This window comes from Protopterus annectens, chromosome 4.part0, assembly GCF_019279795.1.
Source record: "Protopterus annectens isolate FY-2018-M chromosome 4.part0, PAN1.0, whole genome shotgun sequence".
Classification (NCBI taxonomy): domain Eukaryota; kingdom Metazoa; phylum Chordata; order Ceratodontiformes; family Protopteridae; genus Protopterus; species Protopterus annectens.
The window spans coordinates 1,906,325,055-1,906,397,143 of NC_056733.1; positions in this window are offsets into that span (position 1 = coordinate 1,906,325,055).

A 72,089-nucleotide genomic window follows, 5' to 3' on the forward strand; every position below is an offset into this window, starting at 1 on the left:
TGTTGCCATCTCACTTGTTATCCCCATTACTTAGAGAATGTTTTGACTCTACACGTGTTCTCCGACTGACTTGTCTGCCTTATTGATCAAAGAATATTTTGACTCTACATGTGTTCTCCATCTCACTTGTCTTCCCTTTTACTCAGTGTTTTGACTCTACATGTGTTCTCCATCTCACTTGTCTGCCTTATTAATCAGAGAATGTTTTGACTCTACATGTGTTGCCATCTCACTTGTCTTCCTCATTAGAGAATGTTTTGACTCTACATGTGTTTTCCATCTCACTTGTTTGCCCTATTACTTAGAGTATGTTTTGACTCTACATGTGTTGCCATCTCACTTGTCTGCCCTATTACTCGGAGAATGTTTTGACTCTGCATGTGTTCTCCATCTCACTTGTCTTCCTTATTACTCAGAGAATGTTTTGACTCTACATGTGTTCTCCATCTCACTTGTCTGCCTTATTACTCATAGAATGTTTTGACTCCACATGTGTTGCCATCTCACTTTTCTTCCCCAGTAGTTAGAGAATGTTTTGACTGTACTTGTGTTGTCCATCTCAATTGTCTGCCCTATTACTCAAAAAATGTTTTGACTCTACATGTGTTGCCATCTCACTTGTCTGCCCTATTACTCAGAGAATGTTTTGACTCTACTTGTGTTCTCCATCTCACTTGTCTTCCCCATCACAATGTTTTGACTCTACATGTGTTCCCTGTTTCACTTGTCTGCCTTATTACTCAGACAATGTTTTGACTCTACATATGTTGCCATCTCACTTGTCTTCCCCATTACGTAGAGAATGTTTTGACTCTATATGTGGTCTCCATCTCACGTGTTTACCCTGTTACTCAAGGTAGCTGCTGTACATGTCTATTGCCCATCTCACTTGTATTTTTCAGCAAATGCATCTATTCTACATATCTTGTTCATATTACCTTTCTGTCCTGTTAGTTAAAGAAAATAGCAATCCCTAATTCTAAAATATTGATTATATTTTTAACCATGCTTTATAATACTTAGTAGTTACTGAATTATTTTTTTTTCCTGCATGCTATTCATTTTCTTTACTAAAATTCTTTCTGCTTCATATTCCAATATGATCTCCCATGATATGCTATACAGTATTATAGTTTTCTTCTTCATTTTACTGAGTTACTTTTTACACCTTACTTTATAGTCACATCTTTCCATCCATGCATTTAATAATTTTCTAACTACCTGTTCTGTGTCCTGGTGGGGATTAAGGTGGTAGCAAGCTGAGCAGGAAGCACCAGTCTCCATATCCCATGTAGTATTGTCCTGGTCTTTGTACGGGTTATCTAGGTACTCCCAGGTAAGATGGGAGATATAGTCCCTCCAACATATACTGACTCAGCAACCAAATGACAATGTGCTGCATATAAGAACAATGAGAGTCATACATTGGACATGATGTGATCTTCACTTTTTTGGTAAATGTGAATTTTGGATGGATCTAGATAAAATCTGATAAAGCTTTTACAAAATCCTTGTGCTCATTTGGTGGAATACATTTATATTTGTAATTGCTTTATTTACTCTCTCTCCTCTTGGTAACTTGAGTTCATTCTGTTTTCATACAATATCCTGCATCAGCCATAAGAATCCTATGGCAGGATCCAGGAGTTATCATTACAAGGTGCCCAGACCACTTTAACTAACTCCTCTCAGCACAGAGGAGAAGTAGTATTACTCCCAAGTCCAGCTGAATTGCAGAGTTCCTCATTTTGTCATGGAGTATGAACTCAGCTACCCTGCAAATGAATTTCATTTCTGTCACTTGTATCTATGATCTTATCCTTTTAGTTACTACAACAAAGCTATGACCATCGGTCAGGACTCAGATAGACTAATGGATAAACTAAAAGCTTCTTCCTATGTCTCAGGTCTCAGTTTAACACCCCTCTCTGACACAATGCTTGTAGTAGAGTTGCCTCTTCACCCATATTTTGATCAGTCTCCTGATCCCCTCTGTCCTCACTCATAACCAGGACCCCAACATATTTACACTTCTGCACCTTTGGTGATTGGACACCCTCACTTGCAAAAGGAATTCTACTCTACTTTTTATGGGAGAGAGACATGAACTCTAATTTCAGGGTGTTCATAAAATAAGAACTTAAGGTAGCCCTAAATTTGGAAAGTTACAAATGTACTAAAACTCATAGGCACAATATCACAAAATATTCCTATAGTCGGCTACCTGTTTTTATTAGGGAATCAGATACCCTCTTCAATTAAAAAAAAAAAAAAACTCTGGAAAGTAGGGGCAGATAGCATGCCTATAACTATAATTTTGAGGAGACAGTGTTACTTGATAGCCCTCAGGCCAGAACACTGTATTCAAACGTGTAACTTTAGAACTTCAGTGCATGCTGGAGAGCAAGGTCACCTGAGGCTATGAGAACAACACCATCTCAAAACAACAAAAATGCAACCCCCACACCACCAACCCTCCAGACCTTGCCCCTGTCTTGATAATCTGTTCATGAAAATCGCAAACAGTAGGTGGACAAGATACATCCTTCAAGTAGACCTACACTCACTTTGAATGGGTTTGACTTAATTCCAGGAATGCATTCATAACTTTCTCTCTCTCTCTCTCTCTCTCTCTCTCTCTCTCTCTCTCTCCCTCCATAAATACAGTGACTCAATGGCACACCACTGGCCCTGGGGCAAGAACTTTCATACCACCTCCAGCAAGACCTTCTGGTTACACAGTCATATGCCTTCTCCAAGTCCAGAAAACATACATAGACAGTATTGGTGATGTCTCATGACCCCTCCAGTATCTGTACAAGAAGACATAATTGACCAGCTGTTCTATGCTAGCATGGAATCTGCATTGTTTCTCCTGAATCAGAGGCTTGACTATCAGGCAAAGTATTTTTTTTCTGTACCCTGGCATATACATTACCAGGGAGGCTGAAAAGTGTGACCTCTCTTTAATTGTAAGACACTATTTTTCCCCATTTTTGAAAAGGGGGACCACTACCCCAGTTTGCCAATCCAACATTATTTTCTTGGCCTTCCATATAGAACTAAAAGCAGCATATGCTAGCTATAATATCCCAATAGTATTCAGTACCTTCAGCATTTCTGATTGATTCTCATCATTTCCAGCGGTTTTACCTCAACAGAACTGCTGAATTGTCACAGTGACCTCATCTACTGAAATGGAGCTCTTTCCAGCACTACCCCCTCAAATAAAGCCATGCTCACTGGATCCAGAAGTTATTAAATCCCCCAGTATCATCCCCAGCTGTAGTTTGTGTTTCCAATAAGTATACAGCCTGGGTAGTACCCGTCTTCTCAAATCCCTGGTTGGTCGGATGAATTGATAGAATCTCTTTGATGTTGTCCAAAAGTAATTCTTGTTGGCCGTACCAAACTCCTCTCACACTGTCTGGTTACTGCTACAGCCACTGGTTTTCCAGATTAATAGTCCATCACTTTCTTTTGGTCCTTTTTAAGCCCTCACCTTTCTTCCTCTTTCTTTCTTGTTATTCCACTTATTTAAGCAACAGTCTTTTGATCTTCTTATTCAAGATAATTTCAGACAGTTGGGCTGCTTGTCACACTGCAGAGACATGGACTGTATCATATCTTCTCACGTTTGGTAGAGAGACTATCCATTTTACATTCCAGGTCTCAGATTATCCTAGAAGTTCTAGCCTGCAGCCGTTAATTGTTCCACTAAACTGTCTATGGAAGCCCTCAGTAAAATTAAATATTTCCTATCACTCCTACTTTATTTCTCATAGCAGGCTTTCAGGTGATGTGCAGATCACCTATACACACACACACACACACACACACACACACACACACACACACACACACACACACACACACACACACACACACACACACACACACACACACACACACACACACACACACACACACACACACACACTTTGTTGGATTTGTAATCATCTGTTCTCTACTCTCAGTCAGTGAGTTTACTCAGTCTTTGGCAATGAACAAAAACTCCTGATGTCCAGACTTTGCTGATAGTTATATCAGCAAATACCACTTTTTCATATGTGGGACAGCAGTGTTTAGATGGTATGCCTCTGACAAAAAATTATCCATGGACTTCCCTGGGTAGTATTTATCATGCTACTAATGGTTACACTCTTAAATGGTTAAATAAACAAATTACTTTGGGGGTCAGCAAAAGTTACCTTTCGCTCCTGATACAGCTACCAGTTGAGTCCCATAGCTGTGTACTGGGTCTACTTCTTTTAGGATCATTCATCTGAGATGGAAAAGTGGGAGATGAGCTAAGGATAGGCAGATATGATGACTGAAAACTGAGTTCATAACTACTTGAAAAACTACTGAAAGTATCCTAAATGGTCTAGAAAAACATCCATGATGTAGCAGTAATAGTAAATACTGCAGCTTTAATATTAATATATGTTTGTATCACCAAGTACATTTTAAATTTGCAATAAAATGGCAAAAATCATATAATATCACCCACCCCATCCAACCACTACCTTTCTTTCCACTCCACAAACTACCTTGATTATAGCAAGCTCAGATGCTCATAAGCCTAGTACTTATACAGCAGGAACTTCTTATTTTAACATTTGTTAATGTCTGTTATGTACTTCACAGATAAAGATTCTAGCTGTCTACTGATGTACTATGTTCTTCATCTGTAAATATGTTGTAAGTAATTCCTATGTAAACTGTTAATCGCTATGTAATCCAATGTAACTACTGTCTGTTTATTTTAACTCTTGAGCTTTTCTCCCCGGGCATCCGCTGAAAATGGACCTACGTCCAGTCGGACACTCCCGGTCAACAAATATAAATAAATAAATAAATAAATATAAACAAAATACTGACACCACCACTGAACATCTAGAGAGAATTTTAAACAATTATTTAAGTTTGACTAACATCTACCTACTAAAGTCAGAAAATCATATTTTGTAGCCTGCATAATTCTAAATGCCATGTTTAGTCATGCTGATCCAGACTACTACTGACTATAGTGATGCATTTTGTAGCCTTCAGACAAATTTTAGAATGATTCCTTACTAGAGAACTAAGTCTATAAAATGTGAACAGTTCATAAAGTCTCATGAGCTGTCATTAAATTTGGTTTCTTATAGGTTATTAAGAGGTGGCCTTGTCATGGTCTTTAAGGCAGTTTCCTCTTTGAAAGTCATATGCTCCAGATGACCTATGTTCTTCTAGCTGAATGGGAGCTGGTAGAATTGAGCAGGGTAGATGGGAGTGGGAAGGGAAGCTACTTAGGTTTTTCACACTTGCAGCATTAAGAGCATGGTAAGCTCCATGCTGTAAAGGTTATACTGCTTGGTCAGGAGGTTATGCATACGAGAAAGCATGTATGCATGCACACACCTCTTGAAGACAACCATTACAGTGCATACAAGTTTATCATGGTGTGGTGGGAGGTAGGATGCACTTCCTGAAGGCAGCCATTGCAAGGCTGACATGGCTACCACTAGGTAGTGGGAGTTAGAGCACACTGACTGGCAGTAGTAAGATGCTGCACCAGGGTTGGGAGGGTGGCTTAATGGTTAAGGTGTTTGCCTTACAAACACAAGGTGTAGGGTTTGAGTCTCACAAGGGATAATTGGCTAGGCTTAAAATGGCTCGCAAGGGCAGTTAGCTTAGTACTATCCTATGATCCTATGATCCTATGATCCACCCTCACTCTGCTTACTAGTCCAGGATGTTAATCGGTTTGATCTGGGGGGGTAGGCTAAGGGGGGATCCAGTATACCTGGTGAACAAGGAGAGCAGCTAGTAGGTGATGGTCAACTGTGGAGAGGTATGGCAGAAAAAATATGTATATATGGGAAGTAGAAAATATCACCATGGGGGTTACATAACTCAGGCTGCCTGAATGCCAATATGTTGTAAGCTTAACCTAAGAACTAATTGTATACCTAAAAGGATCATACAACATCTTTCATTTTTGTAGCCTGCATATCTCGTATTACCCACATTACATTTGTCAAGCCTGCTACATGTCATAAAGCACTGGCTCTAAAAGTCCAGTCATTTTTTTCTGCTGGAGAACCTTAGTCTCTGTTGCTTTGGAAATTATAGTTAGCAAATAAATATGTGTCAGGATGACCATGAATATATGCAAATCTACAAATGTTTGAGGCCTATTTTCATCACCGAATCATTTCATCCCCGAGGAAGGATATCATTTTGTTTACCATGTACGTTACAGTAGGTTGCCACCTATTTTCATGACAGACCTGCAGAGATGTTCATAATGATGAGGGATAATTTGGTCAAGATAATGAGGAATATCCCCAGTTCTGGAAAATTGCAAATTAGTGGTGAAAGATCAGATGCATTGCAAATGCTTAATGAATAGATATACTTTTGCTCTGAAACTGAAGCCATAATGATGTAGTTTATTTATTGTACAGAAGAGCAAAATATTTTTAAAGTTTATTAGAAGGTAAATTACAGTTTGTTAAGTGCAAAAAGAAATAAAACAAGGATGTAGACTAATTCACCTTATTCATATTCTGTAAGAACAGAATGAAAAAGAAGTTGTAAGACTCATAAAGAATAAGGTGTGGCAGTTATATATGTTTGGTGTAGGATCATAATTATTAAACGTAGTTAATATGATTTTGCTAGCCAAAAGTATTCAAGAAACATTAGAAAACATCAGAACGCTGTCTGAAATGTTTATAAAAGATTCATGAAAACAAAAGAAAGATTGTGGCAGAAAGACAGAATAGGTAAGATTGAGATTTCAAAATGAAGTATTCAAGTTTTAGGGGTGACCACTGAGTATTAGGATGAGCAGTAGAGAACAAAGGAAAGTATTAGGAAGACAAGGCAAATAATAAAACAATAGAATTTCGTCAAAGTCATTGACAGAAGGAGTTATGTCAATAAAAAATGTTTTATTAGGAGCAGGTGCATCTATAAAATGCATTGACTACATTTCAAAAGCACACAAAAAAACATTGGGTGCTTTCTTTACCTGGAGAGTTTTGTTTTAACAATATGAAAATTGAGAATTTTCTACCCGAATGAAGACAAAGATTGTTAAAGAAGGATACAACAAATTGTATGTTTTGCATCATTATGCTATTTTTAATGAACATTAATGGTGGAGAAGGAAAAAACATGTCAGCATTTTTGAGGGATAAGTAAAAGAAAATTTGGAAAAAATACAAAGTAAAAGTAGATTGAGAGAAGGAGGGTACATTACAGGTATAAAGGAAATGGGTAAAAAGAATTACAAAACTGAAATTAGAATGCAAAGACAACTGGAGCAAAAGTAGCTCGCAGAGCATAAAAAGGAATCATATAATTTCTTGACTCTGGACTAATCATAGCTCTGTATGCAAACTACAAATTCAGTAAACTCACTGTGTTTCTTCATGTGTGATACACTGACGTGTTGTGATGATATTCAACATAGGTATAAGATGTCTTCTCTGGACAGATGGTGTGGGTCAAATTGCTCCACGTAAGAACTTAAGCTGAGTTTGTGGGACTGTTCTTTTTTACAGCCTGTGTTAGTGTATTGGAATTCAAGGTTAACTTCTACAGGACTAAGTGGCATCATATATAAGAATTTTAGAAATGCTTTTAATGGAAATGGGGTGGTTAAATAAAACAATTCAGAGTGAGGGTATGGCAAAGAAAAAGAAAATTTGTAGGAGAAACATCTGTAGAACATTTTAGAAAATATCAGTAAAAAGCCCAATTAAATATAAGGTCTGTAAAGAAAGATTGTGTGATGGTTGTAAAATACATACTTAAAACATCTGAGCTCATATTACAGATGCCTAATAACTCATGGTTGTAAATGACAACCAGGGTGCAAAGATGAATTTTACATATGTACATATGGTATTAAACTCTAGTTCATTCTGTTGTACTGAATGCATGTCAAGCTGCTTCAGGTCTTGTCTTTGCATTAAGGCAGTTCCAGGCCAGTCAGCTCAGAGCTAAGGGTCTAAGAATTCCAAAGTTGCTGTTTGCTGCGATCTTTTACATTACTGTTGTATTGTAACAGCTCCAATACACAAAGAAAGAAGGTGTTTTCATGTCTTGCTCTGATTTTTTAATTCATTTTAATAGTTTGTATTTGCTTTAGCTTAGGTCTTTAAGCCTATATTAGTAATTTCATTACATATTTGCACTGCATTTTGCCATTTAAGTGGTTTAACTGTTGGTATTAAACCCTAGTTTCATTCTTTTTATTGAGTGTATTTCAGGCTAGTTCAGGACTTGCCTTTGCATTAAAGCAGTTCTAGGCCATTCAGCTCAGATCTAAGGGTCTAATTGTTCTACCTCCCATCCACCTTGTTGTAGTTGTGTTCTTAAACCCACTGTATTTGTTTTGCCTAGTCCTTATGATAATTTGACAACATAATCCACTCCCTGTTTATTGTCTGTTGAAAATAAGTACATAAGTATCATTTTGCAAAGTCTCTCCCCTTAAACTATTCACCAGATTAAAAGACCTTTGATAAAATTGCTTAATATTGACTGTAATAATATAACTTGCTCTGATTTTAGTATCAGATTAGTGAGTTTTTTTTTTTTTACTATACTTGGTATATTGGTACTTGCTGGTTGCAGAAGACGGTTTCACGGCTAGTTGTTTTGTACTGAAATTTAAATACTCAGTACCAAGTCCACCATACCTCTCAATCTTTTAGCACAAGAAATCTGTGCAAAGCCAAAAATAATGAAGGAGCAAAGGCTCAAACATAGGTTCAAATTTTAACTATTGCTCTTATAAACTTAGGAGGTTGTTAGAACAAAATGTTTTGGGTTACCTTACTTTTTCTGAATAATATAAAATGTAAAACTCCAATGTCTGTCATTATTTAGTGTATTCAGTCCTCACCAATTTGTCAAAAAAATCACTAATCTTATGAGGAATAGACCACAAATATGAGGCAAATATCTGGCCATGCTGCAAAAATCTGGACAGCTGAGAGGTATGTTGAGCCCACCAAAACATTATTCTGAAACTGAACTCCAAGCAGTTATAGTTACTCCTATTCCCAGAGTCATTCCTGTTGGTATCATGAACCAGCACTTCCCCACAACGTCTCTAGTCAGCCTGATTGAGATGGGTATCTTGAGGCAGTGTAAGAACTGCCTCATGCTGTCTGATGATTATCTTTTACTCAAACAGCGTAATCCAGTGCGTGAGAAATGTACATATATAATATTCTTGGAGGCAAAAATCTCACGCACAGTAAACACAGCACCAAAATCGTCAGCAGTACACCACACATCACATCTCCCCATGGCCATCACAATACACATAATTCATCATATGATGAGGTTCTAAAGATTAACTTACCTAAACCTCAAAGAAATCCAAAATACAACATAGGCACAAAGCAACTAAGCCTACTTCCACACAAAGCACAAGGGGTCACAAAGTCATCGACCCAACAAAATGTTCTTGTTATAGGTGACTACATTGTAAGACAAACAGCTTTGCCTCGTAGTGGACTGAGCAAGGAAAGAGTGATGGTTACATGCTTGTCTGGTGCCAGGATCCATCAGATCATGCATGCATGCTCTCAGGTACTTGAACAGCAAGTACTATTATGACTCTGTCATAGTTCATGTCCATGTCAATGACTTCAGGTGTACCTACCTGAACTATATGAAGATAGACATAATGGTGCTCTCAAACTATATGTCTAAAGCAGGTATGAGCTTTGCACTGAGCAGTCACCTTCTGCAAGGACGATGCTACAATATGAATGAAAAATAATTGCCTTCAATAATTTTCTTAGTTTTGGGTGTCATTCAAAGGTGTCCAATATTTGTCAGCAGGATATGACTGAAAGACCTCACTGCTTCACTAGGGATGACCTGCCTGCCCCTCTAGGGTTTTGATTATTGGCAAATATACTTCCCAACCCCATCATGCCATTTTTAAGCAATGTTAAATTGTTAAACCTGCCAACATAGTGAAATAAGCAAAGGAAAATATAAAAGTATTACTGATCAATGCCTGGAGCCTAAATAAGAAATTAATCTCCCTACAAGCCCTTCTTACACTGGAGGATGTGCAGTGACTAAGACATGGTTTAAAAGAGAGGAGAGGACTCTGTGTTTGCAGAGCTATAATGTCTTCCACATGTTTAGACCAGCCACTCCGCAGGAGGGGAAAAGGTGGAGGTGTCTCAATCTACATCCAGAAGAGACTCATATAAAGGCTAGTAAAGCAACATGATGCCATAGAGCTTCTTCATGTCCAAATAACCATCAGATGATCTCATACCACATATTAGCTAGCTATAGAACTCTGTCTATGACACAGGAAAGCCACAATGCCTATCTACAGGAACTAGAATTACTCAGTATTAAATCCAGTACTATTTTCCTAGATGATCTAAACTACCAGACCAAAGACTGGTGAACTTACACCACTACTAGTGCACAAGAACAGGGATTCCTGGACTTTTTCAGTTAAAATACCCTGGAACAATTAATCAGAATACCCACTAAGTATAATATCATCATGGAGCTTGTCCTTACTAATATGGGAGATCATGTATCATCCCTTGCATATTTTCATCACTTGTTAGGTATAACCATAAGGAAATATTCTTTGAAATAAAACTGAAACCAGAGATCCCTTCCATCCAAGGTACTTTTAGAAATTTCTTTAAGACAAACTACCTAAGCCTAAGTGATAATTTGGCAGGCTTCAATTCTTCACCAAATCCAGTTAACTCCACTGAATACACTGAAAAGTACACCATCACACTATACCAGCATATAATCAGCTATACCCTGTAGGAGCAAGGGCAGGGCAGGGCAGGCCATACCCCAGAATCAAGCCCACATGGTGGAACCATAAAAGGAAAAGAATTTTAACTAAAAGTAAGAAGAGTCATTTGCAGAATATTAGAACCCTTGTCAGTGAAATAAACAACCAACTCAGAAGCTTAATAAAATCCATCAAGGCCAAGTTTGAGGCTAAAATAGCTACCCAAGTCAAAGACAATCACAAAGCATTTTTAGCTATGTTCATAATCTCAAAAGCACAACACTGAGCTAATTGTGGATGATGTTACCTGCACTGAGACTGAAGATATAGGGAACATAATGGCCGATAAATTTAGCTCTAACTTTATCTCTGTCTTCCCTCTGTCTGTCCCTCAAGATATACCTGAAACTGACTTGCCTCCAGCTATCACAAAGTCCTAAAAGTGCTAGCAAAAGCTAAAATACTGCATCAGTGGGTACTGACAAAATTCCCGGATGCATCTTAAATAACATGAAGCATGATTTAGCCACAGAATCTAACAACTCTGTTCAATTTCAGCTGCCATACACATTTTGTACCAAGTAAATGAAGAACAGCTACAGTCATTCCTCTTCATAGGGGAGGACTTTCCATGGACCCAGGCAACTACAGCCTTATAAGTCTGATCAGTCTTATATGCAAAGACACATTGATAGAAGTGATTGCTAGGTACATGGAAGTCACTTACAATATGCATGCTGAAATACTTTTATTTTGCTTCTTTATTTATTTAATTACCTTATTTTTTTTTTTATTTCATGCATTCAGTACTACAGAAATAGTGAACAGATGCTATCTGGCAAGCCTGCTGCCTTACAACCTTACCAATTAAGTCGGTCTTTAAGCATAATCTTTAATACTCCATCCAAATAATGACAACTCAATAGTACAGGACTTCTCACCACCCACAATTGCAATACACTGGCAGTACTAGAACATTAATCAAAGTATTTAATTCGGGGATCGAACCCACAGCTTTCTGATAGTCTCGGCAACAAAGATGAGGGTGAAATATTACCAACCACTGGCAATGACTACTTTCTAAAGGGTACACCTTCCTTGCTGTGCTACATAACTGCCATAGTGACTGCTGACTTGTCCTTCCCTGGTGGCTATGCATGAGTGACAATGGAAATATGTTCTGGATTTTGAGTATCCGTTTACTATCCTCTCATCTCATCTATGTCTGTCAAAATGTGAGGTGCTTACTGTCTCTGGCTTTTGTGGAATCTAAGATCTAAATGAAAGGGAAAGAGCTTGCTTTGAAAAGAAAATGGTAAAGTCATGATCATTCTCATATGGAACATGTTTACAATGAGCTAAAACTGAAAGAAAAACAATTATTAGAAGTCTGCTAAAAGGTAAATTTCTTACCCAATGTAAAATGCCAACATTATACCTATTTTCAAGGGTGGTAATAAACAGAAGGTCAAGAATTATAGGACAGTCTCTATTCTTAGTCCCCTATTTAGTATGCTAGAGAAAGTCATCCCCAACCAGCTTATAGATTATCTGACCTTTTAATATCACTAATACATAAAGTGGCTTTCACTCAGCCCACAACATCCACATTGCCCTAGTTGGAACGAGTAAGAACTTAGCCACACAGTGTGATAAACAATACAACACAGCAGCACTCTGTTGATTTCTTAAATATCTGTAATGTAGTTAACCAAAGCATTCTAATTCATCGACTTCAAAACATCGATCTGAGTGCACTAGTCTTAAAATGATTTACCAGCTACTTAGAGGATGTGACCCACATTTTAACTGGTGAAACTCTTTTCTGGAGATTCAATAAACCCCATGTCCATTTAGTGTGAGCCTTCATGGAGTTTACATGTTTGCGTGGTGAGCAGCAGTGCTATCTGTATATGTGTGCAGCGCACTTTGTTTAAAAGTAAACAAACGTGGTTTTGTGGTGAAAAACAGTGCTGCTGGTCAGGAAACCATGTAAAGCAACATGGACAGCAGCAGACATGCAAACATGTTTACCTGCAGGCAGAGTAGATCTATGTGTTTGCATGAAATGCCACAATTATTACCAAGGTTATTAATAAAGCAATGTATATGGTTCCAACACATTACATGACAGTGTATACAGTGCAGAGTATTCTGGAAATGTTTCAGGCATACTGAACAAAGGTTGTGTAAATGATCAGTAAAGGTGCATGGACTGTAGTATAAATAAACAGTCAGGGAAAGTGGGTGTATTCAATTGGGACACACAGATGAATTGTCAGAATGAACACAGGAAAAAAGGACAGGTGAAACATGGTAATGTACAGCAGATGAGGACATGTCAATAAAGACAGCTGTAGCAGGAACAATAATCACATATCAACATGATGCAATATGGACTGCACAATGAATGTATATGTAGAATTTATCATCACCCAGGATGATGCCGCAATATAAACAAGAAATGATCAACTTCAATAATTGGCTTAGCTTCTGGCATCAATCCAGTGTGATTCAATATCTCTCAGCTTGGAATGCGTTGGTTGACAGGCCATGCTGCTTTGCTAGCGATGATCTGCATCATTGTACTGTAGGCTGTTGTTTACTGGCTAAGGCACTTGGCTCCCCCATTGTGTCTTTTTCAGACAGTGTCAAAGCAACAAGATTTCAGATGTAAAAAACTCCACTGGAGGCAAACTCAAGGTTCTGCTGCTTAATGCTAGGAGTCTAAACATGAAGCTGCACTGGAGGAAATTGCCAACCTGCTAGCTGACAGATTTGGTGCAAACTTCCCCTAACCCCTAGACCCACAGGCCATACCCCAAAGCATACCTGACAACAGTCCTCTGCCAAGTATATCTAGAGATCAGGTCATGTCTGCACTCTCCAAGGCTAAAAACACAGCCTCAGTGGTACGAGATAACATCCCAGGTTGCTTACAAAGCAATCGAAAACAGGACCTAGTAGATCCACTAGCGTCCTCTTTATCCACAGCCTCAGAACTGCCTTTGTTCCAGTAGAGTGAAAAACAGCAAAAGTAATCCCCTTGCACAAAGGGGGGGGGCATCAACTGACCCTTGGAACTATAGACCCATAAGTCTAACCAGTCTCATCTGCAAGGCCATGAAAATAATCATCATGTACATTATCAACAAGGACATAGGTGACATTCAAACTCTAGATCCAAACCAATTTGGCTTTGATAAGGGTAGATAAGGCTTAGTAAACCTAGTATATTTCTTTGAGAAAGTCACCAAACACTTGGATGAAGGTAAGACAGTGCATACTGCCTATATTGGCCTGGCCAAGGTATTTGACACAATCCCCCACTCAGGTATCATTGAAAAACTCTTCCAGCTGGGGATCAAACCTTGTATCACTAGATGGATAATAAAGTGGCTCACTGACAGAACACATACTGTCAAAGTTGGTGACTTAACCTCTACTAGTAGAGTCATCACCAGTGGTGTACCACAAGGATTTGTGCTGGGGCCTTTACTGTTTGAAATCTATTTTTTGGAAGTCCAGGTTATAGTAGATGGTCTTTGGCTTAACAAGTTTGTGGATGCTTGCAAACTGAGTGCAATCACTGAGTCCACCAATGATGTTAACATATTACAGGAGGGGCTTACACAGACAAACGATTGGTGCCAAAGCCACTATGTACGACTAAATGCAAAAAAGTGCCATTATTATTGCCTTTGGCAAAGTGGAATTCTCCACTAATCACAGTATTGACAACAACCCTCTAATCTCCAACCCAGTGGTGCAAGAACTTGTCAGAGGGGTAGATAATAATTTGAACTTTGACTACCAAGTTTCCACAGTGGTAAGACAAGCCTTCTGTGTTACGCACCTCATAAGTAAGGGCACTGTACTTGATCCTCAGCAGAAGATTAATAGAGTACAATGCTCCCTATTGCATGTACCTCACCAGACACCTGCAGTAGCTGGAGATACCACAGGGGTTTCTCAGCAACAGGAGTTTCTCAGCAAGAAAATACAGGACCTCCAAACCATGCCATGATGTATGTGGATAGACCGAAAGCCCTGGTACTGTACTATGCACCATATTGACTTCTGAGAGGTGACTGGTGCCTGGCCTACAAGGCAGTTTCTGACCTTGCCCTGATATAAATGCTGCACATCCACAAATCTAATGGCACAAGACTCAGTCGCTCTAGTGATCTTAACCTAGCCTGTGGCATTAACAGAACGTGCTTCAGAGACAGAAATATCTTTCAGATACTGTCACTCCTCTGGAATAAACTTCCAAACCACATGGAGCAGAGCTCCTCACTGACCCTATTTAATCACAACCTAGATGAATGGATGGGAGACTGCAAATTCACCCTGGGGGTGACCCCCATATCTCTCTTGGACAGGAGTAGTTGGTGCTGAAGATAGACTTGCTCTGTGAATTACATCCACCTAATAAGGACAATTGGGGATACTTGAGATAAACATGTATAGGTTTGTAAGGGCTGTAGGATCATTAGTCAACTAACCCCTTATGAACTTATGAACCTATGTCAACAGTTCTCAAGGGGCATATTACTACAGCTGTTATAGAAGTAACATGTAATGTAATGGCAGCAATGGCCATCAATACATTAGCTCACATCACAGACTATAATACCCTCTTGTAGCCAGACTGTACATCCACACCTCAATGTAGCATATGTAAATGAAAACAACAATGACATGTCAAGTGATCATAGCGTCATAGGACACTATTAGGCTGATGGCCAGCATTCCATGAAGTCCTACCCATTACTAAAGTAAAAATGACTATAAATATATATGTATCTATATATATATATATATATATATATGGTTGCACTTGAAAACATTGAAAACCCATAACATCTAAATTCATAACATCTAAACCACATATAAAACCCAAAATATCTAAAACCCAAAACATCTAAAAGTCATAACATCGAATCTCAAAACATTGAAAACTGCAAAGCATCTATAAATAACATCCCGCAGAGGTTTTGCTTCATTTATGCAGGGGGCAAGCCCCCCTGTACCCCCACACCCCCCCATCAATTAAATATACCAACTCCAAGGTCACACTACAGTAGGGGAAAAAGTTAATTTCCTAACCCCACTGTAGTGCGACCTTGGAGTTGGTATATTTAATTTATGGGGGGTGTAGGGGGTCTGGCCCCCTGCATAAACATAGTAAACAGTGTGTGGGATGTTATTTATAGTTGTTTTGTAGTTTTCAATGTTTTGAGATTCGATGTTATGAGTTTTAGATATTTTGGATTTTCGATCATTTGGTCTCGCTGTTTTGAATTTAGATGTTATGAGCTTTCGATCATATGAAGTGGAACTATATATATATATATATATATATATATATATATATATATATATATATATATAAAATGGAAGATAGTAAGACAATTGTGTATATGTGCATATTTGTTGGATTGCATTGCATTCTGCCACTGTCCATATGCACCAATACATGGCAGAATTAGCAATCACACATGCTGTGGTCTGGGGATGGCTTGCATATGATCATGGAAGGACTCTGCTTAATGATGTGTGTATTTATATTTGACATGAGGACATCCTTCACTTCTCTGCAGGAAGGATGTCATGTGGCCACAGGACAAAGGGGAATGTGTGGGGCTACGTGAATGGCACCCCGAGTGGTAGTGAAAAGAAGACCTATTGAAGAGATCACACAATGGCCATAATGCACCAGCACCAAACACACAGCAGTACACTGTGCCTGATATGAACATTACACCTGTGTCAACATAGACTATGAGTACCATGCATGTCACAGTAGCAAAACCACATATGTCTAACTATAACACTGTCACGTTGCAGTTTATGGAGTATGATAGTATCATTGTATGCTGAGGAGTACATGTTGTGAGCACTGTAGAGCATGGATGTGGAGTCACATCCCTGTGTAAAATTGTTCCATGAGTGATAGTTGTATCTATAGAGATAAAAATAGCTTACTGTCAGATTAGAACACCTATATGTGTAGTCAAAGTAGACTGCAAACACAGTAGTCAATATTACTGCCACAGCACAGGTTTGTGTTGAATACTGTCAGAGTGGATGTTAAACAGGATGACATAATCATTGTATGCTACAAGATGTTTGGAGAGTGTTGGACATAGCTCTGACTCACATATCATTCTAAAGCTACCTATTCACAGAGCACAGTACTTAACACAAGCATCAGAGCATGATTCTAGATTTTCTAGTGTCAAAGAAAACTTTATAGCTGATAACATCAGCAGTGTCTGGTGAGAAGGAGATGATAATATCAATATCCCACATGCTGGTGTAAAATGCTCTCTCTAATGTCAAACAAGTGCATATACACACATACACACACACACACACACACACACACACACACACACACACACACACACACACACACACACACACACACACACACACACACACACACAAACACACACACACACACCAGTTGACTGCAGTAAGGAACATAACTAAGTATACTGACTAGAGACCTCTGCATTTAACACAAGTGCTACAAAACAGGTCTGACTTGGAGAGTGTCAGACAACACTTTATATGTGATGACAACAGCAGTGTCTAGTGAGAAGAAGATAGTAATAGCAGTATGCCACATGCTGGTGTAAAGTGTTCTCTCTAATGTCAAACAAATGCACAAACACACACACACTCCAGTTGACAGCAGTGAGATAATAACCTCTACTTAACTAAGTACATGGACTATTGAACTCATTCCTTAACACAAGCACAATGACACCAGTCTGACTTTTAGAAGGCTGCAGGACAATCTATAGTGGATGACATCATCATTGCATGTTTGATAGATGATGTTGGGAGGCCTGCATGAAATGGATGTGTAGTCATGCCCAGCTGTCAAAATATTGGCACTCCATGGATTGCAGTGATGACTATAGGATGCACAATTATGCTCTTCTGACTAGACATACACTCACACCAGTTGACTGCAGTGAGATTAGAACCTCTACCTAAGTACATAGAATACAGAACTCAGTACTTAATACAAGCGCAACAGCACAAGTGCAGCCTTTTGCAAGGCTGCACAATTTATAGAAGATGGCATTAGCACTGGATGTTTGAGAGAAGATGTTGGGAGGCCTGTCTAAAATGGATAGCTAGCCATGTATAACTATCAAGATATTAACGTTCTGCATGTTACCAGACTGATGAGTGTGCAAAGTGTAGTATTTGCTGCTGGGTTTCCAATGCGAAGGCATACTTTACAAGACAGCTTTAGAAACTATATGCAAATATCTGTCCACATTACTACAAGTATTGGAAAATCTGAATATGTATTGTCATTATAAAGATGTGCATGGTTACTTATTTCTGTAGTGTAGTTGATATAATTGTGAACAAGTACTGAGAGACCAAGTTTGAAGTGCATGGGTGGAGATAAATGGATGCAGTGTAAATATCTGTTTTTTCCTTAAAAAGTGCCTTTCCTTTGTTTGTGTTTTTACATGTACTTTCATGGCATGAAGATTAAATGGACAATAAACATAAGTAATACATGGTAATGTAAACTTTAAGTATCACATTACCAAGCAGCTGGTTAGTGCAATTGAAGGCAAAGTGTTTGCGCATGCAAGATGCAGATTTCTGTTGCTTTCCCTGTTTGCGCATAGTTAGGTACCGAACAAATGCAAGCCTCAATGATAAGATTATGAGAGTTCTGAGCATTGAGTATATGAAACACAACTGCTACTTAGCTGATTCAGTGGCATCATCTGTAAATGCATTGATACGTTTCTTTAGGAGCCCAGATGATACAGGGGTTTAATTCAGGTGGGTGTAATAAGTTTCCCCCAGATTCACGAATCCTCCGTGTAAGACTTAATAAGACTTACTTGGAGGCTGCAGTTGAATGGTATGACATCAGCGTGCCATGAATATGCATGAGGGCACGCTGACTCAACCATAAGTCTTACACGGACCGTGTAAGAAAGCAGGGGGCATGTCCGACTGCCGAGCAGTCTAAATGTCCACGCCCCTGCAAGTGTTCAAAATAAAAGCAAATAAACAAGAGCGAGTCCACTCACATGTCCCTGCACCCAACACCTCACTGTCTGATATTGTAAACCCCATCACAGTTCTAAAACGCATAACATTAATTTTTTTTTAATTCCCAAAATAGCTGCCCGTATTTGCGCGTGTGTGCGTGGGTGTGCCCATTGCTTAGCTACAGTTAGCAATTCTGACATGGAAGAGCATAAGAAAGAATATTTATGCAAATCACACCATATAGCCATAGCATAATGGTAGAGCATTCACACAAAGAAGAGGCATTCATGGTTCGAGTCCCACCACTCCCTTTCATATTTATTTTTTAAATCAGTATATGGAATAATACCTAACAAATACGTTTAAACATAACTAAAAAGCAGTGAAACGGCCAATGTATCAGTGAACAAAATAAATATTTTAAAGGATCCCAATATAAAATTGCCTGCAGTTAAGCAGCACTTCACCCAGCGCAATAGAGTTGCCCATAGTTCAATAGCGCTTCACCCAGTGCAATAGAGTTGCCCATAGTTTAATAGCGCTTTACCCAGCGCAATGTGTTTGCGTGGATGTGTGTGTCGTGCCAACCAGGGCACCGTAAAGCACCGAGGAGCAACGTAGAGCAAAGTTGCTTAAATGCAGCCACACCCCCTAGCCTGTCTGGACAGTATGAAAATAAAATGAATGACAAGGTTCGAACCCAGGACTCTATGCATCACAGGCAAAGTACAGAACTACTAAGCCATGACAACATAGGGGAAACAGCCACTGTTAACATTCATATACTTACTAATGTTAGTTTAACCATTACTAAGCAGGTCTGCAGTCAGCCGAGAATTTTACAAAATGGCCAATCACAAAAAAGTGCGGGAAATGCAGCATATTTAAGCCCCACAGGCAGGAATACATACCATAACTGATTGTAGCTCACATCTGCAGTTAGAATGTCTGGTGTCGGAGAGAGAACACGCTTCCGAGTGCAACGTTGGGGCATCGAGGAGTCGAAATACATGGTTTGGCTCCTTGTCCACCGTCATGAGTCAAGACTCCTGCAGGGCCAGTTCCAAGGGATGGAGTACAAGACAGAGGCTTGAAACCGGTTAGCTCGTGACCTCACCAGTGCCACAGGCGTTCCTCGGACTGGTGACCAGGTCCGTCACCACCATGCAGACCTGAAGAGACGAAAGCAAGACTGCCTGAACCAATGGATACAGGAGGCCCGTGGGATGTGGGATGCCCCACAACTGAGTATGTAGCCATTGAATGCAGTATGTAAGAATTGATAATGGAGTATGTATAACGGATAGGCATGTCTCAATATCCCTTCATTTACTTTACAGCTGCAGGTGACCATGCTGCGAATCAGCAAGCCTATGCTGATAGGCTGCTAAGGCTGCACCACCAGGCAGGTTAGTGATTATTCTGCATGTATTGTTATATAAAATATGGGAGAGAGCATGAAAGAAAGTGTTGTAGTCCAATAATACAGCCATAAAATTGCCTGAATAAGACCTCTGCATATACTGTCAGATAAAAACATCAGAGAGGCAGAAAAAGAGTGTAGTAACCCATTAAGAAAGGTAACATATGTCTGGAATAATATCTCTGCAGGCACTGTCATATAAAATAAGTGAGTGAGCCTGAAAAAAGAGTGTTCTAACCTATTAATAAAGGTATAATATGTCTTGAACATGTCCGCCATATACATCGTTAAAACAAATAAAGGAGTGAGCCTGTGGAAAAGTGTGTAATGTCATTAATAAAGGTCTAAAACCCAGAGTGTGTCTGTGTCACAGAGTTTGAAATTTTGTTGTACCCTTGCATTATACAAACAGTACTGTTTGAAAAGGTGCTGGCAACCCAGAGTTGTGCAGTCCCATATAAAATGGGTGATGGAAGTGCTAGTAGCTGTGAAACATATAGACAGTCCACAACAGTCAGTTACTGACTGGCATGAATAAGTAAATCTGGCGCACGTGTAGCATGTTATTTTTCCCCAGAAATGTGAGTGTGTGTCAAGAAATGCTGGGTTCTGTACAAATCAAAGTGAAAATGTCATGTGAAAACATCCCAGATATGTAGATAAAGAAATATAAATGCAATCAAGAAATATGTCGCAGTAACATCTGCATCCTGGACAGTTAGTATGTCAGATATAGGTCAGGCATATATTGAACTAGCCAAACCCATTACAAAACCTAATGTATGGTGGCAAGTGTAATAATACATGTAGGGGATATACACTTGCAGTCACTAGGAATGTAGTGTAGACAAAAAGGTAATTATAAGATGTTAACCGAGGTTTTTTCTACACCCTACTGTATGTGCATAAACCATGCAATTCCACACTTCAATGGGTATGTGTAATCTTAAATATTTGTTGGGACATATGTCCTATTGTTCTATAAATATTTGCATTCACATTGATGCATGGGCCCTGTTTAAACACCACAATCATGGTGGCCTGTTGATGACAAACATCCCAGCATGCTGTTGGAATATCCACTGTGGTTCAATATATGCATGCGTTATGCTTGCTGTTCAAATGTTGTAACCTTGGTGTGTTGGGTTAATGGGAATATTACTGCATGCTGTTACAACTAATCTGGAATGCTGTTTTGCTTATGTTGTAATTAAACACACCTAATCACAGAACGTATGGGAAGGCCAGTCCCAGTGGACCCACCTGTCCCTCCTCAGCTGGCGAGTGCACCTGGCACCAGCAGGTCCGGTGCCCAGCCCAGGCTCCCCTCTTCCATTGGTCCTGTGCCACCTTTAGGTGGAAGCACTGCAGGGGATGGGGCTCGTCCCCCCCATGCAAGCGTTGGTGGAGAAGGGCCACCTGTCACCCTTCGACGGGTCCGGGTTGTGGTGCGTAGGGAGATCCAGCGTTCAGTCGCTGATCCCCTACACCAGCTCGAGGTGAGAGTGGCGCATCTCATGGGTGAGCCTGCCCGTCCTACGCAGCCCCCAGCACAGCCACCCTCGGGGCTGTGAAGGTTCAGTGGTGACTGCCCATGGGTGGGGATCGCAGTTCCACTGTTACCATCTGTGGGCTCATGGGCTTGCGAATTCCAAACATCCGACTCCGTCAATTGTGTTCACCCACCCCATGTGTCATACACCGGCCCTGTATGCGTCTTGTCTGTCTTGTCTGTTTACCTTCCCAACCTACCTCCCTGGACATACCTACTTCCTCTACTTCACTTCCCACTCTCACCTGAAAAAAAAAAAAGGGCAATCTATACCCACAAAAAAATTATGCCCCATACATAGCTGCCCATTTTGCACACATGTCCATTGGACATGTAAGCTGATAATTAGAATTGGCAGTACAACGTACTTTGTTGTCCTCACCCCTCTCCCAGAGGTGGAAGGTTTCAAATTTCACTCCAAATTTATTGCATATGCACAGCTGTTGCTGTTAAAGAAATGGGCAGCTATGGACCTTCCCTACACCCGTCCTGCACATCCCAAATTTGTTTACCTACTGTCTGTCCCTCTTTGTGCCCCCTTTTTCACCACTTTCCTATCTCCCCATTTTCTTTTCTTTAAAAGAAATTAGCATGGGGGTTAGCGGGAGTAAGCACTTTTAAGCGGTAGTAAGCAGGTTTAAGTGAATGTGCGCATGTGTACGCTTAGCTAAGCATCGTTAAGCATTGCACAAACCCGTGCAAACCCACTTACAACTGCTTAAAAGTGCTTTAGTCACTGTATGGCAGGGCCCTTGTTCTGCTGAGCAGCAAAAGAAAAAACCTCTGCCAGTCTCAAACCCCAGATCATTGACACAACAGACTACATGAATTACTACTAAGCCACAGCAGATATACAAATAACTTGGTTCTGAAATAAATATATCATGCATTACAATGAGGGAATGTAAATGGAAATTAGGAATGGTATAACACAAATCCTTTTCTGTGGGTCTTTACCAGCAGTCGTTGTGGAATTGCATGACATGACTGTGAAAGGAGAACCAGCCATCCTAGCAGGGAATAATGTTACAGTAGCACCTTACAAACACCACACAGTATCAGACCAGGATAAATACTGGCCACAGGAATACAGTGCAATAACCACATTTGTATGGCAGTTAATTGTGTAAGTGAGAAAAAAGTACATACTCCCATGTATCCTGTGTTAGCATTTGGAGGGGTGCGTACATGTCTACACTGAGATGTGTGTACTGGAAGCAGCAACATTCAGGTTTGAGTACAACATGCATATAACTGGCTACAACCCTAGCTTCAGATAAGAGACATATACCAACCTTCAGACTGACACAACGGTGTCCAGAGCAAACAAGCATGGGCCCCGCCTTGGAAATCTGAAAGGGCTACACCTACCTAACCTAGCATTTTATAGCAGTGGGCTGCAATCACAGTCAGTAATGCAATCACCAAACAGCAGGCTGCATGCAATTACTGAATGGTGGGCAGCAATTGGTGCAGAGGCTGTCACATACACAAGTGCAGATACCTAGAAAAGCAGGCTGTACCTGCAGTCCACACATGCAATTATATCATTGCAGGTACTGTGAAATAGAGAGTGAGAGAGAGAGACACGGACACAGACACAGACTGAGACAGAGACAGAACAGAGTGAGAAACTGAGACAGAAAGTTAAATAGAGGGCGAAAACCCAAAACAAACCACCAATAAAAAAAAAAAAAACTACAAAACTGTAACACACGGAGCAGGGAAATACAAAGGTAAGGTATGTAACTCACATGTATGTGTTGGCATGTTGTAGATGTTCCTGAAGAGTACTCTACACACTGCAAATCATCCATGTGTGGCAGCAGTATGTATCTATCTGTATTTGCACTTGTGCATAGGGCAAGGGACATACTACAACTGTTAGTGAAGGGTGGTCAGATATCTGTCAGTGAAGGTTGATATGTGCATATATCCATGTAGGTCGTAGTGTGTGGCCTAGAAAACAGCATGCAGTGCTCAGGAGCGGCCTTAGGTCAACTTGTGCCCTAGGTAAAAGGGCTTCACGGCACCCCTACCACACTTCCTGGTGCCCCCATCCTTGTCTTACTACACCACATAAATAGTGGAAAAGCACCCCTACTAGAGCGGCATCCTAGGCGGCCGCCCAGTTGGCCTATGCCTAAGGCCAGCTATGATAGTGTTGATATATGTCATGTGGTGGTTAAATGCTGTGGGACAGATTTGTCAGATCTGCTGTGTTACAGCCAGTGAGGCCTGCTAATGCTACAAGGGCTAAGGACACCCACATGCATTCTGCACAACACTGTGCAATTTAATCACGTACTTGTACATTCCACAACTGTCGCATAAATGATATCCCCACCATGAAAGGTGGACTGTACATGTGACTATATGTACATCCATGTGTACAGCAATGGATGTGTACAAGTATGTGTATAGATATGCATATATATATATATATATATATATATTTATATATATATATATATATATATATAGAGTGAGAGAGAGACAGAGAGACACGGGGTCATATGTACCGCAACAGGTGTGTGTTGACCAAGGCATGGACTGTAGACAAGTGTTGATACTGCAGTGCCATTCCACCTTCCCAAAACAGTGTACCCATTAACTACCACATAGGTAGAGATCTACCTAACAGTGAAGGTGTGATAAGGGAACATGGGACACAGGTGGACAGTAGCCTCCGCTTTGATGAAGACAGTGCCACACTACACCTGTAATCTGTCTGTGTGGTATGTGTCATGACAACAGGTGTGTCATCTATGGAAGTATAGGGTAGAGTTCCCCTCTACTCATCACAATGCCCTGTGTGGTATGTACTTCACATGACAACTACACCAGGTGAACAGGCCACAGACAGACCTCCCAAAGGGTAATACTGACCACAAACAGATGCCCTATGCAGACTGACTCACAAAACCACAACTACAATGTATTGCATATTGGCCACACAGAGGTGACCTCTGCCGGACATACAGAGGTATGTCACACCCATAGCTGGGTGACAACCACCATGGCAACATATGACAATCCCTCCGGGATACACGCTCTAGGGCCCTAAACCTTGGCAGTTCACTAAACAGCACATGCTGGAGGGATAGGTTCCCATCTCAGAGATATGCCATACACCAGAATAGACCACATAGCAATAGCAAACAAGGCTCCTCCTTAGCAGTTGTTATAAATACCCCTGATGATTGTGTGGGAGATTGGTAATACACCCCAGGAAACACCTCTGTGGTTCAGGTTGGCAGGGGCAAGTGAAATCAAAGTACATGTGTGTCAAAGGCCAGGGTAGCATATGGCTAGGCTGCCGTAGGCCCTAGGGCCAATAGCATATTACCTGCCTATGACACTATGCACTCACACATGTACTTAATGCAATAGCTGCTATGTGAGGTTGAATAAGTGTAACGCTGAATGTGTGCAAGGTCTGTAAAGGTGTGATAGCTTAGTGTGATGTTGTATCTGACATGGTAGTGCCTATCCTAGCTGTGAGGACAGCAACTGATGTGCAATGCACTGTTAGGCAGACATAGTAGTACGGCATATGATGTGACGTAGTTCTCCGTTGATGAATGTGGTGTTTCATTGTAGGCTAAAGCAATACATGTATGCTTAGTGAGTGGTACTGCTGGTGAATCCATCACTGATATGGACTGTAGTACTACCTGAAGCTGTAGGCCTAAACAGCACAGTATGGTGTGTGTTCACATTGCTGGGAAACACTGTCATGTGTGTTTCCTGTAATCTGCACAGAGGACAGAATGCAGGCATAAGGGCGTGTAAGTAGTGGCACACAGTACCGTATGGTACACAGGTAATGCTCATCTGTGTTGGCATACAGTGGTGCGTTGTATGTTTGCCTGATGTGTGTGTGATTATGCCTGTATAATGGCTGCAATCATATGTATGTTACAGGGTAAATGTGTGTATCCAGCAACATATATAGTCTGTTACAGCAGTATGCCACCTATAGTAACAACTGTACACATCTGTTAGGCAGGGCTATGGCATCAATGACTAGGGTGGTTGATTGGTACTACTGTACCTGTACTTTACATCCATTGCAATGGATGACATCTCTGTCCGTGCATTGGTGTGATATACACCCCTGTCTTGAGGTTGTGCAATGTGTCACAAACAGTGTGTCGGGTACTGTTGTATAGTGGTGTGATATATAGAGTCTGCCAGGCAGTGTTAGTTAGTTGTGGCCTGAGAACCAATAAGTGGTATTGAATGTGTGTAACCTCTGACAGACAATAGGATGGTATATATGTCAGTAAAGTGATATCTCTGGGTAAAGGTATAAAGTGCGCGACAGGACACTCTCACATATATTGTTCATATCTTTTTCAGCCAGATGGCCCACCAACGCAACCCAGCGTACACAGCGGATGAGGAAGAGGTGAGACTGCAAAGCCTATTGCAGTGGTACACAATGCCGTTCTCCAGAAGCAGCCAGCACCAGCAGGAGCGGACTGCACTGTGGCAGGAACTTGTTTGTCGGGTAAATGACATAGGCAGGCATAACCGGACATATGAGCAGGTACGCCATCACTGCAGTGATTTAATTAGACAAGTCTGGCGGCATGTGTCTGATATCCAAAGACAGCAGCTTGCCACAGGTGGTGGGGTGGCCATTCATCCCCCCCTCACCAGAGTGGAGGAGCTGCTCCTAAGCGTGGTGACTCCTGGACAACAGCTGCATCACCCTCTGACATGTGTTGTAATGGAGGCTGGAGCCACCCAGCACATCCACCTGGAGCAAGCAGGTAACATGCCCTATCTGTAGACTACAGTTAACTGCATTGTTAGATTATGTCTACGTGAGATGTGTACTGTGTGTTTAGCTGTTCCACTGCCTAGTGTTGTGCAATATGGATAGTTTGAATAATATCTCTACACCTGTGAATGTTGACTGTTGTTGTACTGCAGTTTAGCATACCCACTGTAGCAATACCACAGTTGTGGCCACTGACAAACTCTCTCATATTCTCATAGGTCCCTCTGGTGTGACGGCATGGCAGCCGATCCATACTGGTGAGTGTGTTATACCTGCAATGTTGGTAATGAAATATGCATGTCATAGGTGAGGTGTAGGCCATGTACACGTAACACACCTACGCATAATGCATGCCGTGCATGTTTGCTGTGAGACATTGCACAGCTCAGTAATGTCAGTAGCTGCCTCAATGGCATGCAATACACAGAGCATGACACACAGTTGTGGCAACCCCGTACTGCACATTGGATAGGCATAGTTGCAACACCTGTACACAACATAACACATTTATCACATGCAGTACACAAAGTCATGCTACATATGGCATAACCACACACCCGCTGTAAGGTCACACTTCAGTATCCCACATGTCATCCACACACACATGATGTACCTCAAGAGTAGAGGCCTATATTGGGACTGTGTTACACTCTTCAACACATAACACAGTCATGTTAGGCAATGCTCCCTATTGGGCACCTCATGCACCCATCTACAAAGTGGCTGTGTAATAGTGAAAGTAGCCACGGCACTGCATTTCAGGTACAGCATGCTAGGTGGTGGTCTGTCACACAGTAGTAGCCGTGAGTGACCACAAGATGCATGATGATGATGATGGCACATGGTACTACACCCCATCCGGTTACAGTGACCACAGTACTACACATAGCTGTCTTTGCTGTGCACCTCATTGTTCTGTGTGTGCAAACATATGCACCTATACACACTATGCATAGAATGTTGTGTGTGTGCTTACATATGCTAGTATACACATTTTGCACAGCAGTCACCATCTGTACAAAGAGTCACATATATGTCCTGGAATGCTATTGGGTGTATAGGTCACATGACACACATTGGGTATGTGTGGTGTTTAATGTTGCAGTTGTGTAGCATGCCATGTCATGGCTAGCACCGACATATCTGCAATATGTCCCACACTCACCATAACCACTGTACAATGTCCATGTCGAGAATTGGGATTCCTTCATGTCTACATGCACCACTCATCCCATGTCTGTACATTGCATGCATTTGCTACGCCTGCGCCCACTATTATGTGCTATGGACACAGACACTGTCATCAGACATGGCAATCTATGTGTCACACAGATAACACATGCAGCCATGGTATGTATACAATTGAGTGATGGTGCACATGACATTGCAGAGCAGATAATACTTGCACAGCAATGTTGTGTCCATGTACACATTGTGTTGCAGGGTGTAGCCATTCACTGAACAACTACACACATGCATCAAAGCCATGTATAATGTCATTAGATAGGGCTGTCTATACTTGCACTGCATGGTGATGAGCAATGGTCTGCATGCTGACACGTGTGTGGTGACTGTTTGCCTTGTGATACTGTCACCCACCATCACCCACTATTGTGTATGTGCTGGATTGCTGGTGTGTGTGTGTGTGTGTGTGTGTGTGTGTGTGTGTGTGTGTGTGTGTGTGTGTGTGTGTGTGTGAGTGTGTGTGTGCATGCGCTGTGGTGAGCAGTGTATTTCTGTGCATGTGTGCATGTGTGCATGTGTACATGTGTGCCTGTGTTCATGTGTTCATGTGTGCATGTGTGCATGTGTGCATGTGTGCTAACATCATGTACAGATTGTAAAGTGTGTTTCCTGTCTTCCATCCACAGGTGCTGAGTTAGGGGTGGCTGAATGCAGCAGGGGACCTGATGTCACCGCCACTAATACTGGAGATGATAAGACGTATTGTGGCACAGGAAGGTCTGACAGGGTCTGTTGTTGGTCCACCAATCGACAGTACACAGCGGTCAACCCCATCTATGTGCACACTCATACTGCCGATACATTCCTCGTCACCAATGGCCTTAGCTGAGGGACAGCATATAGTTGGCATTGACCAGGAGAGTGTGGTACCTATGGCACATGCATCCCTTCACAGCAGCCATAGCTGGATTACTGGAATGGTACCACATAGGCAGATGTCCAGGGGTTCTCGGGGGAGCACCACTGGTTGTATTGCCCCTGGCAGACGTGCCCCCAGAGGTATTACAACCACCAGTATGTTCCGGGCTGTAATGCAGGCACAGGCACGTATGGAATGGTACACCCGACCGGGACTAAGGGTGCAGAGGGTCCATTACACTGCTATCAATGACAGCATCCGTGACCTTGCCAGTGCCATCCGGAATTACACCGAGGTCATTGATAGCCGTTGGAGGGAGACATTAGATGTCCTCCACAATGTGTTAGCCATGAGCCAGGACTGTGGAGGACGGATGAGAAGCCAACGTGGATGCATGCCAGCAACAGCATTAGCTGGCAGTCATCGTGGATGGACCACAGATCACAGCCACTCCCGTAGTGGCAGTACCAGCCCCATGGCCTACCCATTGACCATCCTACTAGACCACGTGCACATGGCACTGGCCAGTCCCAGCAGGGACATGGGTCCAGTCATCGCACCCAGTCAGGGTTGGTACCCGATACTGCCCGTAGCACCCCTGCTAGGCACAGGTACTGTGTCCATGGCTGGAGACAGTGATCTGTAAAGCCTAGCAGGTACAGTTTGTGGCTGTCCCACAACCGCCCATATATGGCAGCCACATGGTGGAGTTGTGTGCATGCAGACACACACATTTACCATACAACTAGGGCTCACACATACACACACACATTAAATCAACATTGGCCCATGCAGTACTGTTGTCCCTCACACACACACACAGACATGCCAATTGGATGGGTCAATGCCGGGCTCTGGCAAATCTGCAACACACCCTGTGCATATGATGACACCAGTGCCACTTCCTGTCATCTGTAACATTGATGCAGGAACAGGCTAACATGGTTCTGATGCACAGAGTGACATTATAGCAGTGTAGCAAAAGTAGCAAGTTGCCAACAGGAAAGTGTAATGATATCCTTGTAGGTATATCTGAGCAGGCATTATGCATCACAGCTGTGATAGTCATTGTAGCATTGTTTACACCAGTGTTAGGTCTGAGTATGTATTGTCCAGCCATGTGCCACTTGGCTGAAGTGTACAGTGTTGCCAGCATGTGTTAGTGAGTGGACAGTACGTGTGTGATGTGTGCAATACAAATTAACGGATGTACATCTGTGAACATGGTGTGTGCGCACTGTCTGCATGTACGTGCATAGTGGACACATGGAATGTGCGACATACCCTGTTCTACACATTGTTAACATCTCATGATATCTTTCGATGGCCAGTAAGCATTCTACTACAGATATGTACTAACATGGGTACACATGTGTGTATGACATGGGTTGGCACTATGCTGTGGGTGATACTGTTGATATCTGTCAATGATCTGCAGTCTGGTAGTATACACCACCTCAACAGCATGACTATAACCAATCATTAGATGATGTCCTGACAAATGACTCACAGTTGTAGAGAACTCAGTAACAGTTGGATCCTTCCAGTACTATACTATAACAGTAACCAGTGGTATTGACTTCCACACATTCCTGGGACCACACCTGTGTGGCATATAGCCCTCTTAGGTACATGCAAACACACTAGGGATATGTCCATCCACATCTGGAAATGCATGCATTGGCCTACACTGCATTCCCTGGATGGGAAGCATATCCTACACAAGGGTATCATACCGACAGGTACCTGTTGTCCAATACATGCTGTATAGCAGTAAGCCGTCTATGGCATAGTCATCCACATTTACTATACATACTATCCCGACAGTACCACATAGGTGGTAGCCCTGAACATGCATGTTGGGTACCAATGTGTACAGATAGACATGTGTTATGTCATCTGTCCCTTGGTATCCACATATCCATAGGTATTGTGGGGTCACTCGGTGTTTCACATAACACATTAGGGGCCTGCATGCATATCCACAGGGCTGGTGTACACCTATAATGACTGTCCATTATTGCCAGTTGTTGTTGTGTATGAACATGTCTGACATATACCCCGGCAATTACCCTCACTCACAGTACTCTATAGTACGTCATGGGTGTGTGTGGCAGAGATGTCCTTGGCCACGGATCACTACATTGGCCGGGATTGACGCATACATACATATGTGACCTATGATCCGAGAAGCAGCGGCACAATCTGTCGAAGGTTACAAATGTATTCATGTAGTACGCAGGCTTCACACCTATGTACTGATTGAGGTCACATGTACACAAATTTATTTGACACGCAGATACCCGATGTGTGCAATGCACATACTGTTTGAAACATATGTCATACCGCAATAAAAACAAAACCCACACTGTATTGACCACCTATGGCACACACATTCAGCGTTTGCAGGACTCAAACCCCTTCCTAACAATGTTATGATATTAGAGAGATACGTATTAACACGGCGCACTATATGCAATACAGGGTGGCTTTTGTTCTCCTTGAACATTTGTAGGATGCTGACATCATCAAACTTTCCAAAGAGGGATGTACCTCTCTTAATGTGTTTTCCCAGTCTCCAAAAAGGATACTCCTCTCAAAGGAAATCACACACATACACATCCCCAACACACTTAGCATTTGCAGGACTCAAGATCCTATCTAACTATGTTATAATGCTAGAGAGCAACGCATTAACACAGTGCGCTATATGCATTACTGGGTGGTTGCTGTTCTCCTTGAATATTTGTAGGATGCTGACATCATCAGACTTTACAAAGAAGGATGTACCTCTTTTGATGTGTTTTCCCAGTCTCCAAAAAGGCTACTCCTCTCAAAGGACAGCAAACACATACACCCCCCCACACACACTTGACGTTTACAAGACTCAAACCCCTACCTAACTATGTTATGATGCTAGAAAGAACCACATTAACACAGCACACTATATGCATTACTGGATGGTCATTGTTCTCCTTGAATATTTGTAGGATGCCGACATCATCAGACTTTACAAAGAGGGATGTACCTCTTTTGATGTGTTTTCCCAGTCTCCAAAAAAGGCTACTCCTCTCAAAGGAAATCACACACCAACACATACACCCCCCCGCACACTTGATGTTTACAAGACTCAAACTCCTATCTAACTATGTTATGATGCTAGAGAGAACCACATTAACACAGCACACTATATGCATTACTGGATGGTTGCTGTTCTCCTTGAATATTTGTAGGATGCTGACATCATCAGACTTTACAAAGAAGGATGTACCTCTTTTGATGTGTTTTCCCAGTCTCCAAAAAGGCTACTCCTCTCAAAGGAAATCACACACCAACACATACACACACCCCCACACACTTGACGTTTCCAAGACTCAAACCCCTACCTAACTATGTTATGATGCTAGAGAGAACCATATTAACACAGCGCACTATATGCATTACTGGATGGTTGCTGTTCTCCTTGAATATTTGTAGGATGCTGACATCATCAGACTTTACAAAGAGGGATGTACCTCTTTTGATGTATTTTCCCAGTCTCCAAAAAGGCTACTCTTCTCAAAGGAAATCACGCCCCCACACACACACACACACTTGGCATTTGCAGAACTCAAATCCCTATCTAACTATGTTATGATACTAGAAAGATACACATTAACACAGCGTGCTATATGCATTACTGTGTGGTTGTTTTCTCCTTGAATATTTGTAGGATGCTGACATCATCAGACTTTACCTCTTTTGATGTGTTTTCCCAGTCTTCAAAAAGGCTACTCCTCTTAAAGGAAATTACACATCTACACCCCCCACACACACTAAGCGCTTGCAGGATTCAAACTCCTACCTAACTAGATTATGATACTAGACAGATATTCATTAACACAGCGCGCTATATGCACTATTAGGTGGTTGCTGTTCTCCTTGAATATTTGTAGGATGCTGACATCATCAGACTTTACAAAGATGGATGTACCTCTTTTGATGTGTTTTCCTAGTCTCCAAAAAGGCTACTCCTTTCAAAAGAAATCACACACATGGCATTTGCTGGATTCAAATCCCTACCTAACTATGTTATGATGCTGGAGATATATGCATTAATACAGCGAGCTATATGCATTAATGGGTGGCTGCTGTTCTCCTTGAATATTTCTAGGATTCTGACATCATCAGACTTTCCAAAGAGGGATGTACCTCTTTTAATGTGTTTTCCCAGTCTCCAAAAAGGCTACGTCTCTCAAAGGCACTTGGTATTTGCAGGATTCAAACCCCTACCTAACTATGTTATGATACTAGAGAGCTACGCATTAACTATATGCTTTATTGGGTGGTTTCTATTCTCCTGGTATATTTGTAGGATGATGACATCATCAGACTGGACATGGTAATGTGTGTACACATTTTTATGCAATCCCAGGAATGATCCATGTAGGTCGGCAGGTATCAACAGCTTGTACAGGACCCCGTGAGTCTCACCTTGTGTGACCTATCTGTGGACACATTGACATCCCTTCATATGTCAAGACATATCTATGCACAGATTGTTGGTTTTGTGGATACGACATGTGTCTGTGATGATGATGAAGAGCTGTTCAAAGTCTATGTGGGACATGTGTAGCTCTGTTCCGTGATGTATGTCCTGGGTGGCTGCCTTGCAGATGGTGTAGCATGCTTGGGAACCATGATCTGCACATGAACATATCACAGTTGGTAAGGTTGTGTGTTTGTCGGTTTCCAATAGCTCTGTTTAGGACTTCTGCCATGATGCACTCCATGGCCTTGCAGATCAGACTTTATAGGCTTACTGGACTATACTTCCCATGGTGTGTTGTGCACCCACACATGTGGGGAGTGCCATATGTTGCTGTAACACATTCGATGGTTCCAGGTCCTGTAGAGTGGGTTAGGCTCAACAGACTGTTCAGGTGCAGGGTCTGTTTGTTCTGTAGTGCATGCATGACACATATTGGGAAACAATGTAATCCAATTGCTGCCATGCTTTTGGCTTTGGGGGGAGCTGTTCAGCCATTCTACACGTGATATCTCCTGGTATGATGTCAGGGACTTTCGTCAGTGGGGGGTGGGTATGTATACATGGGCCTGTCTGACAGGATGTCAGCAATGTCAGTAAGGTACAGTTGTCCCTGACTCAGCACATATATGCGTGCACATTACTATTTATTACATAGCTGAAGGACATGTCATGATTCTCAGTCTGGACTCCTTCTCAGCTACTCTTTATAAAACACAGACAAACCTGAGCACTAATCCCGGTTATACTCTTTTACACACTTAACACCCTACTGATCCTTTGTGATCAGGCTACAGAGTATGTCATCATAATACACTGGCATGTCCAGGGGTCGGTTTCATGTGTACTCTCCAGTCCAACTAGTGAATATTGTGGTTATGACACAATGTCATATCTGCCTCATGTACACAGACAACCCTCTCCTCCTCACATCACACTCACATATATGTGCGAGATGTAACAATACTGACATACAGGACGCTGAGCTCTCTCGACCCAATTCTGGCATAGTCTATCAGGTGGTGAGGGTGACCACACACACCACATATCAGTCTCAAATACACCGGTAGTGACAGCAAACAAACCACATTATCACACATACACATATTTGGAGGCTGTACATACACTCTGCCTAAGCAGCAGAGACCTCCAAAGCAGACACACATACAACTGCTACCCCACTACAATGCCCACATGTCACACAGTTCACAATGTCAGTGTGCCACACAGTCACTGCCCTTTGGCCTAAACAACACACCTGATACACTTGTTATAGGTGACACTTAATGTCAAACACACTATCATCCCACTCACCAGGCCAAACAAGGGAATAGTCACTTTGAGCTGTCTCTCAGGTGCCAGGATCTGCCACATAACACATGCACTCAGGTCACTCCAAAGTAAGTCCAGGACTGGCTCCATCATTGTCCATGCTGGTGCATACAATCTCAGACGTTCCGCCCTGGACCACATGACATGAAACATAGAGGAACTCTGTGATCATGTAGCTCAGCCCAGTATTACCCTGACCTTGTCTGGCATCTTACACTCACCAAGTATGATGTCACAGTATACCAACAAACTGATCACGTTTAACAGTTGGCTAACATATTGGTGTTATTCAAAGGGGATACAGTGTCTGTCATCCTGGGGTGACATGCTCGACATGCCACGTAGCTTCCCTATGGAAAGCTTGCACCTGTCACCCTTGGACTTTTGAATACTGGCTAGGACACTTGCTGCCACCATACTGCCCTATTTAAGCAGGGTTCAAAGGACAGAACCACCTCCATAGACATTACAGAGTACACGACACTGAGGATAATGCTGCTCAACACCAGATGTATTACCCTCAAATTGCGCCCACTCAGGAATCTCCTCAGTATGGAGGATAGCAATATCTGTGCACTAACAGACACATGGTTCAGGCTCCCACATGCACACCAGCACTACCAGGCTGTATTTCGTACCATGCTTTCTGACCACATAACTCGGAATGGCCAACACAAATAGGGGGAGTATCCATATACATCACAGATACACATACCTCCGGGTTGGTAGCACTGCACAATGCATCACGAACCATACATATGCACCTAACATTGTGCAAATCTGCCTTTTGGTTTGTTGCCTACTACAGACCACACTCCCCAACTCAGCTATCTCACTCAGCTTTCCAGGGAACATTGGACAATATGAAAGTCTCCCCAAACACCATTATATTGGGTGACGTCAAATACCCACACATTGACTGTGGATAGTACTCAGGCTCCAAAACCCTCACCCAACAGTTGCTACTATTTCTAAACTCATATGCTATGGCACAACTGGTCACCACACCCACAAGAGGGGCCAACATATTGGACATGATCATCAATGACATGGGGACTCTATGTTTCACACCTGTGATATACCCCTCATTGGTAAGGGCAGAACATACTTTATCTCACTGGACATCCATATCCTGTCCCCACACCCATCCTGGGTAATCTTGGTGAACTTCCCAAAAGCAAATGTCACACTCCTCCAAACCACGGTGGTATCCTTCAGAGACCCTGGGTCAGTGGTAAGTATGGCTCAGACTGCTGAATCCTTTACATACACATTCTATGGACACCTAGTGGATCGCATGGATTGTTACATCCAAAATAACAACTGGACTCCCTCCTCCAATGCCAGTGGACCTGTCTGGTAGACCCCAGCCATTAACATGCTTTACAACAAATGGAGGAAGCTACTACATGATAGAGCACAATCCCAGACAGGGAAGGCATCTATGATCTGTACTAGCAGACTGCTACAATCACTCGGGTATTTATGTCAGGCACGCTTCTAATGGACAATTGCACCAGACACATCAGACACTCACAAGGCCTTCTTCAGTTGATTCAGGTACCTGGCTGGACACACTGTGTGTTACTGCATACTGACTAAACATACCCTGAACCCACTGACATTGCCATCATCCTGGCAAACAGGTTCAGTGCAGATGTGCCCCCCCCCATCCCCCCTAAGATGGTACTGTCCTTACCAACAGAGTGTAACCTCCCAGACATCACGAGTAAAGAAGTGAGTGCTGCCCTCCCCACAGCGGACAACACAGCATCAATGGGACCAGACGGTGTCCTGGCCTGTGTCATACACAGTCTTCATGACAGACGTAACACTCGCATTACGTCACTGTTCGCTATAAGAGTTACTGCAGGATATGTACCCACGGAATGGCGTACAGCAATAGTGGTCCCGCTCCACTGAATACTGCCACAACAGACCATAGACAATATCGGCCTAAAAGGCTAACTAGCCTGTTCTGCAAAGCTATGGAGTGTATTGTAATGGGACTCATGCACATAGACATGGGAAACCTACAGACACTGGGTCCTACACATTACAGCATTGTTGTGGGCAAATCTTGCCTGTTGGACCTGTTCATATTCTTTCAACAGTTACCAGGTCCATCAATGTTGAGACAGTTGTCCACACAGCCTGCCTGGATTGCACAACCCTTCAACACAATACCCCACTCGGCCATTATGCATAGGCTCACCAGCATCAATATCGACACATATCTGACACGATGGATTGCTACCTGGAGCAGTGATAGCATCCACATACTCAGTGTTGCAGGTGCCATGTCTGACTATACACCAGTTACACATGGCATCCCACAAGGCTCAGTCCTGGGACCTCTCTTGTTCAGTATATATTTGTGTGATGTACAGGCTATCACAGGAGGGATATGGCTGCCCATGTTCGCAGATGACTGCAAACTGGGTGCCATAATCAGCTCTCCTGCTGACACATGCATACTCATACAGGGTCTCACAGAGATAAGTTGACTAGTGCCTGAGCCATGGCCCATGGCTACATGCCATTAGTTGCATAGTCATCCCCTTTGAGGATGACAAGATGCCCACACATTACCACATAGGTTGTAATCCATTACATACAGTAGTAGTTGTTAGGGGTTTGCGGACATGACCTGTTCGTACTCTCGCCTTTGACAATCCTATTGCCATAGTGGTTAGACAGTACGTCTACATAGCCCACCATATCCCACATGGTTTCACATGTTGATCACATGTGGTCATTGTGCCCCTATACTCTTCACCACCATGCTTGGTTGCTATGCCACCTTTGGGATGTACCTTACCTGACACCTGCAGCAACTGTAATGGCCACAAATGTTACTCTTCGAGCAGATGTAGGGACTCACACAGATGCCCTGCACAGTTCTGATACAGTAACTCCAGCTCTACTCAGTCACTTACCACCTACATGGATGTGCTGTGTGCCTGTAGTTGAAGGCAATATCTGACCTAGACTTACTGGACATGCTCCACCTCAGGATTTCTGACTCCCTTGGTGCTACACACTCCAGGGACATATACCTCAGCACTGATGTTAAAAGGACATGCTGGGGGGACAGATTATTATCAGAAAGCCTACACTTACTCCGGAGTGTAGTCCCAGTTTTGCATAGGCAGAGCCACCCACTGACCACCTACAGGTGACATCTTGACAAGTGGATGGGTGATCGCATGTTTACCCATGGAATATCTTCTGGGTCCCTGCTAGACAGAGGCACAATGCACTGAACGTAAATGGGCTATCTTGTGTGACCTACTATTCACAGGCACAGTGCTCTGATTTGACTGGGTTGCAGTAGCCAAACACATTCTGGCTATGCTTGTACATGCCCTAGAGCAGATAGCCTAGTATCAACCTCTGAACCTATGATAATTTTCATGATGCACAATGTTTATTGCTGATACTGTTTGCAGGTTTTTATCATCTTTGCTTTCACACATTATATGAACCACTTAGGTATCTGCAGAACATATTTGCTTATGGCAGGGTTCCACTATATTATATACGTGTCTGTTGTCATATAAGTGTGTGCACAGGGCAGATTGCTGTGTAGTGAGAGGTTCCTGGGTTAACACATGCAACTGCCTGCTATGTGTGGCCCAATGCTGTACTCCAACATGTACTCCAACATGGCCTAAGTGTGTGAGCATGCCCAGTTCAGACTGTCACTGTTCTGTTGCCTGACATTTGTCTCATGTATTCAAGTGTGTGAGCATGCCCAGTGTGACCTTTCAGTATGTTGCTGTCTGAGGTCCACTACATTTGTTGATGTATGTCTACATGTCCATTATTAACATTTGTACTGTGTGTGCTGAAAGTCAGGTTCTATTCTTACTGGAGGACTCACCTTTGTGTCATAACTCAACAGGGATTATGCTGTGCCTGCAGGGTTTCCGTGAAATACTTTGCATAGACTTATCAACATTTCTTCATACAGGCTAACCACTGCACTACTGTCATGGTTTAGTGGTTCAGTGCTATGACTATAGTGCACAGTATCCTGGGTTCGAGGCCCATTGATGCTTATATTTTCATACTGAGCAGACCAGACTGCTTAGGGGCCAGTAGAGCAAATCTGAGCATGTTGGCTTTTGTTCAGCTATGCCCTACCTAGACCCAGCTTGTCCAACATTGCTCAATATTAACCATCATTGCTGGACATTGGCCAATATTACTCTACATTGACCACATTTGGAGTAGTTGGTGTGTGCGATTTTGTTTACATTGACTTCATGATGGTGAATGCTGTTTAGCACTGCTTTATATTGCTTAACACATGGCAATCATGCCACAGGTGTTGATGCGGGGCTGCCTATGTCGGATGCACATACTACACTCCCGATACATGTTTGAAAGCAAGTAGTGTCAACATAGGCATCCCTTTTACTATATGTGCGGGTCAGAGCGAGGTATCATTTCCAGAGTTCCTACTGAGCCAGTGTATGTGTTATGCGTTGCCTCTTTGCCAAGGCCAAAGCATACTGGGCATGCCTCCTTCTGCCTATTGGGGCAGGCTCAGGTTGTTCCTCCTCCGAGTCACGCTCTGCCTGTGATGGCCTTGGCAATGGCAGGGGGCTGTTTGTCCCAGGCCTATGCTGGTCCTGCTGCAGCTGTTTTCGCAGGATCATATTATGTAGCATAGCACATACCATGACAATTTGGGTACATGTAGTTGGTGAGTACTGCAAGGCTCCACCAGATGTGTCCAGGCACCGGAACCATGACTTGAGCAGCCCAAACACACGCTTGATTACATTTTGTGTTTGTGTGTGTGCCTCATTATGGCGTTCCTGCTCAGGTGTGTGTGCGTTTCTGATGGGTGTCATCAGCCACGGCTCCAGTGCATAGCCAGCATCCCCCACTAGATGACCATGTGGGATGTCCCCATTGGCAAATGTCTGGTACAGCTGCATCAGATGCCAGATATTGGAATCATGGTAGCTTCCAGGGCAGCCAGCACACACATTCAGTATTATGCCCTGGGCATCACACACGACCTGGCAGTTGATGGAGGGGAAGCCCTTGTGGTTGAAGTAGACCCTACCCCGCTCACCGGCTGGTGCTTTGATGTGAATGTGCGTGCAGTCTATTGCACCCACTACCTCAGGGTATTCCACTATTTGCTGGAAGAGATGCATATTGCTGGCCAATACCTCACGGGAATTGGGGAAATATACATGATCACTGACATGTGCTGACATGGCATCCAGGAGCTGTTGCAATACCCTGGATGCTGATGCCTGTGATATCCCCATCATATCACCAGTTGGTCTCTGGAGGGTACCTGTTGCTAATATTCTTAGGCCAACACATACCTTAGTTTCCACTGGGATGGGTTCCCCTCTGTTAGTTCTGTGTGTGAGGCATGGCCTGCACAGCTCAACAATTTGCTGCAAGAGGTCTCTGTCCACTCTATAGCGCTCCACTATCTCCAGCTCATGTAGCCCCTGGTAGGTAACCCTGGGCCTGTACACTCTTCTCCATCTCCTCACTGTGGGTTGTCCGGCAGCATTTGCATTATCACCACCCTCAGCATGTTGCATGTGTCGCCTTATAACAGCAATGGCAGCCCCTAACATTTTTTGTCTCAGTGAAGCCTTTTCAGTTTTCACTTCTATTAGCTTACTGCTGTGTTGCAGTGTCTCTTGAGAAAAACATAATGGACTGTTGTTTGCAGACTTTTAAGTGCTGGGCTGGGCTAGTGTTCTGCCTGGGTAATTGCCTGATTCTGATTGTTTTTACCTGCTAGCTCTGCTAGTACTCCCTGGTAACTTCCACTATTTGGTGTGCTTCCTATTTCCTTACTGTTTCCTCGGGGGGGAGCGCCGCGCACACAAGCACGGACACGCGCACAGAAGCTAACACACGCGCACACATGCTTACGTGGACTAAAGCTTGCTTATTCTTCTTAAAACGCGTGCACACCGGCACAAACGTGCTTACAACTGTTTACACAGCCTTACATATGCTTACTCTGGCTTACACACATGCACACACGCACACACGCTAACACGCGCGCACACTGTCTTACTCGGGCTTACTGGCGCGCACACGCGCGCATGCACGCTCAGCAAGAAACTTTGGTGTTATCCACGGCATACACCTTCGATTTCTTGACTTTATCTGGCCTACCTGTTGACACACCTCTTTCACTATTATGTAAATGTAAGCTGACACATGACACTCTGCTCCAATGAGCTTCACTCCTTTCATACATACCCCCCTCATGATGTCACCTATCTTCTACTCTGTTACTCTCCTTATCCTACTCCTACACTCCACTGACTCTGCTCATTTGCTATGCAAACTTGTGATTCACTATCCTAACTCTCATTTGCATAGGATTGCCTACTAATGCTTAGTTACATCTCTTAGACTGAGCTTCCCCCCTTAGCAACCTCTACTCTGTGGCCATGTTGTCTTCAGCCTGCCATTCCCTTGCATTTTAAATTCATTTTAGCTATAAAATCCACATTTGTGGATCTTAATTATTAATTTTCTGCTTTTTAGGGCGCAGCGCATTTGCGCGGCGCTGCGCTGCGGTTAAACCCTAGAGATTGGGATAAAAAAAAGTTATTTATTTTTAATTTGCATCACTTCCCGTTGCCAATGGCCATATTTTTGACCATTGGCATGCTTCCTCCTGTGAATGCATGCTTTTTTTCCAGCTGACACGGCTCTGTTTTGCTAGTTGCAGAACCGTACTCAGTTATCAACTGAGTACATTTCTGCAAATAACACTACTCCTACTTGGACAGGTTCGGGTTTCCTGGATCGCAAATTTACCTCATTTGCATGGCTTTCACCTGCAATTGAGGTAATTTGCATATCCCAGCCCTGTCCGTGTAGGACTAGTTTGGAGAGCTCAGTTGCACGCCCCTACCGGCTGTTCCTGGATCGCTCGGCGGACATGTTGGCTGCATGGAGTCTTATTCTACTCTAAGACTCTGTGCAAGCCTTCATGAATCCGGCCCTTTATATATGTATTTATAGTTAAATTAAACAATTCTCTACTCTACATGCACTGTATGTTACCTTAGTGCAGCCTGTTTAAGTGGCATTGCATGGAGGTATCCACACCATAGAAGAGCCATTCACCATCACTTGGCATTGGTATCCAATGCCAAACTGTGTGCAAACATAGAGGATAAAATATTAAAGGCTCCATTGTTGTTGTTTTTTTTTTAACTTACATGTGTTTTGCGTGATTTCTTTTTTTACCTGATTAAAGGTGTGAAATGGAATAGATAGGAAAGTGGTAAAATGGGGGGCAAACTGGAAAAACAAATGGAAATGTTAAATAAAATCAAGAATTCAATACACAGGAGGTTCAGATTCAAAAGTTTACTAGTGTACACCAGGAGGCAAAAAACGTACAAGTACAGAATTTTGTCTGACATGAAACAGGAAGCATACAATTTTACATAGGTTTAACATTCAAGCTGTGCCCACCTTACTGACGTGGTATGTCACAGGGCATCTACATCACTTTAGCTTACAGTCCTCTATTCATTAAATCTGCTGATGCTGTATATTTTAAAAAAGTTTTCCTCTGGTTACAATACGGCCTTGCTATCCACCTGGTCAGACATAATGTCTCTCTGTAAAGTTACTTCTTCAAGGTTTCATATCAGTTCGACTACAATAGCAGATTCAGTCTTTTAATACACATCTTTGTTCTCTGTTACACTTTCTCACACAGCTGTGTGCTATCTCAGTAATACATATACAAGGCCAAATCATCCCAGCAGGAAAGAGCAGAAGATTTCATTATTTCACACATTTAATTTCCTGACCCAGCAGATAATCACTTGTGAAAAGCATAAACATTAAAACTTGCTAAGCTGGCATCTGCCAGGGTCGAAAGTCAGCTTTGCTTCAAGCCACACTGCAGTTTCAAAACTACTTTACATTTAAACATGAATTAATCCTCTCTACTATGATTAATAGAATAAAATGCATTATATACTACTTTGCTTTTAAACTAGCATTTCTCATATATTCAAATACACATTTTTCTAACATTTTCCCCCCTATTAATACTTTTTATTCTGTTTTGAAGTATGCATAGTGTTATTTCATCTCCCAACTTCTTCCACTTAGGATTTTCAGCTAGGTGAGTCATTCAATCTATACTTCAGAAAAAATGTCATCTGAGATCAATCTTTCTATCTCAACATCTTGGTACAAAGTTTCAGTAACAGATACATCAATAAAATCTTTGATTAATCTTTTCATGCAGGGAATTCCACAGCAAACACATGCTCCTATTAGGAGTATACCCACACAAATGGCAATCAGAATATTCATTAGGATGGAACCCCACCCCCCAAATAGATTCTGGAAAAAGTCCGTCAGTGGGTTTGGGCCTGGTTCAGTCATGGCTGATACTTGCTGAATTACCTCTAGGTGATTATTAATTTCATGCCTGTTATCTGGTATGTACGCACAGCATTCTTCTTTGATAAGCGTGCATGTACCACCTCTCGCCACTAGGGTGAAGTCAAGAGCCATTCGATTTTGTAGCACAACAGTTCTCATTGCATTCAGTTCATCAGTCACCAGTTCTAGGGCAGAAAAAGTTGCATTACTCATTACTTAGAGAAGTTTCGACAACTTCCTCAGTTCCCAGATCGATTTGACTGCTCCATAGGCTGGGAATATTCCTGCCCAGGATATAACACTGTCACTCAAGTCCATATGAGTCAATTTGCTTTTGTCTTTCACGGCATTATGATCTTTCCAGCCAGCTTCGATCTTTCTGACTGGATTCACAGGTTTTTCAACTGGACCTTCAGGTTTTCGAGCTGCTTCTCTCACGTTTCGTATCTTACCCAAAGGTAATTCTGCAGTATGTCTTATTGCCGGAACCAAATAACCCAAAAAACAACTGCCGGACCAATTCTCAGGTAACCATTTATATGCCTTTTTCCCACAAATAAAATAACAGTTTTCTACTTTAGTACTAATATGCATCAGCCCTGCATGAAACATTTTCTGATCTATAACTGACAATTGTTTAAACAAAACTGGATTTTTGCGAATGTCATTCATGGTTGTTTTCAATGAGTTCAAATATGAGTCATAATTAGTATTGCAAAAAGTATTGCCATTACTATTCTTAATATAACATCGGTAAGATATGATTATGTTACAATTGCTCCAGCCCACCTGGAGGGTATCATTTTTATAAAAACATACAACTCCTTTTTGTGTGACAGGCAAAAATAAAGCTATTTTGTCCTGTGATCTCACAGTTCCTGTATTGAAGAATAAATTCTCCCAAGTCTCATTTATCCCCAAAGGGACAGCGGACATTATCAGTCCTCCATATGGTGTTGGTATAGCTGTACAAACCCAGCAATTTGAAATGTTCATAGTCTCTGCATATACACGTTTCATGGCTAGGTATGTGTTAAAATTTGGATGCCAGTCTATAGACGTTTTGTCACGCCTTCCCACTTTCACTTGTGTGGTTGTGTGTAAGATAAACCACAACAAGAGGAAAATTGTCACAATTACAGGCAATAAATGTACACTCAACAAAATGATTATGCAACATCTCTGGGGTTGATCTAAATTTCTATTTGCTTTGTTTTTGGCCATCTTGGTCTGGTTGTATATCAGTCACAAGGTTTTCATCAAGTTGAAAGTTCTTTACCAGTTTACAATGAATCAAATGAACCCAGGACATCCTCTCGGCCACTCTACCTGCAGTAGGCATTGCCAACAGAACCTGGTATGGTCCCCTCTCACTTTGGACTCGCCCAATTCTTCCTTTTCGTCACTTTCAGCCACACAAATGTCCCAGGGGCCAAGACTGCTTCTGGTCTGTTCCTTATCTGAAAAAGAGTTAAACTGCAAAACAGATTTATTTGTTAACAGTTTCCTCATATAACTAGCTAATGAACTGTCAGCCTCTTGCTCTGCAGGCATGAGAGCTTTCCACTGAGGCACATAATATGCTCTCCCAAAAACCATTTCAAAGGGAGTCAAACCCTTTACATTTGGAACCGTTCTCATACTCAGCAGTACCAAAGGCAGACAGTATATCCAATTCTTTTGGGTCTCCTCTACTAGCTTCCTAAGCTTATTTTTGAGGGTACCATTGTATCTTTCCACCAGCCCTGCTGACTGTGGGTGGTAGGCACAATGGTTCTTTAAAGAGATACCAAAAAATCTCCCAAGTTGCTGGATTGTCTGATTCATGAAATGAGTGCCGTTGTCACTATAAATCCTTTCCGGAATGCCAAATCTAGGGATTATCTCTTTTATCAGGGCTTTCGCCACTGTTGCTGCATCCGGGTTTTTGGTTGGAAAAGCTTCTACCCATTTAGAAAACATGTCTACAATAACTAAACAAAACTTTTTCCCTTCACACTTATTCAATTCTATGAAATCCATATAAATAGTATGGAATGGATATGGTGGTATAGGAAAACTTCTTTGCTTGGTTTTAAATGCCCCTTGTGCATGGTGCTTGTTGCAAGTATGACAAGCTGCACAAAATTTTTGTGTATAATTTGTGAATCCATATGTTTGGAATATTCGGTTTACTAACTGTACCATCCCCCCTTTTGAGACATGGCACTGCCCATGGCTCAACAAAGCTGCATATCTAAATAAATTAGATGGCAATATCGGTTTTCTCTCTTTGGAAATGTACAGTCCATTCTCAAGAATTGCACCTCGTTTTACCCATTTTTGTTTTTCTGCTTTTGTAGTAAGCGTCTGCATTGTTTTTAACATGTCTAAATCTAGAATCTCAGAGGGTTGTAATTCCTCATTCAAAAGTAAAATTTCTGAGTTTGAGGCTGCTTGCTTTGCAGCTGCATCAGCTCGTGCATTGCCTTTTGAAATCTTATCCTGCTGTTTCGTATGAGCTACACATTTACAAATAGCTACTTTGGTAGGTAACTGAATAGATTCTAATAACTCCAAAATAAATTGTGCATGATTAATAGGTTTTCCACTGGATGTTATCATTCCTCTAGTTTTCCATTGTTGTGCAAATACATGTACTGTAGAAAAAGCATACTGACTATCAGTATATATGTTTACACACTTGTTTTTTGCTAAAGTACATGCCCTTGTCAAAGCTATCAATTTTGCTGCTTGTGCAGATAAGTTGTGTGGTAAGGATTGAGCTTCTAAAATTTAGTGTCTGTAACTACTGCATACCCTACCAGATTCTTCCCTGTAGGACCCCTTCTGCATGAGCCATCTATGTAATATGTCACCTCGGCATTATCCAAGGGCATATCTGTGGGATCTTGTCTAGGTAAAGCTAACTGTTCAATTTCCTGCAGGCAGCTGTGTGGTGTGCCCTCCGCAGGAGTTGGAAGTCATGTTGATGGATTTAATGTCATATATCATTCAATTGTCATATGAGGTTGGCTCAGCAGTATAGTCATACACGAAAGGTGTCTAGCAGGCGAAAGGTATGCCACTTTTTCCTGCAGTAAAATTATTGCAACTGCATGAGGCACTCTCAATGTGAGTGGGTGGAATAACACCACTGAAGCTGAAGCCTGTACTGCCATTGCAGCTGCAATTACTGTTTGTACACAGTGAGGCAAAGACCGCGCCACTGGATCTAACTGTGATGAATAATAGGCTATGGGGCGTTGCTTATCCCCATGTTGTTGCGTCAATACTGACGTCATATATCCTTGCTTACAATCTATGGTCTGAAAGAATCGTTTATGATAATTTGGAAGTCCTAAAACTAATGAGGAAGCTATCAACTGCTTCAACCTGCAGAAAGCCGTTTCTGCTTCGGGTGTCCATTGTAAGATATCTTGTGCTGCCATTGGTGTCTTATATATCAAGTCAGTCAATGGAGCAGATTCCAAAGCATAATTTGGTATTCAGCTCCGACAAAAATTAGATGTACCTAAGAAAGACATAATTTCCTTCTTGGTTGTTGGTTTGGGTGCTTGCAAGATTGCTGTTTTTCTTTCCTCGTCTAATATTCTACCTTCATTGGATATTACATATCCCAAGTATCTAACTTGTTTTCTCCAAAGTTGTAACTTACTTTTGTTTACTTTGTGTCCTTGTGTTGCTAAAATTTTCAATAATGCTACAGTATCCTCCCTGCACTGTTACTGGGTGGGGGCTGCTAGCAAGATGTCATCTACATAAAGTAGAATTTGACTACCTCCCAGTGGGGTAAACCCTGCCAGATTGCTAGCCATTTCTTGTGCAAATATTGTTGGGCTCTCACAATATCCCTGTGGTAGTCGAGTATACGTATACCTTTTACCCTGAAATGTAAATGCAAACCAATATTGACTATCAGGATGTATAGGTATTGAAAAGAAAGCATTACTGATATCTACCACAGAGAAATACTTCTATTGCGGTTCTAAATTGTTTAATAAAGTATGTGGGTCTGGCACCGTAGGTGCTCTAGGTATTACTGCATTATTTACAGCTTGTAAATCTTGTACCATCCGCCATTCCCCGTTTGCTTTTTTAACAGAAAATAGGGGTGTATTACATGGTGAATCAGGAGATTCTACCAATACTCCTTCTTTGAGTAATGCTGCTATTATAGGCTTAATTCCTTTCTCAAAGGGTATTGTCTTTTCTGTGGTCTAAAAGCTGACTTTGGGGTTATTGTAACTGGTCCTGCTGTTCGAATAAGTCCTACATCTGACTTGCCTGTTGACCAAAGAGTTGTTGGAATTTCACATAAGGCCTTTTCTTCTTCTTCTAATAAAAACGCTAATCAGCTGTCCTCGTTAGATTGCAAGTGTACAGCTGGATGTGTCTGTGTCAACCAATTCAGTTTTTGTTTTTGTATCCCTTGTTCTGATAGTTCTAAATCAGTCTGTTTCTCCCATCTTGTTACTTTTTCTCCTAAGTCTGCCCATTTTACACTTTTGTTCTTTGTCAAGCTGACATGTGGTAATCGATTTGATCTATATAATGCAAGGAATTCTTGAGGTAATGAACAGCTAACTACACTGTTCCCCTCAGTATCCCAGTACAAAGTACGCAATACCAATCTAGTTGCTTGATTTCGGAACAATTCTTGCTCATACGCTCTATCAGGTCCTGGTGTAGTACAGAGTACAGTGTAACAAATGCTGTTGATCAGTGTCAAGGGAGGGGGCCTTACTGATGGTTACGTTCATCAGTTCCTCGGTCGTGACTAGGTCCTGGCTGTACCAGTAAAAAGTTTCACCCTCCGATCACATTACAAAGGTATCCATTTGTCTTTGTGCCTCCATACCTTGTACAGTTGGAACTACTGCTATGCCAAATATCTGCATAAGGTCCCTGCCCAATAGGTTCACTGGACACTTTGCAGAAACAACAATTTTACTTCTCTGGGTCATACCTGAAACAGGGTCAGTTATTGCTATATCATGGGAAAGTGGTTCCCTATATAGCTGTCCGTTTGCTGCTTTCACTAGTATATAATCAGGTGATTCGGAATGTTCTGGTAACTTGGCGGGGTGTATCAAAGTCCGTGACGCTCCTGAGTCACACAGGAATTTGACTTCCCTTCCCTCCACCAGAAGTGTAACTTCCAGTTTCATATTTGCTAAGTAGAGCTCTAAGCTCAATAATGCTAAGTCCAAAATTTCATTTTCTTCATCCTCCATATCTACTTGCACTTCCTCTACTCCTTCTATCACATTTACATTCGTTTTCTGTTTATTAACTTTTCCTGATGATTTCTGACTTTCACATGATGTATCTTCACTATCATATAGTCAGTCCTCATCTCCCTTATCTTCTGAAATTACCTTTTTGTTTTGCTTACAATCCCTTGCTAGATGTCCCTTTTTCCCACACTTGAAGCATTCACCTATCTTTTTTCTCTCTTCAAAATCTTCTGATCATTTGTCAGACTGTTTGTTCCCCTGGGCATTCTTCTTGCCCTTTTTACCTGACTGTAATACAAATACTTCAGCTCCATCTTCAGCAGTGAAGACTTGCGCCTTCTTTTTCTTTTTATTATTAAAATGTCTTTCAGCATGTCTAGCGTATTCAAGTAAGCCTTGTAGCCTCTTGTTCGATGGTCTATCATATGCTTTGTAATGAAGCTACTAATAGGTGCAATGCAACCTTTCAAAAATGCATTTTTCAATTGTTGTTCATACGGGGAATCATTTGTTTGGTTCTCAGGAACCGACATACCGCTATGATTATTAAAACATTCTAATAATCTAGCATAGTACCCATCTATTGTCTCATTTTCTTGTTGTATGCATTGATTAATGCAAGTCCAGTCTGCTCTAGGCTTCCATTTCTCAGAGATTCGGTCTGTTAGACCTTTTACTCTGTTTTCTAACTCTGCATCACTATGTGGGAGTGGTCTAAGCTCTGCATTACGAGGATTCCAGGTGCCACAAATCATGTGCCAATCTGGACCTATAATTTGTCTTACTACTTTTTCTACTTCTTCCCCATTCAAGTAGTAACTCAACCTCATGCCTCGTAAATCTTCTAAAAATTTCATAAAATTAATTTTCGGATGGGGGATTCCCTCAGTAGCCTTCCGGATATCCTCCAGTATCCATGGTCTATATACTAAGAGTGTTGTGTTTTGCCCTTCCTGTCCTGCCTGAGGATTTGGAACTTCTATAAGTGGGCATATTTCTTCCTCACTCTCATCCTGTAGGTTTCTCTCTATTTGATATGATTCTGTGTCCCTATGTGTTTTACGTGTTTGGGACCTAGTTTCAATAGGATCTCTAACAAATGGTTGTGGTCTTGCTGAAACTTCAAGATAACGCGGAGGCGGACCAGCCTGTCCATTCGCTTCATATCCTGAAAAGGGTAAAGGAGGGGGCAAGGGAGGATGAGGAGGAGCTGTCGCTATTACCAAGTTATTATCTTCTTTATCTAAAAACAATGTTTTTGAATTTTTTAGCTTCTGTTCTCTACGATTTACTTCCTCAATCCACCTGTGTGCCTGAGGAATGCCTAATTGGCGTTGCTTTTTTGCCTGACCTCCCGCATCAGATTTAAGCTGTTTAAGGAGTTTAACTAGTGAAGTTTTATCTAGTTTACCATCAAATTCATATTTGTTAACCCATTTCGTATAATACCTAACGTTATCGGAACGTTTTGATTGCATGTATTTTGCGTCTTCGGTTAGGGGCGGATCTCGCGATGTTTTAGTGCACGGATTACCCATGGCAAAGAAAATGTTACGTAACCCTTTTTTTATCACGTGATATCAAATTCTCAGTTCCTGTTTTCAGTGTATCTAGAATAACTGCCTACCTTATTCTGTTACCCTGATCTATGACCAAATATACAGTACTTCCTTTTGTCCCTGATCTGCAAAACAAATCTTGACAACAATATACTGTAACCTAGTCCCTGATCTAAAACAGGAAAAAGGTTAATTCTTCCTACCTGAGCCTCCGGTATTGAACTGTCCAATGTCCGCTCTTCGGCCACAGATCAGAAAGTGGCCAGCCTCTTTAAACGACAATTCAGTCGGAGGTCTTTTCACCCATGAAGAACCATTTCGGTAACTTCTCCTGCGCAGTATTCGACCACCGGTAGACTCTGATCTGCAGCTGTCCGAGGGAATTTCCGGCTAAGAAGGACCAAACTGTTAAATAAAATCAAGAATTCAATACACAGGAGGTTCAGATTCAAAAGTTTACTAGTGTACACCAGGAGGCAAAAAACGTACAAGTACAGAATTTTGTCTGACATGAAACAGGAAGCACACAATTTTATATAGGTTGAACATTCAAGCTGTGCCCACCTTACTGACGTGGTATGTCACATGGCATCTACATCACTTTAGCTTACAGTCCTCTATTCATTAAATCTGCTGATGCTGTATATTTTAAAAAAGTTTTCCTCTGGTTACAATACTGCCTTGCTATCCATCTGGTCAGACATAATGTCTCTCTGTAAAGTTACTTCTTCAAGGTTTCATATCAGTTCGAATACAATAGCAGATTCAATCTTTTAATACACATCTTTCTTCTCTGTTACACTTTCTCACACAGCTGTGTACTATCTCAGTAATACATATACAAGGCCAAATCATCCCAGCAGGAAAGAGCAGAAGATTTCATTATTTCACACATTTAATTTCCTGACCCAGCAGATAATCACTTGTGAAAAGCATAAACATTAAAACTTGCTAAGCTGGCATCTGCCAGGGTCGAAGGTCAGCTTTGCTTCAAGCCACACTGCAGTTTCAAAACTACTTTACATTTAAACATGAATTAATCCTCTCTACTATATGATTAATAGAATAAAATGCATTATATACTACTTTGCTTTTAAACTAGCATTCCTCATATATTCAAATACACATTTTTCTAACAGGAAAGCAATATAGGAATGTGCAGGATGGAGGTAGGAAAGAAGCTATCCACTTCTCCAACAGTGTAACATGAAGATATGGTACAGAATATCAGCTGAATTTGGACTATCACCTCAACAAAAAGGCATGACAACAGTGCAATCATTTTGTATAGCCAATTGGACCAAATCAAGTGTGTCACAAAGGCATGTGTGTGAAGTGGAGAGCTATGTATTGGAGAATATTTTTTTGTGGGACAAGCGTCCATTTTATTTTTTACTTCAGTAAGAGAGGAATGCTGGGTAAGGGATGTAGGTATTTATGAGTCAGATAAGTAGGGTAGGTGAGGAAGCAGAAGCAAACAGAGCAAATAAGACAAAATACAGGGACAGGGAGGGACACAAATGGTTGTTGGACACAATGATTGTAGTTAGGGAGGGGGACAACATGGGGACAGAAAGAATATAGTCCTCACCTACAAGACTATCATCACTGTCTCCTTACTCTGTTTGCTGTTGGAGTGCTTGACATCTTCTCCTACAGACCATAAGGGACAGCAGCCTCTCCATCTGGTATAGGTGTGCACCAAGGGTGCTGTTCACAACCCTATGCACCAACCTTGGCATCTCCTGGTGGGTGATAAAATTCCCACCTCCACCAGTACTCCAGGAGGATACCACAGCACCAGCTGCCATGTAGTGCTACCTGCGGGTGCAGGTAGTGGAGGAGGAGTGGAGGCAGTACTGTAAGGTTGGTTCCCAGATGTGCTGGGTGTCTGTGTCAGAGGCGGTGAACCAGAGTTGGCCTACCTCCCTGTACTGTAGAGCATTTTGTGATTTGTCAGAGATAGATAAAATGAAAACGTGTTGATGACATATAGAAAAAAGAGAGACAAGGGTTGGGATGAGGAAAAAAAAAGAGATAAAATTAGTACCATTATATGTGACATACAATGCATTTTCACAATAATAAAGCATTTTATTTGAACATTTACATTTAAGTATATTTCTTAACAACTACAAACTATAAGTAAGAATTGCTCAAAGTAATCCTTGCAATGTGCATATATTGCATACATGCTCTATCCAATTATACAGAGTAAGTTAACAGCAGGGTAACCGCGGTGGTGGTGCTGCGGTACCATTGCTGCCTCACAGTAAGACACTGTCCGGTTCGATTCTCAGCTAGAGCTTCTTTTGCGTAGAAACATGCGTAAATGGGCGTACCTTCGTTGAAGGTTGTGCTTCAGGGCTGGTAACTCGGCACGTAAAAATCAACTACCAATCATTAGCGGACCGGAGTTCCGCTGTGGCGACCCCTAACCGGGAAAAGCCGAAAGACACAAACAAGTTAACAGCAGGGTTTGTATGCCACTTGTGTAGAAATTGATTTATGTAATATGCTTAAAAGAGTTTACTATTTTATATTTGTTACTTATGGTATTTGAACCCACAACATCTGACTACAGTCTTAGACTTGACTCCTGCAGTTGGCATGTACTACAGACTGAAGCATGCATGCTTGCTTTTACAGTTAGGATAGGCATGCTTACTTTAATACAGCTATTTAGAAAATAAATAAATAAAAAAGCTAAAATAATACTGCTATTGTGCTGCATACATACTCCTTGCTTCCCCCAGTCTCTCTAGATGCTCAGCATGGGCCTTTCTATTCACCATAATCTCTGCATTGGCTGTGGAATAAAGAGAAGAGAACAAGAGAAGAACATTATATATATATCAGTCTTGCCTACATACAGCTTTCTATCTACTATAAATTCTCTTTATCAGTATACTTACACAACTGTAGTATGTCAGCAGTCCTAACCTCATCCACACTTTTTCAGGTCATTAAAGTGATGCCTGCGCTGTTCTGCAGTGCATGGAATGCCAGTCACACTGGAGACAGCCTTGGCCAGACTATTCCAAACCTCAGTCTTGTACTGGGAGATGGTCTAGTCCTCCTGCAAAAGCTTTCAGCTGTGGTACTTTACAAAGAGTCCAGTGATGTTTCTGGACTCCTAAACACTCTACCTCCACTTGTTAAATTGAGGACTTTCATTTCTACCATCAGACATGTCAAACCAGGTTGAGCAGCAATAGCTAAGAATGATTTCCCGCCAATCCATGTTATTGCATTTACTGGTAGTGCACAAACCCAAACAACAATGCCAACCCCATTTGCATGATGTTACGTGGAGAGCAACAGTGCCAAACTGAGAGGAAAGCAGTTTTGAAAATTGGAAGGTTAATCTGACACTTGGCATTAGTTTCAGAGTTGTTTGCTGCTATAACTGTTAGGTAATTTAACTTTGCAGACATGTACTGGGGGCATACATTTCATGACCTGACACATTTTTGGTTTGGCTTTATACACTTATAAAACTGATTTTTACATTGTGGGATTCAAATCTATGCATAAGAGACAAAACATTTTCTTCAACAGTGGTGATTTTCCATGCTTGACACAGAAAAAGTGCTTCTCAGACATACTCATGAATTATATATATGACTATAGATGACAGATTGAGGGGTTAGCCATGTATGTGCATAACCTGACAAGGTACTGGTTTATACATTCATGTGTGTATGAATATTATTGAAGTCTGAAGGCCATCCAAGGTGAGATAGCACAATTATAATTACAGAAATATAGTAGTCAGTATACCCTCATTTATACATATAATTCATATGAATTCCAGTGCTATACACATGTATTGTTATTTATAATTATGTTTAAATTATTTTTATGTAATATTTAATATAAAGTGAAATGGAACAACATAAATTATTTGGAATTTCATGTATTAGAACCCAGTACCATCTGTATTGAGCCCTCTACTTAAACTTGCTGCCACAGGAATAGTTAAATAACAGTTGTATATTTTCCTATTCATTATTAACTTCTGTGTGTTAACTGCCATGCAACAACACTTAGTGAGGTTGCACAGTGCCCAAGCCTTTCAGCAACATGGTGCCTTTCTGCTTCAGTGAGGATATGGGGATATGACTGGAAGAATGCAAATTTGAAACCAGATAGTGAACAACTTGAACACTGTTGCGGGATGTGCATCATAAGGCTACTGATATGATTTCATTGGCCTGGAGGAGAGCAGATATAATGGCCCATGGACAGCTGGCTATGAGAGGAGGGGCTTGCTACAGAGCCACCACTGACACTAAATGAAGAGTTTCTGTTCACCACCAAGGATCCAGACAGCTGAGTGGAAAGTGCACAACAGGATGTGATTGATGTTGGTGCTGCTGTTTCAGGGAGGACAATTATGTCCCAGGAGAAACTTCCAGGTAGGCTTACCTATGTCAATTTTTATATATTTCTAGTATAGTAAAATATTGAAAGCAATACTTAAGTTGATTAATGCAGTTTTTTTTTTTTTGGGGGGTGGGACTAGTTATAAAGTGATACAGTTACCAACACATCCTGGTTCATTTCACATGGGCTTGGAGTGGGCATGTCATCCAAGTTTCAGTTAAATGTATTGTTAATGGACATGTAGAGACCAAATTTTCCCACCTTGTGTTATTGTTATTGTGATGAAGGTGTCCTTGCATTTTACTGAACTTTTTCCAGGCCCATCCTCCCTAGCAAGTGTGGAGTCATCTGCACATGGTAAGCCAAACATTTTTATTTCAGTACTGCTGGCATCCAAAGAAATATTAATCTAGCTGTATGTGTGAAGTGGGTGTCAGGACTGTGTGTGTATTGTTGTTCTGTCAGAGACAGTGGAACCAATGTTAGTTTGTTAGCGCATATTGAACTGTAGTGCTGTAGCTATTAATTTCTTTCCTGTGTTTGCTGCTTATTATCTCAGGTGATCCTAACAGTGGACGTGTAAGACTCTTACCACTTGATGTCAGATTATCGGCAAACTCTGTTGGTGATGATGGTGGCCAATCACAAGCATAGTCATGGGGTGCAGAGGATGTTGACATTCAGCCATCCCCTGTAATTCTATCAGACACAGCCAGTAGGCGTACGCAAACTCATTCCAGTGAGCCCTCAGATGTTGGACAGGTGGAGGGTGAGAAACTTGATCTGGGTAGTGTTGTTATTGTGGCTTCAGTGCCTGTTGATTTTGGCTGGACCCAAAGTGAGGGTGAGGTGTTATGCAGGAGGGCTGTTAGTGTTGCTCGGAAGAGGCTTGCTGTCCACCCTCCACCTGATCCTGGTGTGTCTTTCCATGCCACTTGACATATGCTTAGGACTGTCATGGAGGTGCAGGTAAGCTCCAATAGGGCCTCTGATGAAATGCTTAGGTTATAGATGTGGCACAGGCTGAAATGCATGATTACCCCCACCTTGTTGCTGATTTAATGGATAGGATGAATCACACATTGGAATGGGTGATGTCTGTGATGGAACATCAACTGGGAGTAGATCGGCATCCACATGGGCATAGGTCAGCCACATCATCTGATGTTAGCTGATGTGGCGGTGCCCAGTCATGCTCCCATAGTTGCACTGCTTCATCAGCAGATGAGGTGTCTACACCCAGATGTGGCAGGCCATGAGATCATGGTCCTGGGTATACATTTGAGGAGAGCTCATCCAGCAGACATCAGTCATGCTCAGGTAGTAGTAGTGCATCTGACCATGGGCATGGATGTGCCAGTGCAACTCCTGGAAGAGCCAGTTCTCGGGGTCAGGGATGATGGCAATAAATCGTCACCTCTACCATGCAAGGATCACACCTTTCCTACATACCAGGATGTAGAGCTAGCATAGTACTTGGCTGAGTTCTTGCAAACACTCAAACACCAATTTCACCTGGAGTGCCCCTACAGATGCACACACAGGGTCTATATTAGAGCATCGATGTTTCAGAACATTGAATGTTCTAATATGGAACCCTATTCAGCAAACACTGAAAATAGTGAAGCTGCAGAAAACCAACTTTTTTTCCAGGGAAAGAATTCAGTTGTCCGTTTCTGTTGCTTCACTATTTTCAGTGCTGTGGTGGAATGTTACTGGTCGGGTTCAGATAAGTGTGTGATTGTGTGGACGTGAGGGTTAGGGCTGGTTAGGTGAGTTAGGGGTTAGGGCACGGGTCAGGTAAGTGTGCGATTGTGTGGATGTGAGGGTTAAGGCGGGGTAGGTGAGTTAGGGTTAGGGCGCAGGTGAGGTGAGTGTGTGATAGTGATGGACCTTAGGGTTAGGGTTTGGGTTAAGGTAAGTGGATAGTTAGTGGTGTATGTACAGTTTAGTGAAGGGTTAGATGTAAGATTTTAGGTGTATGTGTGTGGATTGCTGTTTGTTTGGTGTGCTTGTGTTGCGTGCATGTGTTTCGGAACAGTGAATTTTTTCCCCTAGGAAAGAAATTCGCTGTTCTGAATGTTCGATGTTGTTAGCGTTCACTGAATTGGGTTCGATATTAGAACATTCAAAGTTCTGACACTTCGATGTTCTGATATAGACCCGCACACACATAACAGCTTAAAGCTCATTCTGCTTAAGTGGCCATTTGATACTTTATCCAAATATCTACCTGTTTCTCTTACTTACACACAGTCACTAAATTTTGTGTCAGCCTAGGCCACCTGCTCCACCCCTCTCCACACACACACCACCCTGTGCAAATGATGATAACTGTGCCATATCTTTGTTTTCAGTCTTTTGGATTCAGGGATACAGAAGTCTTTTGTCTGATGCTCAGAGTGCATAGCTGTCTTAGTGCTTAGTATATCTGTTTTTGTGATGCTGTTTTGCAAATTGTACTGCTTCCTTACAAGTTTTTGTAATGTGTACATCTCTCCCAAACTCTTAGACCAACAAAGCTGGACCACGCCAAAACTAAAAGTGTGACAAAGGCCCAACAATGGGGAGAGTTTTTAAACAATTGTGGTCTTACAAACTTAGACAGTTGATGGAATAACAGGTTTTGCATTAATATTTTTATGTTTGTTCTGAGAGATATGAAGTCTGCAACTGAAACGTGTTTAATTATTTTTTAACTTCACTCTTAAATGATTTGCCATTACAGGCATATGAGGCAAATGTGGACATTCAGTGAAAAATCTGGATATTTTAGATGTAAGGCCTATTAGTTGATAGAGGACACACGTATTCCCATAAGTCAGTGCTGTCACATCTTGGTGTAATTACAGTAGAAATCATTCACCTTATACTTACTTACATTACCAAGTAACAGCATGCAAGGATATGCCATTCCTTTGTAATCTTGGACATTTATTTTTCTATTCCAGGTTCAGCACTTACCTTGGAAATCCAGCAGTTGCAAGACTTTTAGCTTAGAGCTGACTGTGTCTGATGCTAGCAGCACACAGCCATTACATGGATAAGTAAAGTTTGTGAGTTCTGCCTAGCATCAATGTTACTGTATGTGTGTGTATAAGATGAAGGTTTTAGCCACTTAGGTGGTGAGCATGTGTTCTTTCCATTGCCTCTTCCTCTTGGCCAGTGTGAGGCCATATTGTGTATGTCTATGTCTGCCACACCCAAAGCAGTTGCTGGTGCCCCCTCTGACTCCTCACCTGCGTGTGGATGGATGTGGTGACTTTGCCAGTGGTGGTAAGATGTGTGGCCCTTCCACCTGCATTTCCTGCTGAAGTTGTTTTCTCAGGATAATGCTGTGGAGCATGGCACAGATGGTGAATTTTTCAGCCCATGTATAGGGACTGTACTGCAGGGCTCCCTCAGATGTATCTAGGCACTGGAACTGTGACTTCAGCAGCCCAAACCCATGCTCTCTGATATTTCTTGTTTGAGTATGTGCCTCATTATAGCATTCTTCAAATGGTGTGTGTGTATTTTTGATGGGTGTCATCAGCCACAGTTCCAGTGCATAACCTGCATCCCCAGTAAATGACCCTTTGGGATACCCCTAGTAAACATCTCATACAGCTGACAGGTGTGCCAGATATGTGAGTCGTGGTATCTTTCTGGGTTGCCACACAGACATTCGGGATGATTCCCTTAGTGTTACACATGCCTTAGCAGTTAATGGATTTGTAGCCCTCTCTATTTATGTACACCCTTCCCTGTTCCCCAGGTGGTGTTTTGATTTCGACATGTGTACAGTATATGGTACCCCAGACATCAGGGTAATATGCTACAGGGTAGAACTCCTTGCATAGTTCTGGATCTGTCCTCAGCTGTATTGGGAAAATATATGTACTCACTGGCATGTTGCAGCATAGCATTCAGGAATTGATGGAGGATCCTAGATGCTGATGCCTGTGACATCCCCAGCATGTCCTCTGGTGTTCTCTGGAAGGTTCCTGTAGGTAAAATTCTAAGTGCTACACAAACCTTAATCTCCACTGGTATTGGTTCCCCCCAATTTGCCCTTGCTTTCAGTTGAGGACAACAGTGGTTGCAGAGTTCCTGTAGTGTGTCTCTATCTACCATGTATTATTCTATAGTTTCCACCTCATGCAGATTATGAAAAGTTAAACCAGGTCTAAAAACCCTTTTCCTTCTTGGTTGTGGTCTATCAGCAGCAGCAGTAGCAGCATAGACACAGTCATGCTGCACATACACATGAATAAGAGCAACAGCAGCCCCTAATAATTTTTCCATGTAGCTTAGTTTTGGTGGTTGTATTCCAATAGGTTTTGGAATTGCAGGGAAAACCAATACTGAGCCTACATGGTTGCTTTACAGCTTGTTGAATAGCTCCTCTATCTTGGATTGGTTGATTAGCATGCAATTAAGCTGCTTAATCTGTAATTAGCATACCATGGTGTTTGCCATGCTTATTGATTACTGAATACAAAACAGTGCGCTATCATGTGTGCATCATACCACAAAGCACACACAGTTTCAGCAGCCCATGTAGGCTTTATTGAATCTGCACATTTATCTTTTATGTTCATATTTACTGCAGGCATTCTTCAAGGCTCTATCTTTGACCATCTTCTACTCACCAACTGCACAAATGAAATGCATCTTCGCACTCAGTTACTGAAGTTATTATAATATGCTACTATATGTGGAGAACTTTACCATCATTTCTAGTAGCAGTAGTTTAGCCTTACTTATTTCTCAACTACAACGTCCTCTGGTACTCCATAAAAAGGGTTACATGATTCTATTCTTATTATAAATACAAACAAAAACATGATTTATGGCAACAGAGACAAAGTATGCTTTGTCAGACTTTTATAAATAAATAAAATTGACATTGAAATGGTTGATCAATGTAAATACACATGAATAACCACTGGCAGTAAATAAACCTGCAGTGTTCACATTGATTGTATTACAAAAGTCATACATAAAAAAACGGATGCACTCTGACAATAAAAGCATCTCCCCATCCATTAGAGTTAAGCTAGGAAATAAATTAATTTTGCTCAATCTCTTCTATGGACATGGTGCTGTAACAACCCTAACTAGCACTACACAATGGAACTTGGAATCCACATATTATAAAGTATTTGCATTTACATTTAAGCTACTTGATGATACCCGTACTTATTAAGATTCTCAGTATTCTGAACTGGATGTCCTTCAGAAAAAAATAATATATAATCACCTCACTTTGTTAATAAATGCTTTTGAGCCATCATCTCAGTACCACAAAAAATGACAATTAAAAGCATGTAAATTAATTCTAAAATTGAAGGCATAGCACCACCTGCATTAGGTCAATGTTTCATTGACAACACCACCACCTTCACAAATAAACCATCTGTCTGAACACTGTACTTTCTTTTCACAAATATTTCATCACTTGAGTACTTAAGACTAAATCACATTACTTGTATAACTTTAATTCTTACCTGCAGTTACTTCTTCACCTGTAGATGTGGAAGCAAATGCACCCTTCCTGCAAATCTGTCTTTTCTGTAATACCCTATCCTTTTCACACTGCACATGTCTTTATAATGTTTATCAGTATATATAGGTCAGTAATCCTCTCCATTACATATTTTCCAGCATCTTCCTGCTTATGCCTGCTCTTCTTCCTGTCTTTATTTTTCTGCTTGTTTATACCTACTTCTCATATGTGACGATCTTCCTATCAGCTATTACCTATACATTTAACATATCTTGTTTAATTATCTAAATAGTTATTGAAATTAGAAAATGAAGTTAACAAATGTTTTGTAACCTATGTTTCATTTGTATGTTTTTAACTTGTAGAAATTTTTTCGCATGATTATTGCCTAAAACTGTTTTTGTTTCGGGTCTATATCAGAATCGCGAACATTCACAATGTGAAATCTGACATTGTTGACACGTAAACAACGAAACCGCAGAACATCGAAGAGGTAAACGTAAATCTCCGTAAATGGAGATTTCCATTTACTTGAATGTAGTGCGGTCTCGGAGTTGGAATATTTAAGTAGTGGGGGGTGTGGGGGGCTTGCCCCCCTGATTAAAGCAAGTAGGTCTATTTTTTTACTTTTTGTGATGTTTTTATTAGGTGTTCGATGTTACTGGACTTCGACAATATGGTGTCGATCATATCATATTCGAAGTTCAGTAACTGAGCATCTAATATAAACCCTTTGTTTCTTTTCCTTTCACTCTCTCTCTCTCTCTCTCTCTCTCTCTCTTTCTATCTCTCTCTCTCTCTCTCTCTCTCTCTCTCTCTCAAGTAAGAGATCTCGTACACAAGCTGGGATTCCCAGAGAACAGTTAAAGGCATCTGTTTTCTGAGGACATGTAGCCGGTACTAATAGAGGCAAGAAAGTCTGCTGCTAAAAAATCATATATTAACACATGGAAAAGGTTTTCTAGTTGGTGCCAACATCGTTATCAGCACCCATTCAGGGATTGTTGTTCTCTGGTGTTACAATATTTGTGTGAGGTACTATCCTATGACCTTTCTTATTCCTCTATCAAGGTTCATTTAAAGGCCATTTCAGCATGTCTGCACATGGATCCTCTTCTTTCAAGCAGTCACATTTCAAAATGTTCTTGAAAGGGGTTTTGCATCAGAGGCCTCTGTGTAATTTTGCATCAGAGGCCTCTGTGTAAACAAGTGGACTTTCCTAGGGAACTTAATTTTGTTTTAGAGAAACTGACACTTGCTCCCTTTGAACCAGCTGATCTGGATGACGTGAAGTTTTTAACATGGAAGACAGTATGACACTGACCTCTCCAAGAAGGGTATCTAAGTTGCAAGATCTTATGGTGAGTCAACCCTACCTATTTTATTCACAAGGGCATGGCTTATTTGAAAACAAATCCTTCAGTCATGCCTAAAGTGGTATCTGAGTTTACTTTAAGAAAACAATCCATCTCCCCTTTTTTCTTTCCTGAACCTAAAGATGAGGAAGAAAAGATACTCCCTACCTTAGATGTCCACAGACAACTCAGGTACTATCTTGACAGAACTAAATGTTTCACATGTTTGGATTAATTGTTCATTTTTTGTAAAGGTCAGAAGAAAGGACAACTTGTGTCAAAACAGACTTTTTCCAAATTGTTGTCTAAGGATATTACATTTTTTTATACTCACCATGACAAATCTATTCCATGCAGGTGCAAGGCCCATTCTACAAGGATCTTGGATTCTTCTATGGATTTTTAGAAAGGGTTGGATTCCAAAAGTATTCTAGAAGCTGCTACTTGAACCTAAGTGCATGCATGTACAGAGCACTATAAACTTGATTGCTTCTCTAAGTCTAGATCATGATTTGCTAGGATCATTCTCTGGGGGCTCCTGGACCTTTCTTTCACGTCTCAGATATAGTTAGCTATGGTAATCTACCCATATAGCTAAGACTACTGTAGCAGTGATCAATGTGAAGAACATAGTACAGTTGTGTAAGTTGAACTTACTGTTGTTGTTTTTTTCGGCTTATCCCGGTTAGGGGTCACCACAGCGGAACTCCAGTCCGCTAATGTTTGGTAGTGGATTTTTACGTGCCGAGTTACCAGCCCTGATGCACAACCTTCAATGAAGGCATGCTCATTCATGCATGCCTCCACACAGAAGACGCTCTAGCTGAGAATCGAACGGGACAACATCTTGCTGTGAGGCGACAACGCTACCGCAGCACCACTATTACTGTAACAGTAGATATTTGAATGATCACTGCTGCAGTAGTCACTCCCTCCCTCCAACCCCTTGTTTTCACTGTGCACATTTACTTTTTGATATTTCTAGCCTTGTCCTTTCAGGGTTCAGGCTCCCTTTCTATGCTGGCAGGAAAGGTCTGAAGAACTTTGCAGCCAAACCTGTCTTTTAGTGAGCTCGGCTCAAGCTGCTTGGCAGTTTGGGTGTGTGGAAGGTGCCCTGAAGCTTTGGAAGTTGGCCAGCTGTTATATCCTTGGCAGGATATAACCCATATAACTAAGGCTACTGCAGCAATGATCATTTGAACATCTGCTGTTGTATTAAGTTAAACTTACACAACTGTACCTTACAATTTAAAGTGAATTTTACTTTAGAAAATGCCATACAAATCATCAGAGAGGCAGAATTTGCAAAGAAGCAATGTGTTAATTTAAATATGTCAAATGATGCATGTGTGCTATAATACAGAGAGAATGGCAAGTTTGAAGAGCGGCATAATTATGGACAAAGTACGTAAATGCATGAGAAGCAGAATGAGAGCAAACTTGGCAAATGCATAAGGCATAACAGTAATCTTGTTGAGTTAGGCTAATGTGCTACACAAGGCAGAAGGTATTAGAGCTGCAAAAGACTAGGTTATTTGGCTGCCATCTGCAATACAGAGCTAATTAAAGAAGCTGCATCTGAAAACAAAACTGGAAAATATTGTTCAGAAAACATTTTTTTTTCTGGGTTCAGTCACTACTACTTTGAAGCAGATTGAAGTCTGACTCAAGATTGATCTAGGGACTAATATTGCTGTGATGCCACATGCTAAAAGCTTTTTAAATGTTCATAGTCCCATACAGCACAGAATGAAATTCATAGAGCTGCAGGCAAACTCCTTTTTTTTCTTTTTTTTGCTTTGGTATATCTCTATATAGTGGAATGTGCACAACTTTGAGTTCTGGGTTTATGTGCTTGATGGTCCATGCATAAATAATCTTCTCAGCAAAGCAGCACTGTAGAACATGAGATGGGCTTAATTGCCAAAAGAAATGAAATCAGTGTAGATGTGTTTGATGAAGTTGGCCTGCTTAATTGTGAACCTATGAAGTTTAAATTAAAACCAAATGCTTTTTTTATGCCCTGACCATATCCAGGAGACTGCTGTTTCCTATGCCACCTAAAGTAGAGGCAGAACTTAAAAGAATGCAAAGCCTAATAAAAAGTGTACCTGAACCAACTGAGTGATGAATACCAATATCCCATTAATAACAAAAGCTCGTAGTTTGGTGTGCACCATGGTGGTTGACTCACATTTTGTTTTTTATTATTTCTGTTTGAAGACAGTATAGTCATGCCCTCATTACAATGTGCTGAAGTGCTATGTCAAATACATGAAGGTCATCAAGATTTCACAAAATGTTGAGAAAGAACCAAAATGTCAGTATGGTGTCCAAGCAGTAATGAAGGCATTACTCATATTGAGTCAGTGTCAGTTTTGCATTGTCCGTGAACCATCATAGAAAATTGGGCTATTAATACCAGCATTCTCATCACAAGGGCCTTGGCAAAAGATAGTTTGTATGAACTCAAAGAAAAAAATAACTCGTAGACTTTAACTTTACTCTCATGACATAGAGATGATAGATGTACCAACTACTACAACCCAACAGATAATAATCAAGTTCAAGATCAAGTTCACAGGATACAGAGCATCTGTTAAGCAGGTCACAGGCAGTGGTTCATGTCAAATGAGTCCTGCAGTTTGTTGATAGCTAAGATTTTTACTGATGCTACATCAAGTACTCACTATCGTCAATCAACTGGTGAAGCTGAGAGAGCAGTCCAAACAGCGGAAAAGATAGTAAGGCAGCCTGATCATCATCATAGAGCTCTGATGTCATATTGAGTAAGTTAGCTGCAGTGCAGAAAAACTAATGAAATGAGGTTCTATGTGCTGCAAACAAAATACAGTGCCATAGGTAGACAAATCAGAGACATTTAGAGACATATTGTAAGCCCTGATGAGCCACAACCTGAAAGCCATGTTCCAGAAGACAAACCTGATATAGCTGAACCATAAATATCCAGGTTTATGTCTAATAAGAGTGTTCCTGTTCCTTCAGAAGGATTACCAGAACCCAAAATCCAAGACATGCCTGGAAGTTTCAAAGTCACAACATATAATGGCAGTGTGTTACTTAGCCATGTGTGACTGTTCTTGATCCTTCTCATACAGCTGTGCACAGTGACTGCAAAAATAACATTCCCCATTATAATTGCCTGTTTAATAGTTTTCATTCCAGAGGTACCAGTTCCTGTTCCTGCACCTGTGGTGGTTGTACAACATGCAGTGGACATAAAGTCACAGTACCAATTTGTTACCAGAACTGTGCTAGTGTCATTTAGTCAGATAACTGTCTGGGTATGTTTTCTTGTTATAAGGATCTTGTTTGTGATTTTATTTTTTCAAGTTTTTTTTTCTGAAGTAATCATATTTAAAGTGTTGAATGCATGTGTGCATAACCAAGTAACATGCCTGCTCTTTTTAGTTTTGGTGTCTCTTTCCTAGGATGATAAAGTGTGATGATATCTTAAGTGAGCTACCTAAATTGCTATACACTCTGAATAGGTACTATAGCCATTGCCACTATCAGCTGTTGTGCAGTTTAGTTATTTTTAGAATGTGTTTATCCCATAATGCACTGTCTCATACTTAATGTGAGTGTGTGTTCGTGATGACTGACATGTTAACATTCTTTTAACTTAACTGCCATTTTATGCAGAATGAAAGTTACCTATTTGACTAACATGCTAGTATACAGACATGCTTGTATAGCCTAATATTAGGGACACAATTAATCAACATTATTGGATACCTGGAGGTTGAGTCATGACAGATGGGTACATATGATAGTTTGTGTATTTAAAGAAAAATATAAGGTGTGTGCATGTAATAGTAAGTGTTATTAAAGTTAAAAAAAATGTGAATCCTGCAAATAAAAACACTTTTTGTATATGTGATAGTTGGTGTCTTCAAAAGCAAAACATGAAGTGTGCACATGTGAAGGTAGGTGTTAAAGTCCAAAACATAAGGTACAAATCTTTGCGCTGTACTAGGCATTTACATAGCATTTTTACATTTGCAACATCACATCATCACATATATATATATATATATATTTAAGGTGTATATAATTTAATGAAAGTCTTATTTATATATAGGGTCTATGTCATTTAATTGAGGTCTTATTTTAGTAAATACATATACATATACATATACATGAATGTCTATATAAAATACTGCAAATCATTTTCTTTCTTGAAATTCTAGAATAATTTATTTTGAAATTCTTATTGCATTCTTAATAGCACGAGGCATGAGATGACAATACATGTTCTATTTCCTCATAACCAATCGTGAATTCAAAAGATATACGATGCCTTCTGTTACGTTACTGCAACTATATGATCTGTGGGCTATATCACATTACCATTCTGTTTTTCTCTATTAAATATCTGCTGTCATTTATGTTACTGCCATTGTATGATGCAAGTACTGTATCATTTTTGTGTATGTCTAATGAGCCTGGTGATGTCAGAAAATGGTCATCAGACCAAGTTCAGTTACCTGGTTAATCGACAGACAGATAAAGAGATAGATAAATAGATTGATAGACAGATATATAAATGTAAAAAAGTACTTTGCAGTATGGATTGACACTGAAAAGAGTCCGAGACAGTTCTGTTATCAAGTTCACAGAAAATCAATTAACCATTGAATAAATAAATAAAACAAATACTTAGATGCATGATTTGACACTGATCTATTCTTCAGATTTCACACACAATCATCTAAAGAGCCATGATCAGCTGAAACTATTTATAGAATCATAGGACCTCTCTCTGCCAAAAGAAAAGGTCTAGAAAACATTTTTTTTATTCATTTACTGATATTTGTAGCATGGGACTCTCTGATTAACACTAATTATCCACAGATTTGTTTTGATGACATCTGTATAGTCACCTCCGCTTCAGTAGCCACTAGGAACACCACTAGAAATTCTTACCTAGGAAAAATAGCGTTGCATAGCAAACAGGTTGTTCTTTTTGGTAGTCTTTCTGTCATTTTATAATTTTTCTTGCAATTATCCACTGTAATATGTCAATTATTTAATTATCCTGTTCCTTGAGGTCCTAGAGTGAAAATGTTGGCACTCTCTGCAGATAAAATTAACTCATCAAAAGAAGTGAAAAGCTGCTTGGCAGTAGTTAGCCAAAACTGTCAGGCTGAATTACAAGTTTCCAAATGCAATCAGATGACAAGTAAAGCCTTCCTTAAATGAGTTCTGTATCTTACTGCTATGCAAGCTATACAACAAAGCCAGCTTCCCTCATGTATCTGCATATTCTTCCAATCATGTAATTCTTCAGTGTACAAAAACAGTTTCCTGCTCATCTGTATGCTACATGCCTCCTGTATTTCTCCATCTTAATCTCATACATTTGTTTTCCTGACTTCATACAAATTTTTCCAGCTCTTTTAAATCTTTCATTATCAATATTTTTGCCATCTTGATGGCACCATTTTGTGAGGAAATGTTGATACTTTGAGTATTTTAAGTTGATACTCATTCCATTTTCTTATACATAATACTGTTAAATTGCTCAGTGTATAATAAATGGGTTATAGCTGCAAAATTACCTTAGGGCCTATATGTTATTGTTGGTCAACTATATATAATGACATAGGGCCAGATTCAGGAAGGCTTACACGGAGTTCAAGAGTAGTGTAAGCCTCCGTGTAAGCCTCCTGATTCAGGAACAGCCCAAATCTCCGTGTAAGAGACAGCTAACACGTCTCTTACACGGACTGGGCGTGGAAATGCTCAATACCTCATTTGTAGCTCAAAGATATGCAAATGAGGTATTTGAGCGATCCACGAAGCAGAAACCAGTCCGTGTAACGGACGTGTTAGCTGCAGAAATGTACTCAGCTGACAACTGAGTACATTTCTGCAAAATTAAAAACGGAGCTATGTCAGCTCCAAATAAAGGGTGCATATGTTTAATTAAGCATGCCAATGGCCAAATATGTGGCCATTGGCAGGAAAAGTGTTGCAAAAATAAGTTATATAACTTTTTTTTTTCACGGGATTTATGTGTTTAACTGCAGCGCACACCCGCGCTACCTAAAACTGAAAACCGAAGCTTATAAACCCACAATTGTGGGATTTATGTATTACATGAAATGTCAATGGAGGGACTTGCAGACCAAAACAATATGGCCTCCGCTTAGTGGTTGTCAAGGGGAAGCTCCGTGTAAGACATGTAACTAGTCATTACTAGGCAATCCTATGTAAATGAGGGTTACAATACTGAATCACACTGCCACATAGGTAATGAGCACTTTCTGAGTAGTGTAAGACTTAGAGAAGGGGAGGAACAGAGTAAGAGGTAGGTGACATCACGGGGAAGGATAGAAAGAAATGTACCAGATTGGAGGGCAATGTAAGGTAACAGATGACAGACAGACATCAGGGAGGGAGGTGTGTCTCAACAGAACACTAGGAAAGTCAAGAAATTGAGGGTATACGCCATCCCTACACTCAAAGTTTCTTGATATACGTGCATGCGCTGCAGCGCTGTAAGGCAGGTTCAACATGTGGGAGCGTGTTGCAAACTGTTTACAACGGTTTGCGCTGGCGCACGTGTAAGGCAGTGTGCGCTGTTTTAGCATGAATCAGCCTAGCTAACACCGTGTAAGGATGTGTGCGCTGTAACACCGCAGGGATGTGTACGCTTAAGTGACTGTGAGCGTGTTTAAGCTGGTGTGCACATTGCTCCCCTTCAGGAAACAGAGAGGAAACAGGAAACAACCAAAATACAGGAAACTGCCAGGGAATACTGCTGGAGTTAATTGGTGGAAACAATTGGAAGCAGGCAATTATGCAGACAGACTAGAAGCCCAACCCAGCACTTAAAACACTGCAAAGAGCAGTGCAGGCTGTTTCTCACAACAGATACTGCAAGAAAGTAAGCTATCAGAATTGAAAACTGAAAAAGCTGAACTCAGAGCAGAAATGCTAGGGGCTGCCATAGCTGTTATAATCAGACATAGGCGAATTGCTGAGGGTGGTGATAATGCAGATGCTGACAGACAACCCAGAGTGAGGAGAAGGAGAAGAGTATACAGGCCCAGGGTCACCTACCATGGGTTACATGAGCTGGAGATAGTAGAGCGCTATAGAGTGGACAGAGAGCTCCTGCAGCAGATTGTTGAGCTGTGCAGGCCACGCCTCACACACAGAACCAACAGAGGGGAACCCATCCCAGTGGAAACCAAGGTATGTGTTGGCCTAAGAATACTAGCAACAGGTACCTTCCAGAGACCAACTGGCGATATGATGGGGATATCACAGGCATCAGCCTCCAGGGTACTGCACCAGTTCCTGGATGCCATGTCACCACATGTCAGTGATCATATATATGTCCCTAATGACCGTGAGGTTGTGGCCAGCAATATGCGCCTCTTCCAGCAAATAGCGGATACCCTGAGGTGCTGGGTGCAATAGACTGCACGCACATACGCATCAAAGCACCAGCCGGTGAGCGGGTAGAGTCTACATTAACCGCAAGGGATACCCTCCATCAACTGCCAGGTCGTGTGTGATGCCCAGGGCATAATAATGAATGTGTGTGCTGGCTGCCCTGGGAGCTACCACGATTCCCACATCTGGCATCTGACGCAGCTGTACCAATCATTTGCCAATGGGGACTTCCCACACGGACACCTAGTGGGGATGCAGGTTATGCACTTGAGCCGTGGCTGATGACACCCATCAGAAATGCACACACACCTGAACAGGAACGCCATAATGAGGCACACGCACAAACACGTAATATCATAGAGCATGTGTTTGGGCTGCTCAAGTCACGGTTCCGTGTCCGGACACATCTGGTGGAGCTTTGCAGTACACACCAACTACATGTACCCAAATGATCATGATATGTGCTATGCTACATAATATGATCCTGTGGAAACAGCTGCAGCAGGACCAGCACAGGGCTGGGCCAAACATCCCCACCATTGCCAAGGCCACCACAGGCAGGGGGTGACTCGGAGGAGGAACAACCTGACCTTGTCCCAGCAGGCAGAAGGAGGCGTGCCCAGTATGCCCTGGCCTTGGCAAAGAGGCAACGCATAGCACATACGCTTGGTCAGTAGGAACACTGGGACTGATACCCGCTCTGACTCACTCATACAGTAACAGGGATACCTAGCATGACACAACCTGCTTCCAAACGTACAGGGAGTGTAGTATATGTATCCGACAGAGGTGGCCCTGCAGCACCACCTGAGGCATGAATGCCATGTGTTAAGTAATGTAATATCATGTACAATATGCACACCTGAGGACCCCAACTAACATCCATATCCACGCATATGATCCTGCGGAAACAGCTGCACGCCATACAGTGATGTACATGTGCAAAAACATGGAACAAGATACAAAATGAGGGTGACTAGCAATAAATAGCATGGATAACCACACACCCATGTTTGTACCACAACAAGAAGCAACATGGAATAGCCATGGTCAAAAACCAATGGCTAAAACCGACTACTACTATATAGCCTGCTGCAGACCACTGTCCTAATAGCAGGAACTGCCCCAGGCCTATGTCCATAGGTTCATAGGTTCATACTAGGCTATCTGCCCTAGGGCATTAATAAGCCTAGCCCAGAGTTTTGTGGCTTCTGCCACCCCTGCAAGTTGATGGATAATATGCCCATTATTTTGCTGTGCCTCTGTCAAGCAGTGATACTGAGGTTATCCCTGGGGTATACCTGCAATCTCCCATCCATTGGTCAAGATCTCACTTGAACAAAGCCAGTGAGGTGCTCAGCCTCACATGTACCAGGATGTTGTTCCACAGCATATGGACTCTCTGGGTGATGAATCTGTCCCTCCAGCACATCCTATTAATATCTGTGTTGAGGTTTAGGTCTCCTGCCCTTGTAGTTCTGATGGATGTAGAGGTCTTGAGGTGAAGCATGTTCATTAATTCTGGGTTGGACATAGCCTTGTATGTCAGGCACAGGTCACCTCTGAGCAGTCAGTAAGCGACTGAATACAGCTGGAATTCCTTCAGTCGGGCAGCATAAGAAATATGTTTGAGACCCTTTCACCTCCTGTCGAGGAATTTGTGGGCCCATCCAATCTGAATGGGGCATTGTATGCAATCATTGGTGTGATGAGTGATGAGTACAGGGAACGATGACCTCCCTTGATCTAGATGTGAATCACTGCATGATGAGGTGGCCAATGTAGAAGGCCTTCCAAACTACCCTGGCAATGTGAGTGTCAAACAAAGGGTCACTGTCAACCTGGGTGCCCAGGTCCCTGATAACCTACGTTGTGCTTAGAGGATTGCCACCTAGATGGGAAGTAGTGGTAACCTTGTTCTTCCTGAAGGGTATGGCTATGCATTGTTTAGTGTTTAATGTAAGGCCATGGCCGTGGCACCAGTTATCTGTGTCTATGAGACCCTTCTGAAGGATGTCTGTGTCAGATGGGTTTCCAACTATGCTTCCCAGTTTGCAGTCATCTTCAAACTTTGTCAGCCATAATCCTCCTGTGTTTGCTCGTACTTCTGAAAAGTAGATACTGAACAAATGTGGGCCCAGGACTGAGCCCTGTGGGACACCACTTGTGACAGCTCTGGAGTGTGAACTGGCACCAGCAACTTTGACCCTGTGTGTTCCGTCACTTAGGCAGTTTGCAACCCATGCTGTGATGTATGGGTTCACAATTAAGCTGGTGATGTTTTCAATGATACCTGAGTGGGGTATTGTGTCGAAAGCCTTTGCCAGGTCAAGGTAGGCTGTGTGGACTGCCTTGCCCACGCCAATGGCCTGGGTGAGTGTTTTGAAAAAGTCAACCAAGTTTAAAAGGCATGATCTGCCCTTGACAAAGCCAAACTGGATTGGATCCAATGTCTGCAAGTCCCCTATGTCTTCATTTAGAATTCCCATTATGATCCTCTCCATAGCTTAGCAGAACAGGCTTGTCAAGCTGATGGGATGGTAGTTTCTGGGGTTGGTGGAGGCACCTCCTTTGTGAAGTGGGTCCACCATTGCTGTATGCCACTCCTTGGGAACATATCCTGAGGTGAGGCTAAGATTAAACAGCTGCCCTAACTGCGGGTGTAATTACTCATTGAGTTCATGGAGCACACAACTGGGGACACCATCTGGTCCCATGGATAAAGTGTTTTCTGCCTTGGATTGAGCAGTTCCCACCCCAGCAGTGGAGATGTTTGGGGGCTACAATCCTCTGGTGTACATACCCCCAGTTGGGGGAGGGGAGAAATCTGCACTGAACCTGTCAGCCAGTATGTTGCCAATGTCTGTAGGTGCAGTGATATCAACATCATTCTGAACTAAGTCTGAGCATATCTGGGAGTTTCCTCCCAGGTTTCAAACATAGGTAAAAAGGCCTCATGATTGTCCCTGGAGTCCTGAGTGGGTTTACTCTCAAAACATGCCTCGGATGATTGTATGGGGAACCCAGTGTTTTACTCACAATGAGCAGGGGTGTCTTCCCCACGGATTACGCCTATCTTGTAGTAGCTCCTTCCTTGTGTTGTACAGCTTGTTTATGGCTAGGGTCCACCAGACTGGATGCTTGCCTGTGGTACAAAGAGTCATTATTATTTGGGATTGCCTGAACCATGCAGTCCTGGAGGTGCTGGTAGAAGGCATTTCTAAGTGATACAGTGGCTTGGGTAATGGTGTCCGCTGGCCTGGGGGCCTTGAAAGAGACCACACCAGTCCTCAGAAATGTGAAGTCGGCATTTGAGAAGGTCTTCACCATTTCTTTTCCCATCTGGGGTGTGGGTGGGATGTGGACTCCCACTGAGAGTAGTCCATGATCTGATCTCACCAATGATGGGTATACGCCTGGTGTTGAACAGTGTGACCCCATGTTCGTGATGATGTGTTCTAGTATGTTGCCTCCACTTGAGGGGATTGGGACCAGTTGTTCCATGGCATTTCAGTGTATGAACTCTTGGAACCTTTGTGTTAGAGTGTTGTGGCATGATTAGTGATCCCAGTCTATATGTGGATAGTTGGAATCACCCAGTAGGATGGTGTTTGGAGATACATTT